The sequence below is a fragment of the Engystomops pustulosus genome, chromosome 11 (genome assembly GCF_040894005.1).
Source record: "Engystomops pustulosus chromosome 11, aEngPut4.maternal, whole genome shotgun sequence".
Lineage (NCBI taxonomy): Eukaryota > Metazoa > Chordata > Amphibia > Anura > Leptodactylidae > Engystomops > Engystomops pustulosus.
Genome location: NC_092421.1, coordinates 63,820,263 through 63,881,210, shown reverse-complemented (window position 1 = coordinate 63,881,210; position 60,948 = coordinate 63,820,263). Strand labels below are relative to the sequence as shown.

The 60,948-nt window shown below is 46.2% G+C and overlaps 1 protein-coding gene across 1 annotated transcript; it reads left to right on the top strand.

The window, feature by feature from the left end:
* Window positions 1-7,356: 7,356 nt before the first annotated feature.
* On the top strand, window positions 7,357-18,825 carry LOC140105713 (mannose-binding protein C-like). Its single transcript, XM_072129739.1, has 5 exons — window positions 7,357-7,547; window positions 9,129-9,340; window positions 15,735-15,851; window positions 17,275-17,358; window positions 18,411-18,825. Exons 2-5 carry the CDS (start codon window positions 9,142-9,144, stop codon window positions 18,794-18,796), a joined length of 786 nt encoding a protein of 261 aa, XP_071985840.1. The 5' UTR covers window positions 7,357-7,547; window positions 9,129-9,141; the 3' UTR covers window positions 18,797-18,825.
* The last annotated feature ends 42,123 nt before the right edge of the window (window positions 18,826-60,948 follow it).

Sequence of the window (60,948 nt, the reverse complement as noted above, 5' to 3'; positions counted from 1 at the left end):
ACTACATTTTGAGAAGGGATAATATCAACTAATATTCATGTTTTTAACCCTTCTCTATGCAGAACTATCTAAGAACACACTTTCTTTTTATTGCCTTTTATTTTGTGATAGTTTTTTGTTGTTGGAAAAGTTGACTAATACGATGAACATTCAATCCTCTTCACATAATGTGCCGACACATTAACACCGGGACCCAGAACATGTCCATAAAGTTATATGTAACACCAAAAACACACACATGTTCTGGAATAAAGTTTTTATATCTCACCATCCTCCATTATCTACACCTATACACCTCTTCTTATGAAGCGCGGAGGGTTCTGTTATTGTGCAGCTAATACATTGGCGCACATCTAAACGTGACTTTTGTTATCTCATTAGAGGGGTTTATGGATATATAATTATTTATTTGGGTCACCATTATGTAAGGGTCATACAATGATAGATCTGTGTGACGCTCAGTGCAATTTTCTGCAAAAATAGTTTGGTTCCTCTGGGGATTTAACGTTCCCTTTGCTGCATATTTTGGTGAATATCCACATGTGGGGTATTTTATGAGCTCCTCACATTTTACTGTTTTAGGAAAGTAGATTTTCTTTATATAAGTAGACTGGATTTGTTCATATTTTAGAGGAAATTTTGAATGTTAATTGCCAAATGCATCGCCTGGTTGTCTGCTTTCAAAATTCTATAGGTTTTATGGCGTATATATATATATATTTTGCAGGTTGTGACTGTCTTAAAATGTCTAGCTGAAAAGCAGATCTCTAGTTATTACAGTTTTAGTGATATTATGTGGATTTATTTATGTGAACATATCAATATGAGGCATTTGTGAACTCTACACATGTCCATCTATTACATTTAGGAAATGTGAAGATAAATATTTTCTGTTTGGAACAATTTTTTTACCATCAAAGTAAAATTTTAAGTATTTTTTATAAAATGTTTCAGTTTGAATCAAAATTGCATGAAGGCGTCTATGTCTATAAACTGTTTGATGCAATGTTGAAGATGGGGCAAGTGTCTGCTTTCAGAAATTAACGGTCCTTGTCCCCAATGGGCCTCACAGTCTAATCAACCAACCAGTAATTTTTTGGAGTGTGGGAGGAAACCGGAGGACCCGGAGGAAACCCACGCAGACACAGAGAGAACATATAAACTCTTTGCAGATGTTGACCAGCACTGCAAGGCTATAGTGCTAACCACTGAGCCACCATGCTGCCCATCAATCTCCCTATGATCTATCTCGTATAAAATTCTCCAAAATTACAGTTTGTACTGGGGGGGGGGGGGTCTCTTACTGACTGTGACTGGTCATAAAATAGTTTTATTTTGGGGCCCCACTTTTAGTTTTGCCCAGGACCCCACTTTGTCTAGAACCGGCCCTGGCCCTAGTGGTACCAAAACAGAGGAGACTCCCAACGAGAGACAACATTTTGGAAAGCACACCACTTGGAGAATTTAGCAAGGTATAATTTGTGTATTTTCCCTAACAGATGTTTGATTGAATTAGGCACCAAAAAGTCAGTTTTACCCCAAATTTTTGTAGGCCACAAAGGAAAAAAAATGAAACAACCACCAAAATGTGTAAAACTATTTCTCCTAAGCACAGAATTGCACCACTTGTGCATATAAAATGTTGTAGGGCTCAGAAGAGAAAATTGTCTGTTTGCCTTTTAGAAGCCAAATTTGACAGAAATTCTATAAAGGTGTCAGGATGCATTTGGAGAGCCCTAGGGGCATAAAACAGAGGGAAACCCTGAGAAGTGTCACCATTTTGAAAAGTACACCCCTATGAGAATTTAGCAAGGTGTAATATGTGTATTCGCTCCTACAGGTGTTTGATTCAACTAAGCCCCTAAAAGGAGAAAGATGAAAAGATGAAATAACCCCCAACATTTGTAAAACTATTTCCCTTGAGTATAGCAGTGCCCCACATGTGCACAGTAGAAGCTAAATTTTAAATCCTTTATATGTGTCAGGATGCATTCTGAGAGCCATAGTGGTACAAAACAGAGGAAAACCTGAAAAGTGACCCTAATTTTTTAATTTACACCCCTTGGGAAATACAGCAAGGTATAATATGTGGTGTAGTGTAATACAAGTGGTGAAATGAGCATTTTGAACATACAGGTGGTTTCTAAATATGATGTGCAATGGATGTCCATGAAGCAAATTGCAATTATTTCTGGGAAGTTCGGTGCCCATTATGTGACGCCCGTTATGTGGTGCCCATTATGTGACGCCCGTTATGTGACGCCCGTTATGTGGTGCCCATTATGTGACGCCAGTTATGTGGTACCCATTATGTGACGCCCGTTATGTGGTGCCCATTATGTGACGCCCGTTATGTGACGCCCGTTATGTGGTGCCCATTATGTGACGCCAGTTATGTGGTACCCATTATGTGACGCCAGTTATGTGGTGCCCATTATGTGAAGCCCATTATGTGGTGCCCGTTATGTGGTGCCCATTATGTGGTGCCCGTTATGTGGTGCCATTTATGTGACGCCCGTTATGTGGTGCCCATTATGTGACACCCGTTATGTGGTGCCCGTTATGTGGTGCCCATTATGTGACGACCATTATGTGACGACCATTATGTGGTGCCCGTTAGGTGACGCCCGTTATTTGGTGCCCATTATGTGACACCTATTATGCGGTGCCCATTATGTGACGCCCCGTTATGTGGTGCCCATTATGTGACACCCGTTATGTGGTGCCCATTATGTGACGCCCGTTATGTGGTGCCCATTATTTGACACCCGTTATGTGGTGCCCAAGTTGTGCCACTGTGAAATGTCAGCTCTCTTATTAGGAAGCCAAGGTTTGATCCTAAACGCTTGCCAGAAAATCCAGCAGGGCTCCGAAATGATAAAGCACTTGGAATATAAATAAATAATAATTACTAAATAAAGAATTTGGAGAATTACAAAGGATCTGCTAATAAATCCAGAGGCTTGGAGGGGAAATAGAAATCCTAAATAAAAAAAAAAAACCCACAAAAATAAAACCCTAGTTCTTTTCCCCCAAGGAAATAATTGACGGGTATGGTGAGAAATTTGATCTAACAATTTCTTTTTACTGAAATGAATTCACAACAAAGGTTGGATGTGAATTGTGAATGCGTTGTGTAAAAGGAGGTGGAATATACCAGGGGACCAACTAAAATTTTGTCACTCTGAAGTTCTTGTAGGTATTATAGTAATATGTCGTAGTTCCACCTTTTGGAACAGTCTCTTTTCTGAGACCTTCCTTTAGAAGAAGCGGAATTCACCGGGAAAGTTCACTGTGATAACTGACCATTCTGTATGGTGCCGGCTCTGAATGTATGGTGAGCGTCGTTAAGCAACTTCCCGCTTCGCTATTATGGTGTGCATTGGGAAGAGGTTAAAGTGTTCCCGTGGACCTGCTGGAGTAATTTTTGCTTCCGAATTGCAGGACTTCTGATCTTATCTCCGCGCACCAAGAGGTGAGCTGGATGTGATTTTTTCTACTTTCAATACACCTGCTCTGATGTCACCAGCGTTTTCTAACCGGTTTTTGGCACCAGGTTAAATGCACTTCCATATCATTCACTCGCAGGACTGATGATAAGTTTGTTTCTCAATTCTGTTTTTATTATTGTTCTACAACAGGGAATCCCATGTGCTTATGGCGAATCGCCCTGTTCTTAGGCCTTTATATATACATTTTAAACTATTAAAAATAAAAGTATTTTAGAACTAGTTGAGTTCTCCAAACGTCTATTTTTTTTCCTGGAAGTCCACAAAGCAGACTCTGCATCTTGTCTTAATCCCGATGAACTATCCATTGCAGCACAGGCAGCACACCGGAGGAACAGAGCATATTAACTACACTTTCAGGGCACCTGTCTTTCCCATTTTTTCTCCCTTTTTCCCATTTTCCTACTATCTGTGTATATGCACATATAAGACGATTACCACAGTTCCGGTGCCTGGATCTATGAGTAAGTGTCCCAGGTTTATCATGATGGATTTTGATGGCAGATTTCCTTTAACCCCTAGGGGACACAGCCTATTTTGGCCTTTAGGACGCGGCCCCATTCTTCAAATCTGACCTGTGTCACTATAAGTGGTTATAGCTTTGGAACGCTATGAGATATCCAGGGGATTTTTAGATTGTTTTCTCGTGACACATTGTACTTCAAATTAGTTTAAAAATTTGGATGATATCTTTTGTGTTTAGTTATGAAAAAAAACAAAATTTGGAAAAAATTTGGAAAAATTCTTTATTTTCAACGTTCTAAATTCTCTACTTTTGATGCAAATAGTCATAGCTCCCAAATAAATTCATAACTTACATTTCCCAAATGTCTGCTTTATGTTGCCATGGTTTTTTAAGATTCCACATATTTTACTAGAATGTTATGAGGCTCAGAATTTAGGTATCATTTTTCACATTTTTTGTAAAATCACCAAAACCCGTATTTAGATGGACCTGCTCAACTTCTAATTGACACTGAGAGGCCTAAATAATAGTGGGACTCGTAAATTACCCCATTGTGGAAACTACACACCTCAACGTATGAAAAACCACTTTTAAGAAGTTTGTTAACGCTTTACGTGTTTTATAGGGGTTAAAACAAAATGGAGGTGCAGTCTGCAAATTGTAATATTTTTTCACAATACACCCATTTTGGGTGGAAAATTAAACATTTACAATGGATTAAATGAATAAAGGCTCCACAAAGTTTGATACCCAATTCCTCCCGAGTACACGGATACTCTATATGTGGTGGTAACCTGCTGTATGGGCGCACGGCCGGGCATAGAAGGGAAGGAGGCGCCATCCAGATAAGATTTTCTATGTCACATTGTACAGGCTATAATTTTTTTCTTTTTTTTAATGTGGACCTATAGGGGCTTATTTCTTTTGCCACATGAGATGCACTTTTCTGGTACGTAATTTGGGGGAATCTATAGGCTAATTGGTGAGATTTTATTAACTCTTTGTTGGTGGAGGAAATGAAAATCATCACTTTTCAGGAAGATTTTTATGGGGTTTTTTTTTTGCCCGTTTACCATACCATAAAAATAGTATATTATTTTTATTCTTTGGATTGCCACGATTACAAAAAGACCTCATTTATATAGATTTTTTATTTTTTTCCCATTTTTACTGCATAAAAAGTAATTTGGCAAAAATGTTGTTAATTTTAGCATCACCGTCTTTCGTATGCATAACTTTTTTATTTTTCGCCTCACAAATCTGTTTAAGGGCTTATTTTTTGCGAGAAGGATTGTTCTTTTTAGTGGTCTTATTTTAGAGTGCATAACATTTTTTAAATCCCTTTTTAGAGCATTTTTATAGGGTATTAATTGAAAATGATCTTTTTTCTGGAGCTTTTTTTTGTTTTGTTTTTTACGAGGTTCACTTTGCGGATCTAATAACGATTCTGTTTTATTATGCAGATTGTTACGGACGCAGGGATACCAAATATGTGGGGGTTTTGTGTATTTTATTCAATTGTACTGAATAAAAACCAATTTGGAGAAAATCTTGTTCATTTTAGCATCACCATCTTTTCATATGCATAACTTTTTTATTTTTCGGCTGACAAATCTGGTTAGGGGCTTATTTTTTGCGAGAAGAGTTGTTCTTTTTAGTGGGCTTATTTTGGAGTGCATAACATTTTTTACATTACTTTTTAGAGCATTTTTTGATAGGGTATTAATTAAAAATTATCTTTTTTCGGAACATTTTTGCGTTTTTTTTTCTACGGCGTGTACCGTGCGGGTCCAGTAATGATTCTGTTTTATTATACAGATTGTTACGGACGCGGCAATACCAAATATGCGGGGTTTTTTGTGTTTTTGTGTTTTTTATACTTTATTAAGTGTTTTTATGGGAAAGTGACATTTTTGGGGCTTATATTTTTATGTATTTATTTTTTATTTATTATAATATGTAGTGTTAAGTGTTTTTGCATATTTTTACTTATACATACTTGAACTTGAACCAGTGATGCTCTGATCACTGGTTTAAGTTCAATACACTGCTCTACAATACTATTTTATTGTAGAGCAGTGTAAACTGTCTGAGCATGCTCAACCGGAAGGGGTCTGACTGCCATGGAGACCGGGCAGCTCCGGGGCACATGCCAGTCCTCGGAGCTGCCCAGAAGTGGATCGGATCCCCTGGTAAGCGGCACGGGGGATCCGATCCACAGCGCAAACACCCTTACACGCCGCGGTCATGTTTGACCGCGGCGTGTAAGGGGTTAACACCCGCGATCGGAGCCGGCTCCGATCGCGGGTGTTAGCGCAGGCTGTCAGCTGTACTAGACAGCTGACAGCCGCTGCTTCTGGTACCGGCTCCGTTCGTGAGCCGGTGCCAGAAGCAGGACGTTATAGAACGTCCCCGTGCGCTAAGCATCTAGCCCCGGGGACGTACTATAACGTCCTGGTGCGCCTAGGGGTTAACCTTACATGGTGTTGTGTTTTGGAACAGATGCTATACACAAGTTATTCTTAAATGGTTTTGAAAATAAAATACCTAAATCTGTAATTTTATTTTTGTAAGAAATATTGATAAAGTGCTTTTAGGATTTAAAAGGAACCTGGCACCAGGGACCTCATTTTCACTAAAGACGAGTTGCAGAAGCCCATTACACCTGCAGTGCAAATATGCCTTACTGTCTTTTCTAAGCATTTGCATTACAATATAATTGTGTGTTCTAAATTACCCTGCAACCTGACAGAATCCTCTGTGTAGTCCCAGGGGTTGGGCTTTGGTTTGGATGCATTTAAAATAACAACACATGACTTATCTTTGCTGCTCACTCCTCAGCTCTCATTCCCAACCTTTGTGCTCCTGTACAGCTCCTACCTCTTGCTTCCTTACAGAGCTCACAGCCTGGTGAGCTGACATCAGTGGGAGGGGGAGGAGCTGCACATGACCACAAAGGTGGGGGCTGAGAGCTGAGGAGTCTGCAGCACAGACAAATCACATGTTGTTTTTTTTAAATCCATTCAAACCATAGCCCAACCCCTGAGACTACACAGAAGATTCTGTCAGGGTGCACAATTATATTGTAATTCAAATGCTTAGAGAAAGCAGTAAGGCATATGTGCAATGCAGGTGTGATGGGCTTCTACAACTTTTCTTAACTGAAAATGAGGTCCCTGGTGACAGGTTCCCTTTAAGATTTGTGTCACAGGGTTGGCTATGTGTTTTCAAATCTCATTTTACAAATAAACTAAAATATTACGTTCAGGTATATAAAAATAGGCAACATTTTAAACGAGTGAAACACAGTTTAAACACTACAAAAAAAGAGCAAAGTTCAACTGGTGAACTCTGGAAGTGCAAATAGACATTGAGAAAACAAACGGTTTCTGTAAGTGGCTAATCCACATTCATCTTTATTTTCTTTTGTATTGTATTGTTAAACGTATAATCAGAACATTTGGGATGTTGACTAAAAAACCTATGATGCTCCTTTAAATAGTGAACTAGTTGGAAAGATTTGGAACTTGCACCAAAGCAGATTTATTTCTCATTTGTTATGCTGCTTCCTGGTAAGTAAAACTTTATATTTACTTTACATGTTATTTTTTAAAATTTTGTTCCGTAATAAAAATATGTCGATCTATTGTTACAATGTTTTATTTCAGGATTAATTCGATTTTAGCATTTTATGAAAACATGAAATTTATTTCTACTTAAAATTGTGGAAAGAATGGTCGTAAAATGGAATGAGAACACGAGATAATTTGAAGAAAATTAACTGAAAGAAATACATAATATTTTCTTAAATCAAACAAACAATCTAAATATGCCGGACATTAAAGTAAAGTTATATTGATTTCTGTTTTATACATCTTTAGGAAGTTTTTAGTAAATTTTTTTGTAGATTGTTTGCATTTTGTAAACATCCTCTGCTCTTGAGGCTGTTTTAGAAATACAGACGGTCCCCTACTTAAGGACACCCAACTTACAGATGACCCCTAGTTACAGACGGACCTCTACCCCCACTGTGACCTCTGGTGAAGCTCTCTGTGTGTTACTATAGTCCCAGGCTGCAGTGATCAGCTGTAAGGTGTCTGTAATATAGCTTTATTGATAATCATTGGTTCCAATTACAGCGAAAAATTTAGAAACTCCAATTGTCACTGGGGCCAAAAAAAAAAAAATTGTCTAGAATACAATTATAAAATATACAGTTTCGACTTACAAATACAAATTCAACTTAAGAACAAACCTAGGGACCCTATCTTGTATGTAACCCGGGGACTGCCTGTATTGGACTATATGCAGGGATGGATCCGTTCCAGACCTAAAAGTTCTGTCCGGTTTCAGGTTTGGGCACCTGAACGCTTTCCCCCACATTGATCAGGTGCCGGCACTGATCATGGGTATTAACGCCGAGAATGAGGTCGAACGCCGAACTTGAACCAGAATTGTGGCTGGAGTTTGGGGATTCAAACATTGAGTTATACAGGCGGTCCCCTACTTAAGAACACCCGACTTACAGACGACCCCTAGTTACAGACGGACCCCTCTGGGCACTGAGACCTCTGGTGAAGCTCTCTGGATGTTACTATAGTCCCAGGCTGCAATGATCAGCTGTAAGGAGTCTGTAATGAAGCTTTATTGATAATCCTTGGTCCCATTGCAGCAAAAAAATTTGAAACTACAATAGTCACTGGGACAAAACATTTTTTTGTCTTGGTCTACAATTACAAAATATACAGTTTCGACTTACATACAAATTCAACTTAAGAACAAACTTAGGGAACCTATCTTGTACGTAACCCAAGAACTGTCTGTACTCATCCTTCGTAATAAACAATGACTTCCATAAGATGTACAACAATTAGCACCACAAGGGGGCACTAATGTTTTATTTATCATTTCTTACCTGGTTTTGGCTTCAAAAACGGCATAAAAGTACTGAATTTAGAAAACCAGTCATAGTTTTCACACTTCAACATAACTACTTTACATTAAAAAAAAAAAAAACTTTAGACAAGGTCATTAGAAACAATGGTTATTCATCTAGTTCCTATGTTATGAGATTTTTTATTGCTGTGTTTGGACTATGTCGTTTTTACAATTACAGGATCCTAACAATGACTTTACACCTTTTTCTTTCAAAGAAAATCCTGAACAATGAGTTTTATACAGTTTTTAACTTTTTTGCTATATGGACTCTTGGTGAGGGCGCACACAACCACAGATAATGGCAGATGTGAGGAAGTGACCAATACCTGCGCTGTTATATCATGTAGTACACATGGCCACAGCGGATTGCCTGGAAGAGATGGAAGAGATGGCAAAGAAGGAGTCAAAGGAGAAAAGGGAGACCGGGGTTAGTGATTGATAGCATGACACAAAATTCATTTCTGTCTGTATTTTTATTATTCATTGGGCACATGTATCTTTATTTCTGCTTGTCAAATTGTCTTATTTTTGCGACTTTTTTTGTTTTTTGCGACTTTTCACTGAAACTTTTGCTGTTGTTTTTCAAGTACACCTTGGTCTGCACCTTGTGCCTTATGTATCTTTAGTTTCCAGATGTTCTGTGCGACTTTTCACTTTTTTTTGCTTATTTTTCCAACCTTTTTAGGTGCAAAAATCTGCCCCTGGCATCCTGTTTTAACATGTAAATTGGAATCATTTCACATGCTTTAAATGTTTAAAATTTTGCACAGTATCCCCTTTTTTGAAAATTCAGAAATTTTTGCATTTACATTTTTCTTAAAAATGTATTGGTTACTTAAGCCTCTTTAATTGTGTCTTGAAACACATTACAACAGGTGAGGAGAGGTGATTTGCCCAATTACATTACTGTTAACATGGGATGGGAGCTTCCGGTCAGCCGGAGGTAAGTACACATTTGTTATTTTTAAATAGCCCGCCCCAGCCCTAAGAAAATTTGTGTAACTGAATAACCCCTTTAATTTATTCTATGATCATGTACAGAGCCCATGCTGATTGATGGCACACACTGAGGGTCATTTACTAAGGGCCTGATTCACGTTTTCCCGACGTGTTACCCTAATATTTCCGATTTGTGCCGATTTTCCCTGTATTGCCCCGGGATTTTGGCGCACGCGATCGGATTGTGGCGCATCGGCGCTGGCATGCACGCGATGGAAATCGGGGGGGGGGGCTAACGAACACCCAATCGATTTGGAAAAACCGTCGCATTTAAAAAAAAAAAAAGTGTTGCGGGACTCGCGCTTACCTCCACCAGGAATAGGCCGGTGAACTTCAGTGCATTCCGGCGGCCTCGGCGGAGTTCAGTGCTGCAGCGCCACCTGGTGGACGTCGGAGGAACTGCCTTAGTGAATCGCCGGAAGACCCGAATCCACCGCAGAGAACGCGCCGCTGGATCGCGAATGGACCGGGTAAGTTAATCTGCCCCACAGATTTCTGTGTGAATTTTGAATGAAGCTATATTCGTTTTTTCTCTCATTCTAATTTGCCATGGCCCTAGTGTTTTCTAGTCTCACTGTTAGAAGCATAGGTTCCAGTTTTAGAAGAGCAGCTATTCTTAATATCCTCAAGCGTTATAGTGCTGATATTATTTGTCTGCAGGAGTGCTATTAAAATATTGCACCTAGGGATGACAAGTGGCCTTGGTGTCCATGATACTGGTCTGGGGGTGGGAATAGAAGTGCAGGTGTAGGTCTTCTAATAAGAAATCCCAATATTTCAGTACTTGAGTATATAAATATGGTGCCAGGCTGGCTAATGTCTATTGATTTATATTTTTCGAGCCACAGGTTTTGTGTCTTTGGGGTTTATTGTCCTGCAGAGCTACAACATCGGACAACCTTTTTCGGAAAATTTGAAGCTGCATGTTGTGGGTAGGATGGCTCATTGTAAGCTGGGGATTTCAAAAGGTATAAATGATATATGATAGGTATAAATGATAGGCTAGGCTCTTCAGCTGTGAAGTTGGATGCTTCTCCTAATGTTTTGAACAATTTGATTCACGATTTACGGTTTTCTGATGTTGGTGAACAACTTTCAAGTGAGGACAGGTTTACTTTTTTTGCTGTGGGTGGTCAGTGTAAATCAAGGATAGATTCATTTCTCTCCTCGGAGGGACTTAATTGGTGTAAAGTATATACAAAGAAAGTTAGCTTTTCTGACCATGCTGTTTTTTTTGCTGAAATTAATTTTGATGACTAATTTTTGGAAGAGGCGTGTGGAAACTTAAAGGGGTATTCCCATCTGGGCATTCACATTTAATGTAATTCATTTGTCATATGTAAACATTTCTTCAATTGGATGTTATTAAAAAAATGTCTCTGTGTTAAGATAATTTTTCATAAATGTAGCCATGCTGTCCCTTAGAAACCAGATAGCTTCCTCGGATACGGCCACCTCACAATCTAGCAGTGGTGGCCAGACATGCATGTACTATTCAGTCCTGCCTGGCCACCTGGATTCAGCGATCATTACCACAGGACGCCTGCGGGACATGCAGTAACTCCTGGACATTTCATATACAAAAACCTTTTGTTTATTTGGGCAATCCCTTCATCAGAGGTGGTTGTATCCAAGGACACAGTCTTGTTTTTAAGGGACCATATGACTATCATGAGAAATTATCTTCACCCAGGTAAATTTTTTAATAACATCTAATTGAAGAAATCTTTATATATATGGCAGATTAATCAAACTGAATGTTAATGCCCAGACGAGAATACCCCTTTAATGTTAATCTGCTGGAGGATGCGGGAGTGATGAAGGATTTGGAGAAGCTTTTTCTTTTCTGTATCTCTAGTAACAGTAATTTTGTTGATTTGCTTACCTGGTGGGATTGGGCTAAGATTAGGATGTCCTCTTTTCTCAAGAAGGTTGGGGTCTGTAAGGCTGGGACGATAAAGAAAAAAGATGCTAGAAATGTTAAAAGACTTGAACTTCTTTCCAGATTAAGGGATTGTGGGGTGGATGTGAGAAGTGAGATCCAAAAGGTCAAGAATGACATTAATTCCTCTTTGGTAGAGAAGGGGAAGAAGATTATTTTTGCTGCAAAGGTAAATCATCTTGAACAGGATGAGCAGTGTTTCTTTAAAAATTGCTATAAAGCCAAAGGCGTTATCTCTGCTATCCTTGGCAAGGATGGGGAGGTTAGAGGGGATCCTATGATTGCAGAAATTACCAAGTTTTATGATGATCTGTTGGGGGGTTGACAGAGCCGCCTCTCTAGAGGAGATTGAAGAGTATTATTTTCTGACGGCCACGTCCCCAGATTTCTGTTGCGTGAAAGCCGGCGCTGATGCGCCAAATCCGAACGCATGCGCCAAAATCCCAGGGCAATTCGGCGCAAATCGGAAAAATTTGGGAAACCTGGCGGAAAAAAGCGATTCGGACCCTTAGTAAATGAGCCCCAATGTGATGTTTATGTGTTCCTCTAAGAGTGATGTTAATAGAGCAAACCTGAACCTTAGGATTTTTTGTTCAATTTCTGGGATGAAGGTTAATTGGAGCAAGTGTACCGTATTTTCCGGACTATAAGGTGCACTTAAAAGCCTTGGATTTCCGTGGAAATCCAAAGTGCGCCTTATAGTCCGGTGCGCCCTATGTATGGCGCTGGGCAGCGGACCATACTTACATAGGTCCCCGCTACCGGAGACCGGAGACGGCAGATCTCCAGCGGGAACTGCAGACCACGCGGCACGAACAACTTCTGCCGCGTGGTCTGCAGTTCCCGCTGGAGATCTGCTGTCTCCGGTAGCGGGGACCTATGTAAGTATGGTCCGCTGCCCTCCTCCACCTCCCCCTCACCTTCCCCACTCACCTTCCCCGCGTTGCCGCGTCTCGTCGGGTCGCGTCTTCGGGTTGCGTCGCGTCTCTTCTCCGCGTCGCGCCCCTTCGGGTCTCCGCTCCGCCCCCGGACCTCCGCCATGCCCCCGGACCCCGCGCCTTATAGTCCGATGCGCCTTATATATGGAATTATTACATATATAAGGCGCATCGGACTAATGCGCCTTATAGTCCGGTGCGCCTTATAGGCAGAAAAATACGGTAGTTTTTGTCATTTTGGTTAGAAAATAACTTGTAAAATAGATGATGTTCTCCCACCGTAGATGAGATTGCATGAAGTATTGGATCTGAAGGACAAGACTAGCTTTGCCCAACTCGAAAAGAAGGTTGACCAAAAACTTTCCTTTTGTTTCCACAAAAATTCAATTGATAATATATAAACAAACGATACAAACAGGGTCCAATTGTGGACCAAAATGACATGTGATACAATAAAAGTGTTGTGCGTGACTTTCCACATCATAGTTAATATGCAATTTACATTCTTGGAGATAGTACAGTTAAATAGCTTATTTTGGGATCTTGTAGGGTTACTAGGAAAGCCAAGACGAATATCTCCCTTGAGATTCACACGTTGGGGCACATTTACTTAACAGGTCCTGCGAGGTTCACGAAAGTGCATTGTCCGGCGATCATGCACTGTGCCACGATTCACTAAGATCGTGCGCCCGATATCCTGCATGTGTCGCTCCCCGCTCAGGTCCGCCGGAGTTCACCTTCTTCTTCCTGGTGCGTGTAAGTGCATTGTCTTGCGACACAATTTGAAAGTTAAATCCCGCGCTGCGCCAGAAACCAATTGCGTGCGACACAATGCCGGCGCAGAACCCTGTTAAATACCTGTCAAACCTGAAAAATACGGTAAATCTGGGAATAGAACTGCTCATCTGATTAGATACTCTGCAGGCTGGCTCTTGTTACGGTGGCAATGGGTCGCTAAAGATCTAACAAAACCTGTTGCTTTGTGTTTGTCAAGTGATTATGTAGTTCTGAGAGGCTTTATCGAAGAAAGACATCTCGATGTAATCAGTGAACTTGTTTAACCCCTTAACGACTTGGCCTTTTTTATTTTTTTCACTTCCATTTTTCACACCCCACCTTCAAAAATCTATAACTTTTTTATTTTTCCACATAAAGAGCTCTGTTATGGCTTATTTTCTGCGTAACAAATTGCACTTCGTAGTGACGGTATTTAATGTTCCATGGCGCGTACTGGGAAGCGGGAAAAAAATTCCAAATGCAGTGAAAATGGTGAAAAAACACATTTGCAACGTTTTCTTGTGGGCTTGGATTTTACAGCTTTCACTGTGTGCCCCAAATGACATGTCTACTTTATTCTTTGGGTTTCTACGATCACAGGGATACCACATTTGTACAGGTTTTATAATGTTTTCATACATTTAAAAAAATTAAAACCTCCTGTACAAAAATTTTTTTTTTGATTTTGCCATCTTCTGGCGCTAATAACTTTTTCATACTTTGGTGTACCAAGCTGTGGGTGGTGTCATTTTTTGCGACTTTTGATGGCGTTTTCATTGCTATCATTGTTAGGACTGTGCTACCTTTTGATCACTTTTTATTAATTTTTTTATATTTTCCAAAATGGCAAAAAAATGTCATTTTTGACTTTGGACGCTATTTTCCGTTACGGGGTTAAACGCAGTGAAAAACCGTTATTATAGTTTGATAGATCGGACATTTTCGGACGCGGTGATACCTAATGTGTTTATGATTTTTATTGTTTATTAATATTAATATCAGTTCTAGGGAAAGGGGGGTGATTTGAATTTTTAGGTTTTTTTAATATAATTTTTTTTTTTTAAACTTTTTTTTACTTTTACTTTAACTATTTTTCAGACTCCCTAGGGTACTTTAACCCTAGGTTGTCTGATCGATCCTACCATATACTGCCATACTGCAATATGGCAGTATATGGGGATTTTACTCCTCATTCATTACAATGTGCTGATAGCACATTGTAATGAATGGGTTAAAAAGAGACAGCTTCGGGCCTTCGTGAGGCCCGATGCTGTCATGGCAACGGATCACCGCTCCCCGTGACGTCATCGGGGAGCGAAGATCCGCGCCAAGATGGCGGCGCCCATGCGGCGCCATCTTTTTGAAGCCTCCGGCAGCACCGATCGGCTAGCACCGATCGCGGGTGTTACCGGTAAGCCTTTGCTGCAATATGCAGCAAAGACTTGCCGGCTATGGAGAGGGCTCGGCCCGCGAGCCCTCTCCATGCACCGGGACCCGGCGCGCGCCGTACTAGTACGGCGCGCGTCGGGAAGGGGTTAAGGTAGAATATTGGATACATTTAAGAGAAGATGAGCAACAGTGTGATGTCCCACATCTATCTGCGGAAGAGTCCAGGAAAGTGTGGAGCACATTTAAGGTTCCTGGAGTTCCCAACAGGTATATGGAAATTACTTACTTGCATGAGATTTCTCTTCTCAACTGTTGTAAAGCATTTGAAAACGCACGTGTTAACACCACATGACCGCACCCTTACAAGTAACAAATACATTTAAATATGTGAGTGCAAAAATTTCAAAAGAAAAAAAAAACAGCCTAAATTTTCAATGCCCAACAGGTTTATGAAAAAAATTTCAAATATTTAAAGCATGTGAAATAATTCCAATTTATCAAACAGGGTCCATGTAAAAAACGACAGTAAAAAAAAAAATCACACAAATGACAAAAATGAGACAAATACAATAGAATTAAAGCTACACATCCTCCATTGTATCTAGAGATGCATCATTAATATTACTGCACTGTTGTACGTTTTTGGTGTTGCTCTATTTAGTTCTGTATAGTGGTAAAAACCAGGTCAGGTGTGGCTTTGTTTTTGGAAGAAAAAAGCCATGTTTTTCAATCTCTAGACAATCCCTTTAATTTCTGATGTCTGCCATCACATACAGGTCCACAGGGATCCAGAGGAGTTCAGGGACCTCCTGGAAAACTTGGTCCTCCTGGGGAAAAGGGAGAGAAGGGCTCTGTTGGACAAAAAGGGGAGCAGGGTGTCAGCGCTACTTCAGGTAATGTACCTTTATCACAATTGTTTAAGTGTGGATTAAAGAATATGGTTGAGAATCCAAATATTTTTCCTTGTTTGGGTTTATCTACAATAAAAGGTAGGAAAGGAAATAACTGCTGCAAAATGACACTACGCACCAAGTCAGATGGTAATTTCGACACATAAAGACACATAAGCACCAGATTAGGGAACCTTCTTTCTATAGGCGTTGTCTGAAGACAGATTAGTAATGGAAGTGGAAATTCGGAATAATTTCTAAATCCATGCATGGGGCACAAATATGAACTCTCCAGCAACAGAAACCGTGAAGTATTTTAGGCCGCAGTCACACGTTCCGCTAGGCGTCCATTCATAAAGCGACGCTAGCGCACAGGGGGCGGTCCCCTGTGCACGAGCGTCGCGTTATGGATGGACGCTTAGCGGAACATGTGACCACAGCCTAAATGCCTTTCAATTAACCCCTTCCCGTCGCAGCCCTTTTTCGATTTTGCGTTTTAATTTTTCACTTCCCACCTTCAAAAATCTATAACTTTTTTATTTTTCCATGTACAGAGCTTTGTGAGGGCTTGTTTTCTGCATAATATAAATTGCACTTCAAAATGGTGGTATTTAATATTCCATGCTGTGTACTGGGAAGCGGGAAAAAAATCCAAATGCAGTAAAATTGGTGAAAAACGCATTTGTGCCTTTACCATCTTCTGGTGCTAATAACTTTTTCATACTTCAATGTATGTAGCTGTGGGTAGTGTCATTTTTTGTGACTTTTGATGACATTTTCAATACTATCATTTTTAGGACTGTATGACCTTTTTATTAAATTTTTTATATTTTTCAAAATTAAGTTGAAGTAACACTCTAACTAAAAATATGCAATTTATAATGTTGACTTCATGTGATTCTTTCCTTTGAGCTTAGTCCAGCATATTCATGTTCTTTCAGCTCAGTCATGCCTCCAGCTACCTGATAGAGACACTGGCTGTGTGATTCGCTGAAGAGAATTCCTGAGGTAGGTAGAATCAGCTAAGGAATGAGTTAAGAGAGCCACTGAAAAGGGAAATCAAGTTCCTCATTCACACTCCCTCAGGAATTCTCTTCAGCGAGTCACACAGCCAATGTCTTTCTCATGCTCGAGGGAGTAATGTGGCAGCAGGTCCAAGTTGTTTTAGCTGAAGCGAAAGTACTCTCCTTGTCAATCAGGAAGCTGAGGGAACTTGAGTATGCATAGATGCTGAATCTACTTTATAAATAGACTGTGGAACTTTACAGGCATAGAGAAGAACAATATAGGGATAGATAAAGATATGTTTAGTCAGTGTGGTTTAGTGTAACTGATAGGTTCCCTTTAAAGGAAAATTTAATTTTACAAAATTTATTGTTAGCCACAGTGTATCATAAATCTATAAAACAACTTTTTTTTTTTTCAGAGGTTGATGTCGTCAAGGAACAATTAAATACATTTCAGAGAGAATTAGAGACATTTCAAGCAAGCCTTGGGAAATATAAGAAAAGTAATTATACCTTGGTATATATTTTATATGTATGTATAGAATTTTTCCGCATGTTTCATGCATTCTGAAAATAGGTTTTCAAAAAAGGAAGTTTCTTTCTCAGAAATTTTTTTGCTTGACCCGTTTATTTGGTCTTAGGACTCTTAGGACCTAGGACTCTTACACAAATGTGATGTGAAAGCTGTGGGGGGGGGGGGCACTGTGGTAACTATGCAGACACTGTGGCACTGGCCCTGTTGTGGGCACTGTGGCTACTGTGGGTGAACTCACAGTAGCTATGGGGTGGACTTTGGCATCTGTCTGGGGAATTCTGGTGGCTGTGGGGGGCACTGTGGCATGTGGCAGCTGTGGGGGGCACTGTGGCATCTGTAGGGCTACTCTGGCTGCTGTGGGGTCACTCTAAGTATTAGCTGTTTTTTGGGGGGTGCACATACCATGGCAGTGTCTCAGGTAATTTAACAATATAGCTTTGTGGTTGCCCTGAATTGGCTAATACTGTATAAATGTCGGCCCCTTTAAGGTAACCGCAAGGCTGATGTGCCCCCTGAGAAAATGGGGCTTACTTACTAAGGTTCCATCGGGTTTTCCGTCATTTTCGGGGATCGCGCCAGGGATTGCATCGACTGCGATCGGATTGTGTCACAATCGCACCGGCTTTCACGTGACACAAATCAGTCGGCGGGCCGATGGACGGCCGCGCGGGATTTAACAAATTAATTTGTGTCGCATCCAATGCACTTACATGAACCGGGAGGAAGATGTTGAACTCCAGCGGACCTGAGCGGGGAAGCGACACATGCAGGAAATCGGGTGCACAATCTTCATCGCGACAGATGGGCATCCTGGCTGACAACGCACCTCGGGGATCGAGCAGGGACCAGGTAAGTAAATGTGCCCCAATGAGTGTGACACCCCTGCTCTATGAGGTCATTAATAAAAAATATTAACATGAAGGGGGCCCAATATTTCTCAGGCGCTTTCTTTTTTTCTCTTTTCTTCTTCATCTAATTGTTGCATCTTCTCAAGTAGAAATGATCTATTATCTGTTACAGTTCTTCTCTTCCACGGTGGTAAACAGTCCGGTGACAAAGTATTTGTAACTAACGGCTTGGAAGAAAATTTTGAAAATGCTCAGAGGACATGCAGAGAAGCCGGAGGCGTCTTGGCAACCCCAAAAAGCGCAGCAGAAAATAGTGCGACGCAAGAGATACTCAACACCAAGGGAGAATCCGCTAAAGCTTTTCTGGGAATATCAGACTTTCAAGTGGAAGGAATATTTAGATACTTATCAGGAGAAAAGATCATATTTACAAACTGGAACCTAGGAGAACCAAATAATAGCAAGGACAATGAAGACTGCGTGGAGATCCAAGACAATGGGAAATGGAATGACATCCCTTGTAATCTGCTTCGACTAGTTATATGTGAATTCCAATAAAATTTTATCTAAGTGTCCGTAAAATTTCTGAAAACATCTGAATAAACATGTTAAGATGTTTATTCTGTTATAAACAGTATATAAAGATATTCTACCCTAGAAGTACAAGATAGGTTTGTTCTTAAGTTGAATTTGTATATAAGTCGGAACTGTTTACTTTATAAATGTAATCCCAGCCAGAATTTTTTTTGGTCTCTGTGACAATTGGATTTTAAAAATGTTGAATTGGCATAAGAACCAGGATTAACACTAAAGCTTCATTGCAGACCCATTTAATAACTGTTATAACTGTTTATAGTAGCCGAAGGCTAAAGTTAAGTAAATTACCAAAATCCAGTGGTCCGTTTGTAACGAAAGGTCTATAAGTCGAGTGTTCTTAAGTAGGGGACCGCCTGTAGTCCAGTGAAGAATGCTACAGTTTATTTTTACTTGGAACAGCTGGCCCGTACGCTGAGCAACCAGAACTGAATTCAGCTTGTCCGTTCAGTTCAGATTGTCACCATTCGGGCCAGATGTTTCGCCAGCACACGCTGTGAGTGTGTACGGGACCTCATACTTGTCTCATATTTATATGTTTTTATAATTTCTCTTAATGGATCATAATATCCTCATGGTCAGTATCCTGTCTTGACTGGTTGCGGACAATGGGGCTCATTTACTAAGGGTCACGGATCACACTTTTTTCGGACTGTTTGTCTTTTTCAGGGATTGCATGGCTTGGACAGGTATTAAACAGGCGTCTGTGCTGGGACTGTGTAGCACGTGATCGGTTTTTGGCGCAGTTGCGTTGACTTCCATGCGGCACAAATTAGGGGCCGTGCCGTCGGATGATCCGTCTGATTCCGACTGAGCGCGGGATTTCACTTACAAATTGTGTCGCAAGCCCAAGCACTTACATGCACCAGGAAGAAGAAGGTGGACTTTGTCGGACCTGAGCGGGGAAGCGACACATGCAGGATATCGGGCGCACGATCTTAGTGAATCGCGGCACAGTGCATGATCTTCGGACAACGAACTTTCAGTGAACTCCGTCGGACGGGTAAGTAAATGAGCCCCAATGGCTGAGGACTATGTTTGTGCAGAACAAGCTGCTGTTTTAAACAACACTATTTGCAGGTATATACAGTAGATCTCACTTGATAAAGTTTAATTAAAAACACCAGGTGTGTCGTTTTTTTTATACTATATACAGACGGTCCCCTATTTAAGAACACCTGACTTACAGACGACCTCTGGATGTTGCCCATTTACTTTACTTTAGCCCGAGGTTACATTAAACAGCTATAACAGTTATCACAGGTGTCTGTAATGAAGCTTTATTGTTAATCTTAGTTCTTATGACAATCCCACATTTTTTAAATCCAATTGTCACATAGGCCAAAAACAATTTGGCTGGGGTTAGAAATTATAAAATATACAGTTCCGACTTGCATACCAATTCAACTTAAGAACAAACCTATCCTGTACGCAACCCGGGGCTGCTTGTATTGGGAATCCCTTGTCATGTTACATGTTCAACCTCAACTTTTCTATGGGGCCCAGTCTTTTCTAGGTATTATACTGCATTTCATTGTAGCTAGGAAGTTTAAAAACATGCTCTATAGATGAGAGGCCTGAGACCAAACAAATATTCAGGTAAAGAATCAAAGTCCACCTTCACTGGTAGAAAATACACGACATTTTGGAGCAATGAACAATGTTACACAACTATCCAAGATGTAGATAAGTAATACACTTCATGAAGATGGACACGAATAGAAGGCGCTTATAGTACTAATGTGTCAATGTATTGAATGATGAAGAAATGGAGATAAGAAAGGCCCATCAAAGGTCTTGTGATGAAATAGATACAACATTATTGCTAATCTATAGAAAATATAAGTGAGGGGTTTAGGAATTCATACAATTAATACAGAGGCAGGATATTAGCAGTGGAAGCTCAGGGTCCGGGACTTTGCAGGTAGGTGCAAACCATTATTTAATAGCTATTTGAAAAGCTTATGTAAAAAGCTGGATAATGGGGTGCTATAACCCCAAAAAGACTCCCCAGCTACAATCACTGGCATAAACTGCTGTTTTCAAAGCAATGTTAAACCTTTAGTTTTTATTTGGATGCAGAGACGAAAAGGAGGAAAGATGGAGACATAACAGAGACAAAACACAACGGATGTTCAGTGTAACACAGCACCAACACCAATGTGAAAGAGCCCTGGTTTTGTATAAGTGGCCAGAGAGTTTTGTATAAGTGACCAGCCTCTTTAAGTAGAACATATGCTGTGATGCAATATTTGTTTAACCCCTTAAGACGTGGCCAGTTTGTACAAGACTCAGCCCTATTTTATTAAATTTGACCAGTGTCTCTTGCTGTGGTTATAACTTTTCAACACTTTAACATATCCCTGTGATTTTGAGAATTTTTACTCCCAACATGCTGGCCAAAATCTAATACAAAGTAAAAATAGCATTTTTTTTCTCAAATATGTAATTTAAGTTCCAAATATATGGTGCCCAACCCATGCCACTTTAGACAAACACCCAAAAATTATTTTGCGGGTTGTCCCGAGTAGGGCAATACCCAACATGTGGCAATATTCTACAGGCTGGGCACATGGCAGGGCTGAGAAGGAAGGAGCAAAATTTTGCTTTTGGAGCTCCATTTTCACAAGTTTGGATTTGGAGTGCTATGTCATGTTCGAAGAGCCCTAGAGCAGGGCGTAACTACAGCCGTAGCAGACATAGCAACTGCTACGGGGCCAACCAGGGACAGGGGTCCATATTTGGCCACATGTTATGGGCCCCCAGCTGTAGTTACGACCCTGGATGGGCAGGGCAGCAGTGGCTGTCTTGTGTATTGGGAGTTCTGCAATGACTGGCGTGTGTATTGGGAGGTTCTGAAGTGTCCGTCTTGTGTATCGGGGGATTCTGCAATGGCTGGCACGTGTATTGGAAGGTTCTGCAGCGGCTGGCGCATATATTGGGGGGTTCTGCAGTGGCTGGTATGGGTCTTGGGAGGTTCTGCAATGGCTGTCGTGTGTATTGGGGGGTTCTGCAATGGCTGGCACATGTATTGGGGATTCTACAATGGCTGGCGTGTGTATTGGGTGTTCTACAATGGCTGGCGCGTGTATTGGGGGTTCTGCAATGGCTGTCGCGTGTTTTGGGGGTTCTGCAATGGCTGACACGTGTATTGGGGGTTCTGCAATGGATGGCACGTGTACTAGGATGTTCTGCCACGGCTGCCGTGTGTATTGGGAGGTTCTGCAGTGTCTGTCTTATGTATTGGGGGATTATACAATGCCTGGCTCGTGTATTGGGAGGTTCTGCAAAGGCTGGCGCATGTATTGGGGGGTTCTGCAGCGGCTGGCATGGGTCTTGGGAGGTTGTGCAATTTCTGGCGCATGTATTAGGAGGTTCTGGAGCGGCTGGTGCATGAATTGGTGGTGGGGGGGTTCTACAGCGGCTGGTGCATGTTTTGGGGGGTTCTGAAGCGGCAGGTGCATGTATTGGTGTGGGGGTTTCTACAGCGGCTGGGGTTCTGCTGCTTCTGTTCCTGCTCCAGTAAATTGAAGCAACAAGTCCAGAAACGTAAGCCTTCCCCTGCTTTCTTCAAACAAGCAGTGTAAGGGTTAAAACTCCTGACTAGTCAGTGATGAGGAGACATGGCCCATACACTGGTACTGAGCAGGAGCCGCCATAATGATGGTTCTCACCAATATCAAGGGTTTCCATTATCTTCCTCCATTACGGAGAATAACAGAGACCGGCAGTAAATAGAAGCCCCTCCCCCAGCGCCAGAACTTCTTCCATTACTGAGAAACATACCATCATCAATCATCAATATAGTAGACGGGATGTAAGGAAACCTTCTGCAAGGCTTCCATCTACTGCTGGTCTCCATTATTCTCCTCCGTAGTATAAAAGATAATGGAAACCTGGATGTAAATCTGAGGCCCTGTGGTTGAAGGGGGCCCCAGCCAAAACTTGGCTATGGGGCCTGCAACACCCTCGCCGATGCAATGGCGAGTGGGTGCTTGCGAATAAGCCCCATAACATGTCACCACATCACAAAGGGGAAATTGCAGTGGTTAATCCTGCCTGGCAAGGCAGAAGTTAATTTGTGATGTAATTATGTCAACCAATGTCTGTGTTACATCCTGTCTCTGTGAACTGAGAGGTAATTGGAGGAGCAGCCACCACCTGACCAAAGGGAGGTAATAAAACCCCCTGGCCAGGAATGTTCTAGAGAACACTCCGAGAGAAGTCTCTCTCAGGAGAGAGAGGAGAGCAGTCTCTCCCAGAAGGGAGAAGAGACCGGTCCTAGTCAGGCCCTCTGGGTCTGCAGGACGCATGCAGAGAGTAGTTAGCTGAGCAGCAGCTCAGAGTCTCTAGCACACCGGAGCAGTGCAGGAAGAGCCTAGCCCCTGCCTGAAGTGGAGAATAAGACTAGAGTTAGTTTAGTGAGGAAAGAGGTATCATCCTACCTTCAAGGGTGATACCTGAAGAGATCCAGGACCGAGCTGAAGCATCCTCTAAGGACACAGCTGCCTCCCAGCCTGCCCTCTACATCCAGGCTGGTGACCTACATCCTGTGGCTCCCTCCAAATACCTCTCCAGTACTCCACCATCTTGTTAAAGGCACGTTTGCTGCGGTTCCTGCGGTTCAAATAAAGAACTGTAAGTTGTTTTCTTCAACTTCTGTCTCCGTCTGGTCCCTGCTAATACGGCTGCCTTCATCACCGGCACCCTGTCCATCACCCAGAGACTCACACTCGGGACATTAAGGGGTTGCCCCAGGGAGATCCGCTATAGCAGCCGCTCCCTCATCTTTTCTTGCCAACACCACCCTGCTGGAGACCTGCCAGGCTGTAGGACAGCCCTCCGGTTCCCCCATACCAAGCACCGTGACAATAGCGTGCTTAGGCCGCAACCGCCAGCCACTCCGGTACCGCGGGCCCTGGCTGTCTCCAGGCCTCACCTCAAGGGCTAGGCCCCGGTGGGGGATGTTGCAAGTGGCGTCACGAACAGGATTGATACTTCTGTGCCTTATTACGGCATTAAAGACTTTTCTTTATTAAAAAGACTGTGCTGCCTAACCCTGCTGCAATCCGGGTTTAGGCCCCAAGTGCTTGTGTGTTTCTGGAATGAACTGTGTTATACTGCTGCCACGTGCTGTCGAGCGCCGCTCCAGCACTCCAGAGGTTAATCCTGGCAAGAACTGTACCAGCCTGCTACATCCGGCGCTGCCGCGCCTGAAGATTTTTACTTCAGAAACTGTGGCGCAGCAAGTAATTCAAGCCCGCCAAAACCTTCACTGGCGGGAAACCCAGATGACGCATCAAGCTCCACCCACGCGCGAAGGGCGCGAACCCCGCCTCCTGTGGCGCAGGAAAAATTAGAGCCCGCCACAGTTCTTGGCGGGAAGGACTTGGACTCCTCCCACTGGCTAGAGGCGGACTTCCTGTCCCGCCTCAGAGAAGCGCCAGAACTTGAGTGGATTGTGGACAGTGAGGACAACATCATGTGGGGTCCTCCGCCCTTCCCTCCTGTGGAGCGTCCTGAATTCTACGAGGTACTAGAGACTATGGTGGTGGTCTCCGCGCAGCCGGTCCGGAGACCCTCCGCTGGACATCGGCTGCACCGAGGATTGACTCGGGCCTTCGTCACCAGGACGTGTTATCAAACGGTGACGCAGTACCAAGTCCCACCCGGGCGGTTCCTCATACCCATCCCGGTTACCATCCCGGTACCGCAGGCCCACGTGGGGGCGCCACGTGGGGAGGCCCCGACTCCTGCCGAGCCAACGCCTGGGCCTACTGCGGCTGTGCCACCTGCTCCGAGGCCTACCATCCCTGCTGTTTGGCCTACCAGCCCTGCTGTGACGGTTCCTGATCCTCCGGCTGCTCCTGCTCCTGTTCCGGCACCTGCCCGATCATCACGGAGATCCGAGCCTGCACCGGAGCCACGAGCCCCAGCACCGACACCTCCGCAGCCACGTGGCCGAGGTGAGGCCGCCCGCCAGCGACTCCGGGATGCTGTCTCGGAGCAGCGACGCTGCGAGAAGGAGGCCCAACGCTACATGGCCGGCCGGTCTACAGCTGGAGCCTGGGTGGAAAAGAACCGCACCACCGGCATGGTCCGGTTCTTCGACAAGCAGCGTGGCTATGGCTTCGCCACCCAGGACTACACCGGACGGGAAGTATTTATACCCCGCCGGTCAGTCAAGAGGCCTGATCTGCCCGAGAGCCAGCACAACCTGAAGCCAGGCGAGTGCATTGAATTCTCCCTGCAAGAGGGGCCCCGAGGACCTTGGGCGGCTGGTGTGATCCGGATCCCCGACTCCGATGAGGACCGCTACTACCCGCACGATGACTGGTATGAGGACGACGAGTGGCCGGAATCTCCGAACACCTCTTCTTCCTCGGCTGCGAGTCCCCGGGCGGTGACCCACGTGAATGCCCCATCCACGGTAATCGTGAGTACGGGTCCCATTGCCATTCATGGGCCGGGCATGATACAGGGCGCCACCCCCACTGTCTCCCCTGCCGGGAGTATTGCCAGGTCCCGCGGCTCTTCTGTGGGAGAAGACATCCCGGCAAGCGAACCTTGTCCGGAGGTTCCATCTAGGCCCACATCTCCCCTTGCCGGTTACCGATGGGGTGATGACCCGGCCCCGGAAGAACCGGAGCTGGAAGGAGCCGCGGCTCGGCCGCCGGGCTCTGTTTATTTCTTCTTGGACCCCTCCGTGGTCCCTGGCTCAGTTGAGCCCCCGGCTGGAACAGCCGACACCCCGGGCGACAGCGCTCCTCCTCCTGAAGGTCCGGAGGATGTTGCTGCACCTGCAGTACCCACTACTGCCACCGGGTGTCCCCAGCCGGCACCTACTCCCGCTGAGGACGCACAGGATTCCCTGCGGACTTTGGATCCTGTCCCTGCTGAACCCAGCGAAGGTGCATCTGACTAACCCCTGAAGGGCTGTAGCCCTCTCCAGGTACTATGTACATATTGTATATTTCTCCATTTTCCCCAAAGAGCCAGAGACTTTCCTGAGACTCTTATCCTTATTTATCTCAGTCAAGAGATTACACACTGTCATGTGCTAGGATAGCACCCTTCCTCTGCCACAGCAGAGATCTCTTCAAAGGACCCTGTCCCTCTACACCTAGAGGAGACCCTTTGCTTCTCAGTGCACTTTTCCCCACCTCAAGGGCTGTACCCAGAAGATGGACTTTGTTATTAAAGACCTTCTGTGAGACTTTTGCCAGATACTACCAGGAAAAGTTGCCATGTAAATTATTATTTTGCACTTAATGCCTTCCTTTTTAGGTATGGACATTCTGTTTGCACTTTTTATGCCTTTTCTTTGCAGGAAAGAGACATTTACTATCGTGCTACCCTGAGTAGCCTATCCACCTCTGTAACGTTTGCAATGTTATAAGATGTGTACCCATTGGGCTCCTAAGCCAATGTGATTTTTGCCAAATATTTGCACACTGTCATATATGCCAGTAGTCTGCATTAACCCTTTCATAGGCTTTTCAGGTTGTAGTGTGGCTGTGTCGGACCGTCTTTCTTGTAAAACACTGACCGCTACCTGATCCCTCAAACTGAGGTTTGCACGTGGGGGTAGTCCGTAAACTGCGGGTCTTTAGGGGACCGGGGGTGTTACAGAGATAGCACCTGGATGCCACTCATACATGGGTAAGGTTGTCAGTCAGGAGGTACTCGTGTCGCATATGCTAACGCAATGCAGATAGACACCATATATAATTGCCGCCAGGGAAGAAGCGTTGATAAAACAAATATACAGGCCTTGGTGCAAGGAGTGGATTACAGGACATGACACCACACCTTTCCTACTGTACAGTTCGGTTTAATGGCGTCAGCGACCAACTGTCATACAGCTGTTACATATTTTTGTCTTAGTCCGACACCAACCCAGGTGCCTGTCTCCAGGACCGTGGGCGGTTTGTCCCTACACCTCCCATAGCCTGCACTTCCTAGAAGTGCCTTTAGCCCCCTCTGTGCCCCAAAACATCTATAGTCGAGCCGAGGGCGGCTCTTTCAATTGCCCCCGGGGTATGCAACACCCTCGTCGATGCAATGGCGAGTGGGTGCTTGCGAATAAGCCCCATAACATGTCACCACATCACAAAGGGGAAATTGCAGTGGTTAATCCTGCCTGGCAAGGCAGAAGTTAATTTGTGATGTAATTATGTCAACCAATGTCTGTGTTACATCCTGTCTCTGTGAACTGAGAGGTAATTGGAGGAGCAGCCACCACCTGACCAAAGGGAGGTAATAAAACCTCCTGGCCAGGAATGTTCTAGGGAGAGTTAGGAGAGAAGTCTCTCTCAGGAGAGAGAGGAGAGCAGTCTCTCCCAGAAGGGAGAAGAGACCGGTCCTAGTCAGGCCCTTTGGGTCTGCAGGACGCATGCAGAGAGTAGTTAGCTGAGCAGCAGCTCAGAGTCTCTAGCACACCGGAGCAGTGCAGGAAGAGCCTAGCCCCTGCCTGAAGTGGAGAATAAGACTAGAGTTAGTTTAGTGAGGAAAGGGGTATCATCCTACCTTCAAGGGTGATACCTGAAGAGATCCAGGACCGAGCTGAAGCATCCTCTAAGGACACAGCTGCCTCCCAGCCTGCCCTCTACATCCAGGCTGGTGACCTACATCCTGTGGCTCCCTCCAAATACCTCTCCAGTACTCCACCATCTTGTTAAAGGCACGTTTGCTGCGGTTCCTGCGGTTCAAATAAAGAACTGTAAGTTGTTTTCTTCAACTTCTGTCTCCGTCTGGTCCCTGCTAATACGGCTGCCTTCATCACCGGCACCCTGTCCATCACCCAGAGACTCACACTCGGGACATTAAGGGGTTGCCCCAGGGAGATCCGCTATAGCAGCCGCTCCCTCATCTTTTCTTGCCAACACCACCCTGCTGGAGACCTGCCAGGCTGTAGGACAGCCCTCCGGTTCCCCCGTACCAAGCACCGTGACAATAGCGTGCTTAGGCCACAACCGCCAGCCACTCCGGTACCGCGGGCCCCGGCTGTCTCCAGGCCTCACCTCAAGGGCTAGGCCCCGGTGTGGGATGTTGCAGGCCCATTCATTCATAGTTACACCATTGCCCTAGAGGTACCAGTACAATAGAATCCCCCGAAAAGTGACACCATTTTGGAAACTACACCCCTCATAGAATTTATCTGGGGTTGTGGTGAGCATTTTAACGCCTGAGATGCTGGCCAAATATGCCATGTTAGTACCAATGTATTTTTCCCAAATTATGGCACTATGGATAAACATGTCAAAAATTATTATGTTGCTTATCCCGGTTATTGCAATACCTTTTATGTGGCAGTAATCTGCAGGATTGGCACACAACAGGGCTCAGTAGGGAACAAGCAAAATGTTAGCTTTTGGAGCTCTGCTTAGACTAGACTGGTGTTGGGGTGCCCCTGAGGTATCAGTACAATAGAAACCCCTGAGAAGAGACCCCATTTTAGGAAAGTGCACCCCTCAAAGACTTTATCTAGGGTTGTATGAGCATTTTAACGCCTGAGATGTTGGCCCTAATGTAATACAAAGTGAATGGTGCAGCATAAAAATTGCATTTTTTTCTCAAATGTGCCATAGTAGTGACAAATGTATTCATCCCCACTTATGTTACTGTGGATAAACACCCCAAAAATCATTCTGTGGGTTATATTGGTTATGGCAATACCCTATATGTGGCAATAATCTACAAGATGGATCAAATCCCATACTACTTTTTCAGCAATTCCCAGAAAGAGGTGGGGGGGGGGGCATTCTGGGGGCACTATAGTGGAGTCCTTCCCTTCATATATGCTGAACTTATAGGTGTACCCTGATGCCCTCTCACACAGCTCATACATCTTCACACCATACCTTGTCCTCTTTTTTGGCAGGAACTTGCGGAACTAAAGTCTCCCTTTGGAATGTACCAGGGACTCGTCCACTGATATGTGCCTCTCAGGGGTATACACTTCCATAAATCGGACACTAAGATAGATTATATAAGGTCAGACCCATATTAGGCTATCATATCTGGGGTAAACTTATGGATGGCTTCAAAGCTCATCCTGGGAGCCCTCCTTTCCCCCCCCCACCTCATTCCGAGACCTCACTCAGCAACTCCACCTATTGGAACATTACCAGTTCCATGTGCAGCGTAATGTATTTAGGCCTTATGTAGAATGCAGTTACCTTTGCATACCATGCACTTTAACTTGTCTTACTCTTTGGTCCTCTGATGGGACTAGCTAGCACACAGTCGGGTGTTTACTAGTTATCCTCAGGAATACTACATTTAACATGTGAGGGGGGTGGTTGGTGTATACTTACCTGTGTAACCAATGTGGCAGTTTTGTATGTACTTTGTACGTTTTAATTGATTTTAATTGTGGGTATGTCTTGTTTTTCATATGTGGTAATCCAATAAAGATTGTTTATTTCTTGTACTTTGCCGTGTGACACACCGGTTTTTGCTCTTGGTTTGTATATTCATACTTATGGTGTGTCGGCAGTGGTGTGATTTGACTAGGCTGTGCTAGGTCATCCTTGCTTGTTCAAAGCTCATCCTGCTCATCGCCATGCAGAACATCAGAGTGTGGTACAATATGTCTGTGCTCCAATTGTCCCTGATTTTTTACCAGTCCCATAAGAAGTACAATGTCCCAATATTTCTCAATCTCTGCCGCACTGAACGTGGTCCACCTATGCACGTTGCACGTAAAAGAAGTGGGGTTTTGGGCAATATTTTGTGCAGCGTAGAGATTGGTCTGGGATAGATCTAGTCCGAAGGCGCCTTCTCAGGGGTTCCTCAGAGTCTCTTTGGGAGGACGAAGTGGACAAATAAAATGGACGCTCGTCCCAACTAGCGAATTCAGTATTGGAGGCAATATAACTGTATGCCTCCAATGCTGTGTATGTTTTCTGGGCCATGATTTTCCCTGACCTGATGTCATGATTCTGCACTGTTTCTGCATTCTGTCTCCCTCTCCTGGCAAGTATACAGATCACTTGCTGTCATGATTCTGCATTCTGACTCCCTCTGGTGGCGAATATGCAGATAGTTCGCTGAACTCCCTCTGGCACTTATAAATCATTAGGGAAGCTGGCGAAGCGGCATTACATCCTACCTGCGAGGTTAGTGGCTACCAGGACAGTATACTCGAACCGTGAAGCTATGGAGTCCCCTAGTGTGCCAATTGCTGCTGAATTTCTGCAGCAAGTAATGGAACAAGTGGAGAAGCACGAGTTAAACCAGCAACAACTGCTCCAGTGCTTCCAGTCTTTTTCCAAGCACCTGGACTTCCTCCAAATGCCTCCAAGTGGCGCAAGGTCCGGCACCTCTCACAGCTTCAGGTTCCACTCCTCGCAAAGTACGACGGGGATCCGAAGAATTGTTGCGACCTTGGTCTCCAAATTAAAGTGGAATTAGTAAGCTCTTGTGTCCCCCCAATTAAAGATGAGCTATGCTCTCAGGAATTACCATCTTCTCTGGATGACCTCCTCTCTCTATGTAACTCAGGTTACGTCGGCGTGCCACTGGAAAACAGAGGTCCAGGTGTATAAATTTCTCTTCTCAGACTGAACATCGCAATCATCTTCAACAGGTTTTATCCTGGCTCAGGGAAAATTTGCTCTACTGCATCTATTCTGTTCCTGGGATATATTCTGTCAGGATCAGCCCTTAAGATGCATCCAAGCAAGGTCTATGCGGCCAAGAATAGGCCTCAACCCACAGAGATTTGTGGGATTTTCTAACTACATTACAGGCGATTCATCAAGGGATTTTCATTGATTATTCTATCACTGCTCTCACCCAAAAATCAGCTAATCCCCAGAAACTGTCCAAGCCTTCAAGCAGCTTAAACAAGCCTTCCATTTGGCCCCCATCCTCAATCAGCAGGATTCAGCCTTACCATTCTTTCTGGAAGTGGATACCTTGTCTTATGCAGTTGGAGCGGTGGTCTCTCGACCACTCCTTCTGAGAAAACTCACCCTTAAGGATTCTTCTCCAAGAAATTCTCTTTTGCAGAAAAAATTATGGCATTGGGGAGAAGGAGCTTCTCGCCATTAATCTGGCATTGGAGGAGTGGAGACATCTGTTGGAAGGAGCCTTACATCCAGTCACAGTTTACTGACCATAAGAATCTTTTGTGTCTGCATTCAGCCTGACATCTGAACCCTTGTCAAGCTCAATGGTCCCTCTTCTTCTCCAGATTCAACCTACGAGTCACCTATTGTCTCAGCTCAAAGAATGGGAAGGCAGATGCCCTTTCCAGGTCTTATGATGCAGCACATAAGGAGATTCAAGCTACCCCAGAGCTCCTGCTCCGGGTTGTCAGGGGAAGCTTCAATGGCAATCAGAATTTTCCCTCCTTCTGTCAAGGATATTGGTTTCCTCAGTAACTTTGAAAGCTGTGATACAGCAAGGAGAAAGAAGATTGCAATAAGTTACAGCTTGAATTGCTGCGTTGGCACATTGCGATAAATAAGTGGGTTTGGGTTGCAGTTTGGGCACTCGATCTCTAAAAGGTTCGCCGTCACTGCCCTAGGGTACTTTAACCCTAGGTTGTTTGATCGATCCTATCATATACTGCCACACTACAGTATGGCATTATATGGGGATTTTACTCCCCATTCATTACAATGTGCTGATAGCACATTGTAATGAATGAATTAAAACGAAGACCCGAGTCTACCATGGCAACGGATCGCCTCTCCCCCATGATGTCACGGGAAGCGACGATCCACGACAATTTTGAAGCCTCCGGCACCATTGCCGGCGGCAATCGTCGGGAAAACACCCTCGATCATTACTAGCCCAGGGTGTTACCGGCAAGCCTTTGCTGCAATATGCTCGTGGGCTCGTGGTCCGAGCCCTCTCCATGCACTGGGACTCGGCTTGCGCCGTACTAGTATGGCGCAAGTTGGGAAGGGGTTAATCTGTAAGGATGGTGGCAGAGCAAGATGATAAGACACAGGATTAATTACATTAATTACCAATGAAATGAGGAGCAAACTTTAAGCACTTGGAGTCTGATGAAGCGAGTGCGTAACCATAATTTATCTCCAGTAGACCATACTGGAACCAGACATCTCCTTTTATCCCGATGCATTTTGTATTTTTTATGCAGACTAGCACGAACCTCTGACCAGATGGTTCTTAATCTCACTATCAGCACCTGGTACCTCGGAGGAGGGCATGGGTGGAAGAGCAGGTAAAAGAGGATGCCTGCTATAGTTGACAAAGAAGGGAGATTTAGCAGAAGACTCATGAAATAGATTATTGAGTGCAAACTCGGCCCATGATAGTAATTCAATCCAATTATCCTGGGCTTGGGAGAGGTATAACTGCAGAAACTTCTCCAGGTCTTGATTTACCCTCTCCGTTTGCCCATTGGATTGTGGATGATGAGCAGAGAAGAAGTTGAGTTTGATTTCCATTAGATCACCTAGGGAGTCTGAAAAATAGCAAAAGTAAAAATAAAAAAAAGTTTAAAAAAAAATTATAATAAAAAAACATAAAAATTCAAATCACCCCCTTTCCCTAGAACTGATATAAATATAAATAAACAGTAAAGATCATAAACACACTGATCTATCAAAATATAATAACAGTTTTTCACTGCATTTTACCCTGTAGCGGAAAATAGCGCCCAAAGTCGAAAATGGCACTTTTTTGCCATTTTGAAAAATATAAAAAAAATCAATAAAAAGTGAGCAAAAGATTGCACAGTTCTAAAAATTATAGCAATTAAAACGCCATCAAAAGTCGCAAAAAATGACACCAACCACAGCTCCGTACACCAAAGTATAAAAAAGTTATTGGTGCCAGAAGATGGCAAAACAAAAAAAAAAAAAATTTTGTACAGGAGGTTTTAATTTTTTGTAAATGTATGAAAACATTATAAAACCTATAAAAATTTGTTATCCCCATAATCACAACAACCCAAAGAATAAAGTAGACATGTAATTTGGGGGCGCACAGTGAAAGCAGTAAAATCTACGCCCACAAGAAAACGCTGCAAATGCGTTTTTCCACCATTTTCACTGCATTTGGATTTTTTTCCCACTTCCCAGTACACAGTATGGAATATTAAATACAGTCACTACGAAGTGCAATTTGTTATGCAAAAAATAAGCCATCACACAGCTCTTTATATGGAAAAATAAAAAAGTTATAGATTTTTGAATGTGGGGAGTGAAAAATGGAAGTGAAAAAAATAAAAAGGGCCAAGTTGTTAAGGAGTTAATAATGCCTTTTATGTATCACTTCTAAAGCCATTAATTTAGAATAGATTCTCTACGTCTACCATACCACCGAAGCCAGTTCACGTGGAAGACCAGGAAGAATATGACATTGATTAAATCATAGATTCCAAAATCTCTACCTTGTGGTCAATTGGAAGGTCTGTAGCCCAGAGGAACGCTCCAGGGTGAAAAAAAAGATGTACGTGCTCCACAACTTCTGAAAAGGTTTTGTGAAAAAAGGGAGTGAACTTGGCGTGTTCAGAGTCCATCCCAAGAGGGGTTCCTGCTCTGTGTTAATAGCACTTCCAGACCTAGTGTTTTGACCAGTACCCTGCAACCTGTTCCTGGCTGCGACTCTGGACCTTGTCATTTGCCTGTCCTCGGCCCTGGCCTTGTATCGGCCACTACCAGTTGAGCATTTACCATCTGCCACTTCCCTTATCGCTAACCATCTTGCAAGCCCCTGGCAGCAAAATCCATCCAGGCTCTGGATAAGACCGGAGGGCTTGTAGGCTCCGAACGTTGGCAATTATAAGTGCTTAGGGAAGCTGGCGAAGCAGCATTACATCCAGGGCCGGCTCCAGGTTTTAGTGGGCTCCTGGGTGACAGAGCCCTAGTGGGCCCCTTTATGGCCCGCCTTCCAGTAGTCACACTGCCCCCCCACCCCCGCGTGGACACACTGCCTCCCCCATCCCCGTGTACACATTCCCCCCCTCCTGTATACACTCTGCCCCCTGTCCCCCTGTATACACACTGCCACCCCCTCCCCCTGTATACACTCTGCCGCCCCTCCCCCTGTATACACACTGCCACCCTCTCCCCCTGTATACACACTGCCACCACCTCCCCCTGTATACACACAGCCCCCCAGTAAGTAATGTCCTCACACAGCCCCCCAGTAAGTAATGTGCCCACACAGGCCCCAAGTAAGTAATGTGCCCCACACAGCCCCCCCAGTAAGTAATGTCCTCACACAGACCCCAGTATGTAATGTCCTCACACAGCCCCCCAGAAAGTAATGTCCTCACACAGCCCCCCAGTAAGTAATGTGCCCACACAGCCCCCAGTAAGTAATGTGCCCACACAGCCCCTCAATAAGTAATTTCCTCCACACATCCCCCCAGTAAGTAATTTCCTCCACACAGCCCCCCATGTTCTCCCCCTTCCATGGCCCCTGTCATGTCTCCCCCCTCACCTCACTGATGCAGCTCTCTCCATGTGTTCACTGCTTTCCCTGGCAGGTTATGTGACCATGACATCATCACAGGTCCTTCAGCCTCCGATGCTGTAGCTCCTGCCGGGGAAAGCAGTGAGTACAATTGTTCTCATTAGGATTTGTGTCCCGAGGACACAGATCCTGATGAGAGAGGGAAGGAATCTCCCGGCCCCATGTAACGGGTCACACAGACAATGGAAAAAGTCTCTATGGGAAGAGTCCGGAGGGAGGAGTCTGTGGACCAGTGGACCCTCTGGACCACCGCAGGAGATGGTATGAGGCCCGCGGTGGCAGCCAAGGTATAGGGATGTGCAGGAAACAGTCCAAGCCTGGGATGACAGCAGCAACACAGAGGAACACTGGTAACGCTGGCGCGGACTGCAGACACCGCTGGACTGGAACCCTGGAAGGCACAGCAGGAAGCGTATGGGAATGCTGCAGATATGAGACACGGAGGCGTCTGGAAACGCTGGAAGACAGGACACACCAGGAGCGTATGGGAACGCTGGAGACACAAAGGAAAAACAGGAAAGGGTCTGGAAACGCTAAAGGGCTTTCTCTTCCACAGGAACGGCTTAGGGAAGCCTGGCATGGAAACCATAGGAGATCCTAGGAGAAGATCCGGCAGGGAGAGAAGGGAGGTGCCGGATTATAAGGGCGAGCCAGATTAGCAGGAGCCAATCAGGAGGACGCTGGCCCTTTAAGGCTAGAGAAGTCCGCGCGCGCGCCCTCTAGTGGTGAGAGCATGCGACTGCAGGCAAGGAGGCGTGTGGCCTACACGCCGGGAGCCGGAGCACAGACAGGAGCCAGAAGAGGTAAGTGAGGGCAGGGAGACGGGGACCGGCAGGCAGCGGAGCACGGGTGTACCCGCGATCCGCGACATGGATTGCGGGAGCACCCGTGACAGTACCTCCCCCCCCCTTTAGGGCCCCTCTTCTCTTCTTCTTCAGCCTCTTCTTTCGCCTCCTCCAATTCATCTTGATGACGGAACACCTAAGGAGAAAAGCAGAGACAGGACAAACTTGCATAGACTCCTCTGCAAGCAGTACAACCAGAGGCTGAAGTGGCTCTTGGGAGGCCGGAGCAGCACTGGGAAGCTGCGGAGGCAGGAGCGGCTCTTGGAAAGCTGGGACAGCTTTAGGAAGCTGCGGAGGTTGGAGCGGCTCTTGGAAGCCGGAGGCCGGAGTGGCTTCTAGGAAAGCCGGAGAATCTGGAGCGACCTCTGGGAAGGCCGGTGGAGACACTGGAGCGACCTCTGGGAAGGCCAGTGGAGACACTGGAGCGACCTCTGGGAAGGCCAGTGGAGACACTGGAGCGACCTCTGGGAAGGCCGGTGGAGACACTGGAGCGACCTCTGGGAAGGCCAGTGGAGACACTGGAGCGACCTCTGGGAAGGCCGGTGGAGACACTGGAGCAACTTCTGGGAAGGCCGGTGGAGACACTGGAGCGACCTCTGGGAAGGCCGGTGGAGACACTGGAGCGACCTCTGGGAAGGCCGGAGGCTCTGGAGCGGCTTCTGGAAAAGCCGGAGGAGAACTTGGAAGCGGTGGAAGCATGGCGACCGGCTTTTGGAACACCGGAGCCAAGCGAGGCTGACATGGAAGCCGGACTTGAGGTTGCTGGCAATCAAACAGCTGCAGAGGCATGGAGGCAGGCTGGAGTGGCTCTTGGAAAGCCGGAGCAGCACTGGGAAGCTGTGGAAGTAGAGTCTGCGGTAGCCGGGAGTCTAGCAGCTGTGGTAACCCCGCTCAGATCCTTTCTCCAAGAAAAAATCAGTTGAGACTGCTGGGTGAGGACCTCTGCCAGCAATTGGTCTGAGTCATTAGAACAGTCCATGTCCTTGAGGGGATCCATGGCCTTGGCGGGTCACACAGACAACGGAAAAAGTCTCTATGGGAAGAGTCCAGAGGGAGGAGTCTGTGGTCCAGTGGACCCTCTGGACCACCGCAGGAGATGGTATGAGGCCCGCGGTGGCAGCCAAGGTACAGGGATATGCAGGAAACAGTCCAAGCCTGGGATGACAGCAGCAACACAGAGGAACACTGGTAACGCTGGCACGGACTGCAGGCACCGCTGGACTGGAACCCTGGAAGGCACAGCAGGAAGCGTATGGGAACGCTGGAGACGGGAGACACGGAGGCGTCTGGAAATGCTGGAAGACAGGACACACCAGGAGCGTATGGGAACGCTGGAGACACAAAGGAAAAACAGGAAAGCGTCTGGGAACGCTAATGGGCTTTCTCTTCCACAGTAACGGCTTAGGGAAGCCTGGCATGGAAACCATAGGAGATCCTAGGAGAAGATCCGGCAGGGAGAGAAGGGAGGTGCCGGATTATAAGGGCAAACCAGATTAGCAGGAGCCAATCAGGAGGACGCTGGCCCTTTAAGGCTAGAGAAGTCCACGCGCACGCCCTCTAGTGGTGAGAGCGTGCGACTGCAGGCAAGGAGGCGTGCGGCCTACACGCCAGGAGCCGGAGCACAGACAGGAGCCAGGAGAGGTAAGTGAGGGCAGGGAGACGGGGACCGGCAGGCAGCGGAGCACGGGTGTACCCGCGATCCGCGACATGGAACGCGGGAGCACCGGTGACACCCCGGCACTTGCCCGGGTTAGCCAAGTGCTGGCGCCGGGCCTGATTATATCCTACCGTCATCCGCACGACTACTACTCCTCCACACGACTACCACTCCTCTTAGATCAGACTTAGAATGCGAATGCAGAATCATATCTTGGTTAATCTCTGAGCTGAGTGGTTTTGCTGATAAAACAATTATAAAATTAGGATAATAAAGCTGTGTCCCTCCTTTTCCTGGGCTCAGCACTTTTCCTAGTTAGTTATTCACTGCTCACAGGATGATGTAACCATTGTGTTGTGCATGAAGGCAGAATAATCAATTTCTCCACCATCACCCTGCTGTTGATTATGAGTGATCCAGCTCAGGTTGATTAGTATTGTCTTGACAAAGCTCCATGTGTAATGACAAGCTCTGTGTATAATGTGTTTATGTAGGCAGCCAGCCTCACCCAGCTTTCCCAAGGTACTGAATTTTATAATAGTTTTTTCCGCAAAACCACTCAGCTCAGGAATTAAACAAGATATGATTCTGCATCAGTGTAGCTACAGCATTCTCAAGGTATGTTTGCTTCATAATGCATCAAAGCAAACCTTTAAAAGTGTGGTTGTGGGGGGAAGGGAAAACAGACAATTGGGTGGTAATAGTGTTTTGGGGAACAGTAATGGGGACAGATCGCTAACACTATGCTCTCCAACACCACCAACCGCAAAATGGCCGATCTATATTGATCGGCTAATGGCAGCAATCAACATCACAGGTCCAATTAGATCGGTCCTGTGGTGTCAATGGTGGGTCTTCGACGATCCCGGGACCTCCCTCATCCCTTGCGAGACGTGGCCGTGTCAGATACATCAGTAAGTCACAGCGCACAGCCCAGATTTAAAAAAAAAAAAAAAAAAAGAACCCAAAAAAATGTTTTACAATATTCTGCTGTGCAGTTTATTTCATATAAAGGTGTAAAGGAGCCCTGTAACCGGATTTACTAGCTAGTTGTTAAAATGGATTGCATGAAAAATAAGGCTTTTATCAAATTATTCCTATGATAAGGATGGAGATGATTGGGGACATTTATCAGGTTTTGTACGCCTGGACGGGGCTTTCCTACCCCGTGTCTGTGCACTTGCTGCAGCCATTGGACTTTACTAAGTTGCAAATATTGGAATATCTGTATATGGTATTTTTGCTGTTGGTATTTACTCTACACAACTGAGAACTGAGTTTTTCAGAAATGCCTCCTATCTGCTCTGTCCAAGGATCTCCAGGTCAGAATGGTAGAGATGGAAGAGATGGCATAAATGGATCGAAGGCTGAATCAGGTGATTACAATTTTCTGGTTATTATTAGAAATAAAGAGTTGTATTCTTAAAAAAAATTGTCAGTCAAGACAATTGGGCTTTGCGGCGGGCTCTGGTGAAGACCAGGTGCCACTTAGATTCCGGTCCCAGGTCTCGGCTAGTACCACCTCCTGCGGTGGTCCAGAGGATCCACTCATCCCGAATCCTGCCACCTGAAATTCAACAAACCTTAACAAAGCCCAAGATAGTCAGCATAAGGTACACAAGGGTGATAAAGCGCTTTGGGCAACGAGGCCTGCTACCACTAACCATGCCAAGGGACTGATCACAAGAAAGGCTGGCACACTGGATATCCATGGCATGTCATTTTTTTTTCTAAGCAATGTGCAAAAGACAAAACATGTATCATTTACAGCATGTGTATGACCAGGAACCTGCAAAGAAAGCCTCAGAAACACTAAAAAATAACACCTGAGGCTCCCTTTGCTGCTTTGGTTGTCTCAGCTTTTACCACCATCTTTTGAGTCACAAAGTCACCTGTCTCCCCAGAAAAGGAAGACGTGACACAAGCAGCAGCAGCACCATCACCAAGCCAAATTATGCAGACATGCTAGAGCTGCTTCATGAAGTGTATGCCGTATGTGCACACTTTCAGCGTTCATAAACGGCTGCTCACCTATCTGCACCGCAGTGGAACTTTGATCTTCCCACCCATCACCACCTGTACCAACCAGGTGTAATTCAACTTCACATATGCTGGAAAGGATGTGTGAGTAGAAGAAAGGAATAGTTGAGTTCCAGTTATAGAATACCCAGGAAAGTCAAAGTACTACTGACCATCACCACAGATAAGTGGGCTTCCATGAGGGACATTTGTGCCATGCTGCAGTGCTTCCAATATGCCACCATCAGCGCTGATGATGCCATTATTACTTCTACCATCCCCACCCTTTTCCTGGCAGAAAACTTGATAATATGCCATGATATAGGTTGTAATAGTGGCACAGGAGGAAGCAGAGGAGTAAGAGGCAGGGGCGGACTGGCCATAAGACCCACCGGGAGAAATCCCAGTGGGCCGACTCGTTTGGGGCCGGTCCAGGGCCGGTCAAAAAACCCCAAAACTTTAACTCACATGGGTAAGGATGGACGGACACAGCGCTGAGGACCATAGGAATGGGACGCCGGGCGCAGCGCTGCAGGGACTTCTCCCTGCTTTGCTTCTGTTGTCTGATGCCAGTGTCATAACGTGACCCGCCTCATGACGTCCCCCGTGCGGGCCGGCATCTCTCCCTGCTAGATTTGGAGTCCTGAGCACTGCTGTGAGCAGTCAGCTCACAGAGACCAGACCACACAGGCACCCCCCCACGATCACATAGGCCCCTCCCCCCCGTGATCACCCCCCGGTGATCCCCCCCTCCGTGGATCGCAAGAAGGAGAAGGATGCAGGATGAAGATGGCAATGAGTACAGTATTATAGTATTATAGTAGTTGTATTCTTGTACATAGGGGGAAGTATTATAGCAGTTGTATTCTTGTACATAGGAGGTTGTATTATAGTAGATATATTCTTGTAGATAGGGGGCAGTATTATAGTAGTCATATTCTTGTACATAGGGGGCAGTGTTATAGTAGTTATATTATTGTACATAGGGGGAAGTATTATAGTAGTTATATTCTTGTACATAGGGGGCAGTATTATAGTAGTTATATTCTTGTACATAGGGGGCAGTATTATAGTAGTTATATTCTTGTACATAGGGGGCAGTATTATAGTAGTTGTATTCTTGTACATAGGGGGCAGTATTATAGTAGTTATATTCTTGTACATAGGGGGCAGTATTATAGTAGTTGTATGCTTGTACATAGGGGGCAGTATTATAGTAGATATATTCTTGTACGTAGGGGACAGAATTTTCCTCACATCAGGGTGACACCGAGCGCACTTCATGGGCACAACTTGATGTTGCTTGATGTGAAGGGGGAGGAGACACCTCTCAACGAGGACAGCTTGTCCTTGCATCTTCAACATCCCTGCCAATGCAAGGCAGAGGAGTTGTTGCGAATAAGCCCCTTATATGTGTGTCCCCCTGGTAGTGAGTCTGATCAGCTCCCCTGCAGGACACTACACATATGCTCAGGTAATTGAGCAGCGGTAGATTCTGCCTGGATAGGCAAGGGTTAAAGGAATGTTAATGTTATCATCCAATGATGTTCCACTATTGTAACTGGAGTGTGATTGGAGAAGGAGACCACCTGACTAGGGAGTAACTAAACTCTTAGTCAGGGGAGGAGTTAGCTCTCTTAGGACCCAGCTTCTGTCGGAGGAGCATGATCTCTTAGAGCACCTGCTCTGAACACAGGCCTTCTAGGCCTCAGCTCAGCAACTACACACAGAGAGACTCAGGACAAAGTTGCAGCTTCCAGCATTGGACAAAGCTACATCCCTATGGAGTATGGGGCGCCGTTTGTTAACAATGTATTCTGTGCAACAAAATGTGTTCAGTGGCACACAATTAATTTTGTGATCACAGAATTCATACTATGGACACAGAATTCAATGTTGTCATCACAAAATCTGTTTTGTGCTTACAAAAGTAATATTTATCGACCCAATTGCCTTTTTTTTCTATACAAAAATCATTTTTGTGTGCACAAAATCAATTAGACTTTCACAGAATGCACAAAAATAATTTTGTGATGCAGTTTATTTTTTGTGAACAGAATGTATTTTGTGTCACAAAATATAATTGTTTGACTACAAAATGCCATTTTGTTGCACAAAATAAGATTTTGTGTCACACACAATATTATTTTGTCATACAGAATTAATTGTCTCACAAAATGCATTCTGTCACACAAATTGCATTTTGTCATACAAAATTCACAAAATGCTTTCTATAACACAGAATTAATTTTGTCTCACAAAATGCATTCCGTCACACAAAATTCACAAAATGTATTCTGTCACACAGAATTTATTCTGTCACACAAAATGCATTTTGTCATACAAAATTCACAAAATGTATTCTGTAACACAGAATTAATTTTGTCTCAAAAAAAGGATTTTGTCATACAATATTCACTAAATGCATTCTGTCACACATAATTTATTCTGTCTCATAAAATGCATTTCTTCATACAAAATTCACAAAATGTATTCTGTCACACAGAATTAATTTTGTCTCACAAAATGCATTCTGTCACTGTGAAATTTTTTGTTGCATAAAAATGTTAGTAAATACAAAATTACCAAATAAATTAAGTAATTAACCCCTTGCTAATATGGCTCCCGGCAATTAGCGTTTAGCATTGTAATAGTACAGCGCAAGTGCACCAGGGTTATCCCGTGCCACCATGTCACGTGATCTGGTGACATCACGATGGGACGCAGGTGACTGAAGCAGGAGAACCTCCAGCCGACTACACCCGACCAATCGGATCAGTCCCGCCCGCTGATCGCTGCGATTGCCCAGTCAATCCTGACTGGCCAATTGCAGAGTTTTTGGGCTAAAAAATGTGTTTTTAGCTCCTTCCTGTAGCGGCACCATTTTGGCTTGGTACCGCTGGAGAGATGAGCAGAGCGTTACTGTGTGCACCAAAACACATTTTTCCTATCTTATCTCTATTGATCCCTATCTGTTCCCTCCTGCATTCACTGTTTTCCCTGTGTGATCACCATGCGTGATCACACTTGTCCTCCGTTTTTCCCATCTCCTGTCTGTCCCTTCTGAGCCCAAACGTACTTTTCAGTGCGCTGTGGTAGCGTTGTTCTGCACTGAGCGCACTTTTCCGTGCGCCGTGTGAATATCGGTATCTTTAGCGGTAGTTAGGTGCATCTGTAGCGCCTTTTTGCGCGGTGCACATAGGTTTTTTCTGGTCCCTGGTATTATTTTTTTCCAGAGCGCTGTAGGTGTACCCGGAGTTGGGTGCACTTATCTATTTTCTGGTGCACATTCTTATTTATTTGTGTGCAGTGTCTCAGAAGATGAGCACCGTGTTGGAGACATACAACATGCCGGCCTCTGACACCGAGTCAGCTAGTGGGGATGATGTCCCCTTTTACCGATCATCATCCTCTTGCTCATCTTCCAGTGACCTGGAAGCAGGGCCGGATTATAGGCGGGGCTCCCGGGGCTCGAGCCCCGGGGCCCCCACCATCTTGCCCCCCCTAGGGGCCCCCACCAGATCGCACCTCCCGCGCCACTCGTCTGAGATGCCCGCCGCTCCCAGACTCAGGTGACCACCTCCCCGCTCATCTTCCTGCACCACAGAGATGCCCCCGTCACAGGTGACACTGCCTCCACTTCCCAGGCCACCCCCTCGGCACAGGTGATACCGCCTCCGCCTCCCCGGCAAAGGTTACCGCCTCCCGGCCCGCCCAACCCCAGCCATGCATGGCCGTGCAACCAACCCCCGCCGGTCCGCCTGAAAAAACCTGCTCGATCCCCCCGCCCCCGCTCGAAAAATCATCCGCCCCCCCCTCCCCATCCCAAACAAGCAACCCTGCTTGACCCCCCACCCCCTGCTCGAGCAAGCACCCGCCGCCCCTCCCTGGCCGAACAAGCGACCCCCCCCTTCCGCTCCCCGCTTGAAAAACACCTGCTGCCCACCCCTCCCCGTCCGAACAAGCGACACCCCCCCTTCCGCCGCCCGCTTGAACAAGCACCGCCGACCCCCTCTCGGCCGAACAACCAAAAGACCCCCCACCCGCCTGAACACCAGCCTGAAGTCACCCTAAAAGGTAAGTATATACATATGTAATTATCTGTGTGTATATATGTATATACAGTGTATATATGTATATACTGTGTATATATGTATATACAGGGTATATGTGTATATATGTATGTACAGCGTATATATGCATCTACTTTGTAAAGAAGCCATCGATCAAGTACTACTGACAGACATTCTGTACCACACTCCGATGTTCCGCCTGGCAATGAGCAGGATGCGCTCTGAAGCCATCCATAAGTTTTTGCACTACACCGACAACATACAGTGCCCACCCAGCGATGACCCCAGTTATGATTGTTTATTTAAGGTCAGGCCCATACTAGATAATCTTAGTGCCAAGTTTGCCCAGGCATATACCCCCGCCAAACATGTGAGCATAGACGAGTCCCTGGTACAATTCAAATTCAATTCTGACCAATCACAATCCTTGTAATATAAACAATGTAATCTCTAGGGGGGAAAGGGAAATGCACAGTAGTTATAACCTTTCTAGGAATGGTTTAAGGCTACATTCACTCGAAGGTATGGAGGACGTATATACAGTCGTTGTATATATTCATCACATATATACGTCCCCCATACATTTCAATCGCCTCACGTATGGGAGCAGTCTGTGCGGCACTGTACCGTTCTATAGTCCGTAGAAAGAAAAGACAGGTGCTATCTTTCTCCGGAATACGGTGCTGTGTGCTGTGTATTTCTATGGAGAGGGACTGTGGGGTACACCTGACTGTTTAAGGGGGGCTGATGTTATTAGATGCAAAGGGGTAAAAGTTTGGGTACTATTGCACTTTAATAGGGTTGGTGATCTGTGCCTTTAAGATGTGTTCTCACTCCTCCCCTGTTGCTTACCTCATAATGTCCTCCCCTCCTACAGGACCAGAGGGTATATATATGACTGATCACTCAAGGATATCTCCCTCTTTTAGGCGACACTCAAGCTGTCCCTCCCTCCCTCCCTATGTTATTAGGATGTTGTGTAATTTTGTAATATTTTACCTTTGTATTTTTAGTTAATTTCAAGTCACAGTAAGCGGAATGGTGAAAGATTTGAGATGGTGGTCGCTCGGTTGGCCGACTTGGCAGCTGGGAGTCCAGCTGGCATACAGCTTCCAGAGCTCAAAGATCTGATTTCAAGTCACAGCAGGCGGAATGGTGGAAGATTTGAGATGGTGATTGCTCGGTTGGCCGACTTGGCAGCTGGGAGTCCAGCTGGCATACAGCTTCCAGAGCTCAAAAATGTGTGATTCTATTCCAAGTGCCTGATTTTGGATATTACGGGTTAATATATAAAATAAATAAATAAAGCTGTGACCTAATTTTCCACCCAGCAAGAAGTGTCTGTCATATTTTGGAAGTTACAGTTTACTGATATTTGTGTTATGGGTAAACAATTAAAGTGCCCTTACAGGTGGTTTACCTAAGGTGTTCTGTTGCATGCCCTCCAGTCTATGGGTCAGCGCTCATCCCCCGCTCCTCTCCAACGATGTATGCCCCCGTAATACAGTAATAGGGTACAGCGGGCATGCATCGTGTGCATGTAGCCTAACCCTTTTACTGACAACTAGGAGGAAGAGGATCCACACTGACAACTAGGAGTAAGAGGATCCACACTGACAACTAGGAGTGAGAGGATCCACACTGACAACTAGGAGTGAGAGGATCCACACTGACAACTAGGAGTGAGAGGATCCACACTGACAACTAGGAGTGAGAGGATCCACACTGACAACTAGGAGTGAGAGGATCCACACTGACAACTAGGAGTGAGAGGATCCACACTGACAACTAGGAGTGAGAGGATCCACACTGACAACTAGGAGTGAGAGGATCCACACTGACAACTAGGAGTGAGAGGATCCACGCTGACAACTAGGAGTGAGAGGATCCACGCTGACAACTAGGAGTGAGAGGATCCACACTGACAACTAGGAGTTAGGGGATCCACACTGACAACTAGGAGTGAGAGGATCCACACTGACAACTAGGAGTGAGAGGATCCACGCTGACAACTAGGAGTGAGAGGATCCATACTGACAACTAGGAGTGAGATTATCCACACTGACAACTAGGAGTGAGATTATCCACACTGACAACTAGGAGTGAGATTATCCACACTGACAACTAGGAGTGAGAGGATCCACGCTGACAACTAGGAGTGAGAGGATCCACACTGACAACTAGGAGTGAGAGGATCCACACTGACAACTAGGAGTGAGAGGATCCACACTGACAACTAGGAGTGAGAGGATCCACACTGACAACTAGGAGTGAGAGGATCCACACTGACAACTAGGAGTGAGGGGATCCACACTGACAACTAGGAGTGAGGGGATCCACACTGACAACTAGGAGTGAGAGGATCCACACTGACAACTAGGAGTGAGAGGATCTATGGGGCGCCGTTTGTTCACAGTGCATTTTGTGACACAGAATCCATTTTGTAAGCACAGAATAATTTTGTGTTCACAAAATATTCTGCTTGAAGACATAATACATTACACTTGCACAAAACTACACATCTACTTTTAGTGAACACCAAATTTATTTTGTGCTTACATAAAAGATTATGTGAACAAAAAAACAATTTTGTGTTTACAGAATAATTTTTTGTGACACAGAATTAAATTTTGTAGACACAAAACTTGTCCTGTGACACAGATTTTTTATTTTGTGGCACAGAATAATTTTTTTTAACAAAATGACTTTTGCATAAGAGTCTTTTCAAAATTACATTTCTGTACTACAAAATGCCATTCTGTGAGACAAAACTCTTTTTGTGTACAACAAAAACTATTTCTGTGATACAAAATATCATTTTGTGTAACAGAATTCTACTTCTGTACTACAAAATACCATTCTGTGCGACAAAATTCTACTGCTGTACTACAAAATGCCATTCTGTGTGACAGAATTTTACTTCTGTACTACAAAATACTATTCTGTGCGACAGAATTCTACTTTTGTACTACAAAATACCATTCTGTGTGACAGAATTCTTATTCTGTGCGACAGAATTCTACTTCTGTACTACAAAATACTATTCTGTGCGACAGAATTCTACTTCTGTACTACAAAATATGATTCTGTGCGACAGAATTCTACTTCTTTACTACAAAGTGCCATTCTGTGTGACAGAATTTTACTTCTGTACTACAAAATACTATTCTGTGCGACAGAATTCTACTTTTGTACTACAAAATACCATTCTGTGTGACAGAATTCTTATTCTGTGTGACAGAATTCTACTTCTGTACTACAAAATGCTATTCTGTTTGACAAAATTCTTCTTCTGTACTACAAAATACTATTCTGTGCGACAGAATTCTACTTCTGTACTACAAAATGCCATTCTGTGTGACAGAATTCTACTTCTGTACTACAAAATACTATTCTGTGCGACAGAATTCTACTTCTGTACTACATAATACTATTCTGTGCGACAGAATTCTACTTCTGTACTACAAAATGCCATTCTGTGTGACAGAATTCTACTTCTGTACTACATAATACTATTCTGTGCGACAGAATTCTACTTCTGTACTACAAAATGCCATTCTGTGCGACAGAATTCTACTTCTGTACTACATAATACTATTCTGTGCGACAGAATTCTACTTCTGTACTACAAAATACTATTCTGTGAGACAGAATTCTTATTCTGTGAGAAATATCTGTCAGTCAAACAGACCAGCCAACCAATGAAATGCTTCCTTTATTGCCAGGTCCTGGAGACAGCAGTGAAGCCCCAGCTCTGCTCTCAGGCAGGAGGTTGTGAGGTCTCCCTGGTCTGCCCTGGTTGTGGTCTATAGATGGGGCAGGGACTGTATTGTGCTGATCTCCTGCACATTGTATATTCACAGGAAAGTGTCTGCTCTGAGAAGTTACTGTACATGATATTTCCTTGTGGTGTAAAGGACCTTTGATGATGTCATCGCCATGTGACTTGTGTGGGAGGAGCAACTCTAGCATTACACAGAAACCATGGAGATCCCTGGTAGAAGCTGCAGCCCTGAGGGATAGAGGAGCAATGGAGGCAGAGGAGGAGGTGGGGAGCAGGGAGAGGAGGAGGTGGGGGGCAGGGAGAGGAGGAGGTGGGGAGCAGGGAGAGGAGAAGGTGGGGAGCATAGAGAGGAGGAGAAGGTGGGGAGCATAGAGAGGAGGAGAAGGTGGGGAGCAGGGAGAGGAGGAGGTGGGGAGCAGGGAGAGGAGGAGGTGGGGAGCAGGGAGAGGAGGAGGTGGGGAGCATGGAGAGGAGGAGAAGGTGGGGAGCATAGAGAGGAGGAGAAGGTGGGGAGCAGGGAGAGGAGAAGGTGGGGAGCATAGAGAGGAGGAGAAGGTGGGGAGCAGGGAGAGGAGGAGATGGGGAGAAGGGAGAGGAGAAGGTGGGGAGCAGGGAGAGTAGGAGGTGGGGTGCAGGGAGAGGAGAAGGTGGGGAGCAGGGAGAGGAGGAGGTGGAGTGCAGGGAGAGGAGGAGGTGGGGAGCAGGGAGAGGAGGAGGTGGGGTGCAGGGAGAGAAGAAGGTGGGGGTGCAGGGAGAGGAGAAGGTGGGGTGCAGGGAAAGGAGAAGGTGGGGTGCAGGGAGAGGAGAAGGTGGGGTGCAGGGAGAGGAGAAGGTGGGGAGCCGGGAGAGGAGAAGGTGGGGAGTCAGGGAGAGGAGGAGGTGGGGAACAGGGAGAGGAGAAGGTGGGAGGCAGGGAGAGGAGAAGGTGGGAGGCAGGGAGAGGAGGAGGTGGGGAGCATAGAGAGGAGGAGAAGGTGGGGAGCAGGGAGAGGAGAAGGTGGGGTGCAGGGAGAGGAGGAGGTAGGGAACAGGGAGAGGAGAAGGTGGGGAGCAGGGAGAGGAGAAGGTGGGGTGCAGGGAGAGGAGTAGGTGGGGAGCAGGGAGAGGAGGAGGTGGGGAACAGGGAGAGAAGAAGGTGGGGAGCAGGGAGAGGAGAAGGTGGGGTGCAGGGAGAGGAGTAGGTGGGGAGCAGGGAGAGGAGGAGGTGGGAGGCAGGGAGAGGAGAAGGTGGGGAGCAGGGAGCGGAGGAGGTGGGAGGCAGGGAGAGGAGTAGGTGGGGAGCAGGGAGAGGAGGAGGTGGGGTGCAGGGAGAGGAGGAGGTGGGGAACAGGGAGAGGAGGAGGTGGGGTGCAGGGAGAGGAGGAGGTGGGGAGCAGGGAGAGGAGGAGGTGGGTGCATAGAGAGGAGGGGTTGGAGTGCAGGCAGAGGAGAAGGTGGGGAGGAGGGAGAGGAGAAGGTCAGGAGTCAGGGAGAGGGATGCAGAGGAAAATGGATGTAATGTGGGGGTGCAGGGTGAGATGGATGTAATGTGGGGTGCAGGGTGACATGGATGTAATGTGGGGGTGCAGGGTGACATGGATGTAAAGTGGGGTGCAGGGTGACATGGATGTAATGTGGGGTGCAGGGTGACATGGATGTAATGTGGGGTGCAGGGTGACATGGCTGTAATATGGGGGTGCAGTGTGACATGGATGTAAAGTGGGGTGCAGTGTGACATGGATGTAAAGTGGGGTGCAGGGTGAGATGGATGTAATGTGGGGTGCAGTTACATGGATGTAAAGTGGGGTGCAGGGTGACATGGATGTAATGTGGGGGTGCAGGGTGACATGAATGTAATGTGGGGATGCAGGGTGACATGGATGTAATGTGGGGTGCAGTTACATGGATGTAAAGTGGGGTGCAGGGTGACATGGATGTAATGTGGGGTGCAGGGTGACATGGATGTAATATGGGGGTGCAGGGTGACATGGATGTAATGTGGGGTGCAGGGTGAGATGGATGTAATATGGGGTGCAGGGTGAGATGGATGTAATGTGGGGGTGCAGGGTGACATGGATGTAATGTGGGGGTGCAGGGTGCCATGGATGTTATGTGGGGTGCAGGGTGACATGGATGTAATGTGGGGGTGCAGGGTGCCATGGATGTAATGTGGGGTGCAGTGTGACATGTATGTAATGTGGGGGTGCAGGGTGACATGGATGTAATATGGGGGTGCAGGGTGACATGGATGTAATGTGGGGTGCAGGGTGACATGGATGTTATGTGGGGTGTAGGGTGACATGGATGTAATGTGGAGTGCAGGGTGACATGGATGTAATGTGGGGTGCAGGGTGACATGGATGTAATGTGGAGGTGCAGGGTGACATGGATGTAATGTGGGGGTGCAGTGTGACATGGATGTAATGTGGGGTGCAGGGTGACATGGATGTAATGTGGGGGTGCAGGGTGACATGGATGTAATGTGGGGGTGCAGGGTGCCATGGATGTTATGTGGGGTGCAGGGTGACATGGATGTAATGTGGGGGTGCAGGGTGCCATGGATGTAATGTGGGGTGCAGTGTGACATGTATGTAATGTGGGGTGCAGGGTGACATGGATGTAATGTGGGGTGCAGGGTGACATGGATGTAAAGTGGGGTGCAGGGTGACATGGATGTAATGTGGGGGTGCAGGGTGCCATGGATGTAATGTGGGGTGCAGTGTGACATGTATGTAATGTGGAGTGCAGGGTAACATGGATGTTATGTGGGGTGCAGTTACATGGATGTAAAGTGGGGTGCAGGGTGACATGGATGTAATGTGGGGTGCAGGGTGACATGGATGTTATGTGGGGGTGCAGGGTGACATGGATGTTATGTGGGGTGCAGGGTGACATGGATGTAATGTGGGGTGCAGGGTAACATGGATGTAATGTGGGGTGCAGGGTGACATGGATGTAATGTGGGGGTGCAGTGTGACGTGTCATGAATGTAATGTGGGGGTGCAGGGTGACATGGATGTAGTGTGGGGGTGCAGGGTGACATGGATGTAATGTGGGGTGCAGAGTGACATGGATGTAATGTGGGGTGCAGGGTGACATGGATGTAATGTGGGGGTGCAGGGTGCCATGGATGTAATGTGGGGTGCAGTGTGACATGTATGTAATGTGGGGGTGCAGGGTGACATGGATGTAATGTGGGGTGCAGGGTGACATGGATGTAATGTGGAGGTGCAGGGTGACATGGATGTAATGTGGGGGTGCAGTGTGACATGGATGTAATGTGGGGTGCAGGGTGACATGGATGTAATGTGGGGGTGCAGGGTGACATGGATGTAATGTGGGGGTGCAGGGTGCCATGGATGTTATGTGGGGTGCAGGGTGACATGGATGTAATGTGGGGGTGCAGGGTGCCATGGATGTAATGTGGGGTGCAGTGTGACATGTATGTAATGTGGGGTGCAGGGTGACATGGATGTAATGTGGGGTGCAGGGTGACATGGATGTAATGTGGGGTGCAGGGTGACATGGATGTAAAGTGGGGTGCAGGGTGACATGGATGTAATGTGGGGGTGCAGGGTGCCATGGATGTAATGTGGGGTGCAGTGTGACATGTATGTAATGTGGGGTGCAGGGTAACATGGATGTTATGTGGGGTGCAGTTACATGGATGTAAAGTGGGGTGCAGGGTGACATGGATGTAATGTGGGGTGCAGGGTGACATGGATGTTATGTGGGGGTGCAGGGTGACATGGATGTTATGTGGGGTGCAGGGTGACATGGATGTAATGTGGGGTGCAGGGTAACATGGATGTAATGTGGGGTGCAGGGTGACATGGATGTAATGTGGGGGTGCAGTGTGACGTGTCATGAATGTAATGTGGGGGTGCAGGGTGACATGGATGTAGTGTGGGGGTGCAGGGTGACATGGATGTAATGTGGGGTGCAGAGTGACATGGATGTAATGTGGGGTGCAGGGTGACATGGATGTAATGTGGGGGTGAAGGGTAACATGGACGTAATGTGGGGGTGCAGGGTGACATGGATGTAATGTGGGGTGCAGAGTGACATGGATGTAATGTGGGGTGCAGGGTGACATGGATGTAATGTGGGGTGCAGGGTGACATGGATGTAATGTGGGGGTGCCGGGTGACATGGATGTAATGTGGGGTGCAGGGTGACGTGGATGTAATGTGGGGGTGCAGGGTGACATGGATGTAATGTGGGGGTGCAGGGTGACATGGATGTAATGTGGGGGTGCCGGGTGACATGGATGTAATGTGGGGGTGCCGGGTGACATGGATGTAATGTGGGGTGCAGGGTGACATGGATGTAATGTGGGGGTGCAGGGTGACATGGATGTAATGTGGGGTGCAGGGTAACATGGGTGTAATGTGAGGTGCAGGGTGACATGGATGTAATGTGGGGTGCAGGGTGACATGGATGTAATGTGGGGTGCAGGGTGACATGGATGTAATGTGGGGGTGCAGGGTGCCATGGATGTTATGTGGGGTGCAGTTACATGGATGTAATGTGGGGGTGCAGGGTGACATGGATGTAATGTGTGGTGCAGTGTGACATGTATGTAATGTGGGGTGCAGGGTAACATGGATGTAATGTGGAGGTGCAGGGTGACATGGATGTAATGTGGGGGTGCAGGGTGACATGGATGTAATGGGGGGTGCAGGGTGAGATGGATGTAATGTGGGGGTGCAGGGTGACATGGATGTAGTGTGGGGGTGCAGGGTGACATGGATGTAATGTGGGGTGCAGGGTGACATGGATGTAATGTGAGGTGCAGGGTGACATGGATGTAATGTGGGGGTGCAGGGTGACATGGATGTAATGTGGGGGTGCAGGGTGACATGGATGTAATGTGAGGTGCAGCATGACATGGATGTAATGTGGAGGTGCAGGGTGACATGGATGTAATGTGGGAGTGCAGGGTGACATGGATGTAATGTGGGGGTGCAGGGTGACATGGATGTAATGTGGGGGTGCAGTGTGACATGGATGTAATGTGGGGTGCAGGGTGATATGGATGTAATGTGGGGGTGCAGGGTGACATGGATGTAATGTGGGGGTGCAGGGTGCCATGGATGTTATGTGGGGTGCAGGGTGACATGGATGTAATGTGGGGGTGCAGGGTGCCATGGATGTAATGTGGGGTGCAGTGTGACATGTATGTAATGTGGGGTGCAGGGTGACATGGATGTAATGTGGGGTGCAGGGTGACATGGATGTAATGTGGGGTGCAGGGTGACATGGATGTAAAGTGGGGTGCAGGGTGACATGGATGTAATGTGGGGGTGCAGGGTGCCATGGATGTAATGTGGGGTGCAGTGTGACATGTATGTAATGTGGGGTGCAGGGTAACATGGATGTTATGTGGGGTGCAGTTACATGGATGTAAAGTGGGGTGCAGGGTGACATGGATGTAATGTGGGGTGCAGGGTGACATGGATGTTATGTGGGGTGCAGGGTGACATGGATGTAATGTGGGGTGCAGGGTAACATGGATGTAATGTGGGGTGCAGGGTGACATGGATGTAATGTGGGGGTGCAGTGTGACGTGTCATGAATGTAATGTGGGGGTGCAGGGTGACATGGATGTAGTGTGGGGGTGCAGGGTGACATGGATGTAATGTGGGGTGCAGAGTGACATGGATGTAATGTGGGGTGCAGGGTGACATGGATGTAATGTGGGGGTGCAGGGTAACATGGACGTAATGTGGGGGTGCAGGGTGACATGGATGTAATGTGGGGTGCAGAGTGACATGGATGTAATGTGGGGTGCAGGGTGACATGGATGTAATGTGGGGTGCAGGGTGACATGGATGTAATGTGGGGGTGCCGGGTGACATGGATGTAATGTGGGGTGCAGGGTGACGTGGATGTAATGTGGGGGTGCAGGGTGACATGGATGTAATGTGGGGGTGCAGGGTGACATGGATGTAATGTGGGGGTGCCGGGTGACATGGATGTAATGTGGGGGTGCCGGGTGACATGGATGTAATGTGGGGTGCAGGGTGACATGGATGTAATGTGGGGGTGCAGGGTGACATGGATGTAATGTGGGGTGCAGGGTAACATGGGTGTAATGTGAGGTGCAGGGTGACATGGATGTAATGTGGGGTGCAGGGTGACATGGATGTAATGTGGGGTGCAGGGTGACATGGATGTAATGTGGGGGTGCAGGGTGCCATGGATGTTATGTGGGGTGCAGTTACATGGATGTAATGTGGGGGTGCAGGGTGACATGGATGTAATGTGTGGTGCAGTGTGACATGGATGTAATGTGGGGTGCAGGGTGACATGTATGTAATGTGGGGTGCAGGGTAACATGGATGTAATGTGGAGGTGCAGGGTGACATGGATGTAATGTGGAGGTGCAGGGTGACATGGATGTAATGTGGGGGTGCAGGGTGACATGGATGTAATGTGGGGGTGCAGGGTGACATGGATGTAATGGGGGGTGCAGGGTGAGATGGATGTAATGTGGGGGTGCAGGGTGACATGGATGTAATGTGGGGGTGCAGGGTGACATGGATGTAATGTGTGGTGCACGGTGACATGGATGTAATGTGGGGGTGCAGTGTGACATGGATGTAATGTGGGGTGCAGGGTGACATGGATGTAATGTGGAGTGCAGGGTGAGATGGATGTAATGTGGGGGTGCAGGGTGAGATGGATGTAATGTGGGGGTGCAGGGTGACATGGATGTAATGTGGGGTGCAGGGTGACATGGGTGTAATGTGGGGTGCAGGGTGACATGGATGTAATGTGGGGTGCAGGGTGACATGGATGTAATGTGGGGGTGCAGGGTGACATAGATGTAATGTGGGGGTGCAGGCTGACATGGATGTAATGTGGGGGTGCAGGGTGACATGGATGTAATGTGGGGGTGCAGGGTGACATGGATGTAATGTGGGGTGCAGGGTGACATGGATGTAATGTGGGGGTGCAGGGTGACATGGATGTAATGTGGGGGTGCAGGGTGACATGGATGTAATGTGGGGTGCAGGGTGACATGGATGTAATGTGGGGTGCAGGGTGACATGGATGTAATGTGGGGGTGCAGGGTGACATGGATGTAATGTGGGGTGCAGGGTGACATGGATGTAATGTGGGGGTGCAGGGTGACATGGGTGTAATGTGGGGTGCAGGGTGACATGGATGTAATGTTGGGTGTAGATCAGTCTCTACATTGAGGATCAGGGTGTTCCCCATCAGACATAGCAGGTCCTGGTGGATAGGGGGAGCCGCTTCTTTAGCCCATTCGGATTTAGCATCCTTTACATAAAGCAAACTAAATGCTGGATGGCAAAACCAGGTCCCTGAGCCCACAAGGTTTTGTGTAGTAAGAGATCTCCTTAAAGGGGTTTTCCCATTAAATAAAGTTCTCACATCTCAATGTTTACACAATAAAGATCATGTTTAACCCCTTACTGTACAATGTTACTCAGTGTTATTGGTGTTTTAGCTCCTATCACTCAGGAGCTAAGGGGGACTCTCTGAGCAGACACTTCATGATCCCTCTGTGCTGTGAGCGGGGACTCTCTGAGCAGACACTTCATGATTCCTCTGTACTGTGAGCGTGGACTCTCTGAGCAGACACTTCATGATTCCTCTGTGCTGTGAGCATGGACTCTCTGAGCAGACACTTCATGATTCCTCTGTGCTGTGAGCGTGGACTCTCTGAGCAGACACTTCATGATCCCTCTGTGCTGTGAGCGAGGACTCTCTGAGCAGACACTTCATGATCCCTCTGTGCTGTGAGCGGAGACTCTCTGAGCAGACACTTCATGATCCCTCTGTGCTGTGAGCGTGGACTCTCTGAGCAGACACTTCATGATCCCTCTGTGCTGTGAGCGGAGACTCTCTGAGCAGACACTTCATGATCCCTCTAGTGCTGTGAGCGGGGACTCTCTGAGCAGACACTTCATGATCCCTCTGTGCTGTGAGCGGGGACTCTCTGAGCAGACACTTCATGATTCCTCTGTGCTGTGAGCGAGGACTCTCTGAGCAGACACTTCATGATCCCTCTGTGCTGTGAGCGTGGACTCTCTGAGCAGACACTTCATGATCCCTCTGTGCTGTGAGCGGGGACTCTCTGAGCAGACACTAAATTAACCCTCTAGTGCTGTGAGCGGGGACTCTCTGAGCAGACACTTCATGATCCCTCTGTGCTGTGAGCGGGGACTCTCTCAGCAGACACTTCATGATCCCACTGTGCTGTGAGCGGGAACTCTCTGAGCAGACACTTCATGATTCCTCTGTGCTGTGAGCGGGGACTCTCTGAGCAGACACTAAATTAACCCTCTAGTGCTGTGAGCGGGGACTCTCTGAGCAGACACTTCATGATCCCTCTGTGCTGTGAGCGGGGACTCTCTCAGCAGACACTTCATGATCCCTCTGTGCTGTGAGCGGGAACTCTCTGAGCAGACACTTCATGATCCCACTGTGCTGTGAGCGGGAACTCTCTGAGCAGACACTTCATGAGTCCTCTGTGCTGTGAGCGGGGACTCTCTGAGCAGACACTTCATGATCCCTCTGTGCTGTGAGCGGGGACTCTCTCAGCAGATACTTCATGATCCCACTGTGCTGTGAGCGGGAACTCTCTGAGCAGACACTTCATGAGTCCTCTGTGCCGTGAGTTCCTGTGAGCTCACAATGTGCTTAGATTATAAGGGTACAGGGTTTATCTACACTTTCATTTACCTTCTGAACATTCACTAGTATCTGACACATAGAAAGAGATGAGACTGATCAGAGATGATGAGATCCATGAGATGCCTATTACACACAATGGGGCTGATTTATCAAGCTGTCTAAAAGTCAGAATATTCCTAGTTGCCCAGGGCAACCAATTACAACTCAGCTTTCATTTCACCAGTGCTCATGAATATTTTAAAGGGGAGCTGTGATAGGAATATTCTGACTTTTAGACAGCTCGATAAATCTTCCCCAATGACACTCTCAGCACTGCTACATCTCACACACACAGTCAGCTCTGCTATATGCCTCCCCTCCCCTGGATAAAGATCTTTTTAGGTAGTTCTATTATGGTAGGTTTCCTTTAACGAATCTCAGCCAGAATACGGCCGCCATAAAAGTGCGGAGTGCACGGACACACATGTATCACCATACCCCCCAGAAAAAAAGAACGTGCTTCAATGGAAACATACACAGACCCCCCCCCCCCCAAAAAAAAAATAGGCCAAAATCCTGTATTTATATATTTAATACTTGGTATCACATTAGCAGATTACAAAGAATACGACCCAGACCAGTAATAATGAGACTGTCCTGATACTATATACAGGTCACCGCACACATCACCGACTGTAGGTGGCGCCTCTCTCATCATGGTGACCTATCCCTCTCTCTCCATCATTGCTGTCCCCAAGTGACTTATCTCTAAATGGATCCTCTCAGTCCTAGTTGTCAGTGTGGATCCTCTCACTCCTAGTTGTCAGTGTGGATCCTCTCACTCCTAGATGTCAGTGTGGATCCTCTCACTCCTAGTTGTCAACGTGGATCCTCTCACTCCTAGTTGTCAGTGTGGATCCTCTCACTCCTAGTTGTCAGTGTGGATCCTCTCACTCCTAGTTGTCAGCGTGGATCCTCTCACTCCTAGTTGTCAGTGTGGATCCTCTCACTCCTAGTTGTCAGTGTGGATCCTCTTCTCCTAGTTTTCAGTGTGGATCCTCTCAGTCGTAGTTGTCAGTGTGGCTCCTCTCACTCCTAGTTGTCAGTGTGGATCCTCTCACTCCTAGTTTTCAGCGTGGATCCTCTCAGTCCTAGTTGTTAGTGTGGATCCTCTCACTCCTAGTTGTCAGTGTGGATCCTCTCCCTCCTAGTTGTCAGTGTGGATCCTGTCACTCCTAGTTGTCAGCATGGATCCTCTCACTCCTAGTTGTCAGTGTGGATCCTCTCACTCCTAGGTGTCAGTGTGGATCCTCTCACTCCTAGCTGTCAGTGTGGATCCTCTCACTCCTAGTTGTCAGTGTGGATCCTCTCACTCCTAGTTGTCAGTGTGGATCCTCTCACTCCTAGTTGTCAGTGTGGATCCTCTCACTCCTAGTTGTCAGTGTGGATCCTCTCACTCCTAGTTGTCAGTGTGGATCCTCTCACTCCTAGTTGTCAGTGTGGATCCTCTTCTCCTAGTTGTCAGTGTGGATCCTCTCACTCCTAGTTGTCAGTGTGGATCCTCTCACTCCTAGTTGTCAGTGTGGATCCTCTCACTCCTAGTTGTCAGTGTGGATCCTCTCCCTCCTAGTTGTCAGTGTGGATCCTGTCACTCCTAGTTGTCAGCGTGGATCCTCTCACTCCTAGTTGTCAGCGTGGATCCTCTCACTCCTAGTTGTCAGTGTGGATCCTCTCGCTCCTAGTTGTCAGTGTGGATCCTCTCACTCCTAGGTGTCAGTGTGGATCCTCTCACTCCTAGTTGTCAGTGTGGATCCTCTCACTCCTAGTTGTCAGTGTGGATCCTCTCACTCCTAGTTGTCAGTGTGGATCCTCTTCTCCTAGTTGTCAGTGTGGATCCTCTCACTCCTAGTTGTCAGTGTGGATCCGCTTCCTCCTAGTTGACCATTGGCAGTAAAAGGGTTAGGCTACATGCACACGATGCATGCCAGCTGTACCCTAGTACTGTATTACGGGGGCATACATCGGTGCCAGGGAGAGGAGCGGGGGATGAGCGCTGGGGACCGCCCCTCTCCATAGCAATACACAGCGCACAGCACCGTATTCCGGAGAAAGATAGGACCTGTCCTTGCTTTCTACGGACTATGGAACATTACAATGCCGCACAGACAGCTCCCGTATGGCGCCGTGAGGTGTTTGAAATGTATGGGGAACGTATATATGTGCTGTATATACATCGGCTGTATATACGTCCTCCTTACCTTCGATTGAATGTAGCCTTAAACCGTTCCTAGAAAGGTTATAACAAATGTGCATTTCCCTTTCCCCCCCTAGAGATTGCATTGTTTATATTACAAGGATTGTGATTGGTCAGAATTGAATTTGCATTGTACCAGGGACTCGTCTATGCTCACATGTTTGGCGGGGGTATATGCCCGGGCAAGCTTGGCACTAAAATGATCTAATATGGGCCTGACCTTAAATAAACGATCATAACTGGGGTCATCTCTGGGTGGGCACTGTGTGTTGTCCGAGTAGTTCATAAACCTATGGATGACTTCAGAGCGCATCCTGCTCATCGCCATGCTGGACATCTGGGTGTGGTACAGAATGTCTGGACTCCAGGAGTCCCTGATTGAAGGCTTCTTTATAATCCCCATAAGAACTATTATGCCCCAATACTTGTCCATCTCTGCTGCAGTGACAGGGGTCCACCTCTAGGGTTGTGCATAAAATGAAGAGGGGTTTTGGGCATATGCTGTGCAGCGTAGAGATTGGTCTGGACTACAATTAAATTCAACAGCTCCTCATCAAAAAGAAAACTTTAAAAAGTCCACAGCTCTGAGCCCTGCCATGTCAAATTTAATTCCAGGTCCCAAGTCGGGGACCTGAGGGGTATAATTATCTGGGGCTACCCATGTGGGGTCAGTGGAAGCCGCAGACACGTTAATCGCAGAAGTCCCAGGCACAGGAACCCTATGGCGCCTTCTCGGGGGTCCTTCCAGGTCACTGGGAGATGAGCATGAGGATGATGATAGGTAAAAGGGGACATCATCCCCACGAGCTGACTCGGTGTCAGAGGCCGGCATGTTGTATGTCTCCAGCACGGTGCACGTCTTCTCAGAAACTGCACACACATAAATAAGTGTGCACCAGAAAAAAACTAGAGAACGTACACGGACAATCCGCACAGATGGCACACACAAAAAATAGATAAGTGCACCCAACTACAGGTAAAAAATAATACCAGGCACCAAAAAAAAAACCTATGTGCAACGTGCAAAATTGCGCTACAGATGCACCAAGCTGCCCTAAGACAACCTAACTACCGCTAAAGATACCGCTATTTACACGGCGCACTGAAAAGTGCATCCAGTGCAGAACAACGCTACCACAGCGCACTGAAAAGTGCGTTTGGGTTCAGAAGGGACAGACAGGGAAAAACGGAAGACAAGTGTGATCACGCATGGTGATGACACAGGGAACACACAGGGTGCAGGAGGGAACAGATAGGGATCAATAGAGATAAGATAGGAAAAATGTGTTTTGGTGCACACAGTAACGCTCTGCTCATCTCTCCAGCGGTACCAAACCAAAATGGTGCCGCTAGAGGAAGGAGCTAAAAACAAGTTTTTTAGCCCAAAAACGCTGCAATTGCAGCGATCAGTGGGCGGGACTGATCCGATTGGTTGGGTGACATTGGCTGGAGGTTCTCCTGCCTCAGTCACCTGCATCCCATCGTGATGTCACCACATCTCGTGACTTGGTGGCACGCGATAGCCCTGGTGCACTTGCGCCATACTAGAACAGTGCTGAGCGCTAATTGCCGGGAGCCAGCGCCGTATTAGCAAGGGGTTAATTACTTCATTTATTTGGTAATTTTGTATTTACTAACTTTTTGATGCAACAAAAAATTTCACAGTGACAGAATGCATTTTGTGAGACAGAATTAATTCCGTGTGACAGAATACATTTTGTGAATTTTGTATGACAAAATGCATTTTGTCTGACAAAATTAATTCTGTGTCACAGAATACATTTTGTGAATTTTGTATGACAAAAAGCATTTTGTGTGACAAAATTAAATCTGTGTGACAGAATGCATTTTGTGAATTTTGTATGACAAAATGCATTTTGTGAGACAAAATTATTTCTGTGTGACAGAATAAATTTTGTGAATTTTGTATGACAAAATGCATTTTGTCTGACAAAATTAATTCTGTGTGACAGAATGCATTTTGTTTGACAGAATTAATTCTGTGTTACAGAATACATTTTGTGAATTTTGTATGACAAAATGCATTTTGTGAGACAGAATAAATTCTATGTGACAGAATGCATTTTGTGAGACAAAATTAATTCTGTGTTACAGAATACATTTTGTGAATATTGTATGACAAAATGCATTTTGTGTGACAAAATTAATTCTGTGTAACAGAATGCCTTTTGTGAGACAAAATGAAGTCTTTGTTACAGAATACATTTTGTGAGACAAAATGAATTCTGTATGACAAAATAATATTGTGTGTGACACAAAATCGTATTTTGTGCGACAAAATGCCATTTTGTAGTCAAACAATTATATTTTGTGACACAAAATACATTCTGTTCACACAAAGTAAACTGCATCACAAAATTACTTTTGTGCATTCTGTGAAAGTCTAATTGATTTTGTGCACACAAAAATGATTTTTGTAATGACAAAAGGCAATTTGGGTCGATAAATATTACTTTTGTAAGCACAAAACAGATTTTGTGATGACAACATTGAATTCTGTGTCCATAGTATGAATTCTGTGATCACAAAATTAATTTTGTGCCACCGAACACATTTTGTTGCACAGAATACATTGTGAACAAACGGCGCCCCATAAGGATCCACGCTGACAACTAGGAGTGAGAGGATCCATACTGACAACTAGGAGTGAGATTATCTACACTGACAACTAGGAGTGAGATTATCCACACTGACAACTAGGAGTGAGAGGATCCACACTGACAACTAGGAGTGAGAGGATCCACACTGACAACTAGGAGTGAGAGGATCCACACTGACAACTAGGAGTGAGAGGATCCACACTGACAACTAGGAGTGAGAGGATCCACACTGACAACTAGGAGTGAGAGGATCCACACTGACAACTAGGAGTGAGAGGATCCACACTGACAACTAGGAGTGAGAGGATCCACGCTGACAACTAGGAGTGAGAGGATCCACGCTGACAACTAGGAGTGAGAGGATCCATACTGACAACTAGGAGTGAGATTATCCACACTGACAACTAGGAGTGAGAGGATCCACACTGACAACTAGGAGTGAGATTATCCACACTGACAACTAGGAGTGAGAGGATCCACACTGACAACTAGGAGTGAGAGGATCCACACTGACAACTAGGAGTGAGAGGATCCACGCTGACAACTAGGAGTGAGAGGATCCACACTGACAACTAGGAGTGAGAGGATCCACACTGACAACTAGGAGTGAGAGGATCCACACTGACACCTAGGAGTGAGAGGATCCACACTGACAACTAGGAGCGAGAGGATCCACACTGACAAGTAGGAGCGAGAGGATCCACACTGACAACTAGGAGTGAGAGGATCCACACTGACAACTAGGAGCGAGAGGATCCACACTGACAACT

Excerpts from the sequence above, each read along its gene's own strand:
- LOC140105713 (XM_072129739.1), top strand. The coding sequence starts at position 9,142 with ATGAGTTTTATACAGTTTTTAACTTTTTTGCTATATGGACTCTTGGTG. Across the intron at positions 9,341-15,734 it reads AGGAGAAAAGGGAGACCGGG|GTCCACAGGGATCCAGAGGA; the intron begins GTTAGTGATTGA and ends CATCACATACAG. Across the intron at positions 17,359-18,410 it reads CCTTGGGAAATATAAGAAAA|TTCTTCTCTTCCACGGTGGT; the intron begins GTAATTATACCT and ends TATCTGTTACAG.